This window comes from Hyla sarda, chromosome 3, assembly GCF_029499605.1.
Source record: "Hyla sarda isolate aHylSar1 chromosome 3, aHylSar1.hap1, whole genome shotgun sequence".
NCBI classification, from domain to species: domain Eukaryota; kingdom Metazoa; phylum Chordata; class Amphibia; order Anura; family Hylidae; genus Hyla; species Hyla sarda.
In genome coordinates this window covers 409,631,908-409,703,996 of record NC_079191.1, presented here as the reverse complement: position 1 = coordinate 409,703,996, position 72,089 = coordinate 409,631,908, and positions in this window count along the sequence as shown.

Below are 72,089 nucleotides of genomic sequence, written 5' to 3'. Positions count from 1 at the left end.
TTATATTAATAAGTCAAAATTAAATCTTGCCAAGAATTCATGCCCAAGGGGCGTCTTGTTTCCAGCATAAACATCCAAAAGGATTCTCGATTTAGTGAAAAACTTTTATTTTTTAAATCAACAAGTGCCAGAAAGGTAAACATATTTGTAAATTGCTTTTATTAAAAAATCTTAATCCTTCCAGTACTTATTAGCTGCTGAATACTACAGAAGAAATTATTTTCTTTTCGGAACACAGAGCTCTCTGCTGACATCATGAGCACAGTGCTCTCTGCTGACATCTCTGTCCATTTTAAGAACTGTCCAGAGTAGGAGAAAATCCCCATAGCAAACATATGCTGCTCTGGACAGTTCCTAAAATGGACAGAGATGTCAGCAGAGAGCTCTGTGTTCCAAAAATAAAAGAATCTCTGTAGTATTCAGCAGCTAATAAGTACTGGAAGGATTAAGATTTTTTTAATAGAAGTAATTTACAAATCTGTTTAACTTTCTGGCACCAGTTGATAAAAAAAAAAAAAAAAAAAAAAAAAAAAGGTTTCCACCGGAGTACCCCTTTAAAGGGGTTGTCCGCTGCCCTGCATTTCGGAGCTCCGCTCGCAGCGTCCGGAAGTTCATTATTCCGAACGCTGTGTGCGGGCTTCCGTGTTCGCGGACGCCGGGCAGAATTAGAAGACACATTTCAGACGCCAAAATAAATCAGTTTAATTCATCAGTCCTATGTAAACATTTCAAAACTGTACATGGGGGAGACACGGAGTCTTTAAGAATACAGAAGGAGGTGATTTAACGGTTAAAGGGGTTGTGCGCTGCCCTGCCTTTCGGAGCTCCGCTCGAAGCGTCCGGAAGTTCATTACTCCGAACGCTGTGTGCGGGCTTCCAGATTCGCGGCAGCCGGGCGTGATGTCACCCCTGCCCCCTCTACCAAAGTCTATGGGAAGGGGGCGTGACGGCAGGGACCGCCACGATAGGACAGGGTTTTAATGTGTATTTGCCGTATAAGACGCACCAACTTTTCCCCCCCAGTTTTGGGGAAGAAAAGGTGCGTCTTACACGGCGAAAAATACGTTAATTCTCCCGTTACTATCGCCGGTCACAAAATAACGCCCGTTATTAATAACGGGCTATAACGGGTTAAAACGGCTATTAGAAAATCCCATTATAGTCTATGGGATTTTCTAACAGCCGTTATTGAATTAGTACCGGCCGTATAACTGCCGATTTCTTAACGGGCGTTCATAACGGAAGTGATTTTATAGTGTGCAGCCTAATCTGTGAAAATTGTTTGCTATATGAGGTAACAAATGGTGGGAATGTTTTGTTTTTTCCACTATTAAAATTCCTATTCTGAATATTACTTTTTTTTTTTCTGTTGGGAAATTAGATCTTTACGTTCTTTTAGGCTTGCCCTTTCTTTAGCACTATTCAGACTCTAAGGGACAGAGGGTACTCGACTGAGTCTCCCAAAAAGCTTATCCGATTCTTTAAAAGACACTGTGTCACTGGAACAATTACGTCTACGGCGACACCATTCCCCATACAGAATATTACGAAGAGTATGTGCTGGGTGACAAGAGCTCGTCTGTAAAATGGTGATATCTGCAGATTCCTTTCTAAAAGGAGATATTTCTAATTTGTTATCAACTATAGAAAAGGTAACATCTAAAAATGAAATATGTGTTTTGGAAAATGTGGTAGTGAATGCTGAATTTAAAGGGGTTATCCAGGAAAAAACTTTTTTTTTATATATCAACTGGCTCCAGAAAGTTAAACAGATTTGTAAATTCCTTTTATTAAAAAAAAAAAAAATCTTAATTCTTTCAGTACTTATGAGCTGCTGAAGTTGAGTTGTTCTTTTCTGTCTAAGTGCTCTCTGACGATACGTGTCTCGGGAACAGCCCAGTTTAGAAGCAAATCCCCATAGCAAACCTCTTCTACTCTTTGCAGTTCCCGAGACAAGCAGAGATGTCAGCAGAGAGCACTGTTGCCAGACAGAAAAGAACAACTCAACTTCAGCAGCTGATAATTATTGAAAGGATTAAGATTTTTTTTAATAGAAGTAATTTACTAATCTGTTTAACTTTCTTGAGCCAGTTGATATATAAAAAAAAAAGTTTTTTCCTGAAATACCCCTTTAAATCATTAGAGTTAATATATTGCACAAAGTCTTGAAACGCGTTTCCTGTATCCCTCCATACCGTGACAATATAATCTATATACCTGCCAATCCACTTTATGGATTGAAAAATATGGATTGGCTGGTTTGAAAATGAACATTTGCTCCCAATATATCATAAATATATCTATACGCCCCCGTTTCCGAGTCCTTAAGGACTCAGGGCGTATGGGTACACCCTATGTTCTTCCAGTCCCTGCCGCTTGCCGGGCAGGGACCGGAACAGGATGCCTGCTGATATTGTTCAGCAGGCATCCCGGCCTATCTCCCAGGGGGGTCCTGAGGTCCCTCCATATCGGCAATCGCTGCAAATCGCCAGTCAATTCAGACCTGCGATTTGCAGCTATTCTGGGTCAATCGGGTCTCTGGTGACCCGGAAAAAAAGGGTGAATGGGGCTGTCCGAGACATCCCCATTCACCCTTACCCAGCAGGAGTGAGGTGGTATGGGTGCCGCCTCATGATCACGTGATTGATTGGTTGGAACAACAGACCAATCACAGACCAGCTGGGTGGTGATCGGGATGGCGATCGGAGCAGAGATCGCCACCGGCGGGGGTCTCCTACCTTGCCCTGGTCCAGTGGGGGTCCCCTCAGGATCGGTGGTGTCGACAGGAGCAGCAGGATCTGTGGCGGCAGCTGCGGCGGTTCCGGCGGCAGAATACAGCAGGAGGTGAGGCTTGTTCACCTTCTGCTGTTGCTTAGCAACAACTCTCGGCTTGCAAAGCCAAAGCGCATGCTGGGAGTTGTAGTTTAGTAACAGCTGGAGGCACATTTTTTCTATGAAAAAGAAAAAAAAATTTTACACCAACATGCTGGTGTTGCGCCATACTTTTAATTTTCATAAGCGGTAAAAGGAAAAAAAAGACCCCCAACATTTGTAACAGAATTTTTCCTGAGTACAGAAATACCCCAATATGTGGGTGTTAAGGGCTCTGCGGGCTCTGAGGGGTGTAGTTTCCAAAATAATATGCCATGTGTTTTTTTTTTTTTTTTGCTGTTCTGACACCATAGGAGCTTCCTAAATGCAACATTTTTCTTCTTTTACCCCTTGTAAAATGTCAAGAACTGGGTCTACAAGAACATGCGAGTGTAAAAAATGAAGATTTAGAATTTTCTCCTTCACCTTGCTGTTATTCCTGTGAAACACCTAAAGGGTTAACACACTTTCTGAATGTCATTTTGAAGGGGGGTGCAGTTTTTCTAATGGGGTAATTTATGGAGTATTTCTAATATGAAGACCCCTCAAATCCACTTCAAAACTGAACTGGTCCCTGAAAAATTCCGATTTTGAAAATTTTGTTGAAAATTGGAAAATTGCTGCTGAACTTTGAAGCCCTCTGGTGTCTTCCAAAAGTAAAAACTCGTCAATTTTATGATGCAAACATAAAGTAGACATATTGTATATGTGAATCAATATATAATTTATTTGCAATATCCATTTTCTTCACAAGCAGAAAGTTTCAAAGTTAGAAAAATGCAAAAATTTTCATGAAATTTTGGGATTTTTCACCAAGAAAGGATGCAAGTAACGATGAAAATTTACCACTATGTTAAAGTAGAATATGTCACGAAAAAACCATCTCGGAATCAGAATAATCGGTAAAAGCATCCCAGAGTTATTAATGCATGAAGTGACAGTGGTCACAATTGCAAAAAAGGGCCGAGTCCTTAAGGTGAAAAAGCGCTCAGTCCTTAAGGGGTTAAGTCAGTACATGTCCGGGCTCGTCTGAAGTTTGCTAGAGAGCATTTGGATGATCCAGAAGATGATTGGAAGAAAGTCATATGGCCAGATGATACCAAACCCCTCACGTTAAATACAGTATCTCTAATAAATGAATCCACCCCTTATGTTTTTGTAAATATATCTTTTCATGTGACGACAGTGAAGAAATGACCCTCGGCTACAATGTAAAGTAGTGAGTGTACAGCCTGTATAACTGTTTAATGTTTTGTCCCCTCAAAATAACTCAATACACAGCTGCTAATGTCTAAACCTTGGCAACAAAAGTGAGTACACCCCTAAGTGGAAAAGTCCAAATTGTGCCCAATTAGCCATTTTCCCTCCCCGGTGTCATGTGACTTATTAGTGTTTTCAAGGTCTCAGGTGTGAATGGGGAGCAGGTTTATTTTGGTGTTATCGCTCTCACACTCTCTAATATTGGTCACTGGAAGTTCAACATGGAACCTCATGGGAAAGAACTGTCTGAGGAGCTGAAAGAAAGGATTGTTGCTCTACATAAAATGGTCTAGGCTATAAGAAGATTGCCAAGCAGGGCCACCATTAAGAGGGGGCACAGCTGGTACCCCAGCAAGAGACTGGGGGCTGCGGATCCTAGGGCTGCCACATGACGGTAATTGCCATGCTGGGACCTGTGATTTTTATTCAATAACAATATAGCAGTATTAGTGGTCATGGTGTGGTGTAATTTTTGTCCCTTGTATAGTGGTGTTATTGGTCATACTAGTCTGTGTAAGGGGCCCCAAAATTTCTCATGGCAGCTCCGTTGCCAAGACCCTGAAACTGAGCTGCAGCACGGTGGGCAAGACCATACAGCGGTATTACAGGACAGGTTCCACTCAGAACAGGCCTCACTGGGGTCGATCAAAGAGGTTAAGTGTATGTGGTCAGCATCATATCTAAAGGTTGCCTTTGGGAAATAGACGTATGAGTGCTGTCAGCATGACTGCAGAGGTTGAATGGTAGGGGTGGGTGCTGTCAGTGCTCAAACCATAAGCTGCACACTGCATCATATTGGTCTGCATAGCTGTTTGTCATCCCATAAGGAAGCCTCTCCTAAGATAAAGCATAAGTAAGCCCACAAACAGTTTGCTGCAGACAAGCAGACTAAGGACATGGATTACTGGAGCCATGTCCTGGGGTCCGATGAGACCAAGATACATTTATTTGGTTCGGATGGTGTCAAGTGTGTGGTACCAACAAGGTGAGGAGTACAAGGACAAGTGTGTTTCGCCTACAGTCAAGCATGTTGGTAGCAGTTTCATGGTCTGGGGCTGCATGAGAGCTGCTGGCACTGGGGGCTATAGATCATTGAGGGAACCATGATAGCCTAAGGCAGTGTTTCCCAATCATTTTCAGCTTAGGGCAAATTTCAGATTTTTTACTTTTATACGGGGCAACAACATCCCCCCCCCCCCCCCCCCATATGCAGTTTGCCTCCTGGATGCAGTACCCCACTTTAGGTAGTTTTTCCCCTGTATGTAGGGCTCACCTGTAGTCAGAAAGCCACCTATAGATAGGGTCCCCCAGGAAGTAAAAAAAAATCTCACCCCTGTTCTCTCACAGTCACCGCCATCTTTCGGCTGCCACTAGAAAACTGGAAAACTTTTTTTTTTTTATCAACTGATGCCAGAAAGTTAAACAGATTTGTAAATGACATCTATTAAGAAGTATTAATTATACAATTCAAGATATTACACATGACCCACTATCCCGCGCTTCATTTATATAGGATAGGGGTGAAAACTACGTCACAGTGTGTTAAATGTGGTTTGGAAGAAGCGGATTATCTACATAGTTTTTGGTCGTGTGAGAAGATATTTGTCTTCTGGGAATCTGTAATAAAAGAGGTAGAAACTAAAATCCCTGTGACGGTACCTCGTACGATAGAGTTTACACTGCTAGGAGCTATTGGTAATATGGGGAAATTTGAGTGTCTGTTACATCGAATTCTGTTCTTTGCTAGATTGACCATTCTAAGGAATTGGATATCCCCTAAAGAACTGCAGATAGAGGAATGAAAAGAAGGATTAAAAACCATGAAAGATAATGAGTTTAGATGGATGAGGAGTAAGAAGGGTCGAAGAGAATGTAGTAAGATTTGGAATGCATGGTAGACTTAAACTTAATTTATATATATATATATTTTTTTGTTCTCTCCTCCCCTCCCCTATGTATACTTCTTAGATGTAAACAAGTATAAGCTGGTTATACGGTCTCTTTTGACTGGTGCTGTTATGTATATCTGAATGGGTATACTGTAGCTTTGAAAATGTTATTATTATAATAAAGGAAAATCTTTAAAAAAAAAAAAAAAAAAGAAGTATTAATCCTTCCAGTGCTTATGAGCTGCTGTATGTTCCACAGGAAGTTCTTTTCTTTTTGAATTTCCTTTCTGTCTAACCACAGTGCTCTCTGCTGACACCTCTGTCCAATTTAGGAACTGTCCAGAGCAGGATAGGTTTTCTATGGGGATTTGCTCCTACTCTGGACAGTTCCTAAAATGGACAGAGGTGTCAGTAGAGAGCACTGTGGTCAAGCAGAAAGGAAATTCAAAAAGAAAAGAACTTTCTGTGGAGCATAACAGCAGCTGATAAGTACTGGAAGGATTTTTTTTTTATTTTTTTAAAGTAATTTACAAATCTGTTTAACTTTCTGGCACCAGTTGATTAAAAAGAAAATGTTTTCCAGTGGAGTGCCCCTTTAAGGTCAAAATAGGCTTCGTCCTTAAGGGGTTAAATACACAAAAACAACAATATTAAATACACAAAAACAACAAGATTAAAAACACAAAAAACCTACAATATTAAATACACGAAAACAACATAAAAAACAGAAAAACAACGATATTAAATACATTGTTTTTTTTTTTGTTTTGTTTTTTTGGTGACACGCCCTTAGCATTCTCTGAATTTGGAAAACTGCCGCTGATCCTAAAAACAACACAAAAGGGTAAAAACAAAAAACAAAACACCTGGGTCTGGCATTTCATATTTTTTCCATTGTCTCTTTACTCACATCTGGCAGCAGTGTTTTTGGCAGTAGCATAATCAGGGCTAAAGTCCTGCAGGAACGCGTGGGAACTGAGTTCCTGCACTTTTTTCACAGCAGGACCTCCGTTCCCATTAGCAGAGACCAGCTCTTGAGTGAAAGAGTTCCCACACTTTTTTTTTTCCTGGGTTTTGACCCCTGAGTAAAATCCTACCCGTTCCATGATCCATAAGCTGATATGATGCACAATATGATGCACAAAATGATGCACAATATGATGCACAAAATGATGCACAATATGATGCACAAAATGATGCACATGCTCCTCCAGCTCCAAACATACCCGCAGCGGCAGCCCAGGGGCTAGTGAATTTTTTCGTATCTTTTCGTACTTGTTTTATAGAAAATAATACGGAAAAGTGCCACTTGGAAACACAAGATGGCGCCAAAGTACCGGTCAGAGTATTGATCAGGGAAAACTGAGGCTTTATTGGTTCCTTACACATAAAACTAAAGATGACAGAATAAGTCTGATGCCTGGTAATGGCTGGGACGTGCAATGTTCTCTTCAGGATTTGTGCCGCCTATATGAAAGGTATTTCGGTGACAATAGATAGTGAAAGGGTTGTCTGTGTAAACACAGTGTAAAGTGTTCAGCTCCATTGGAAATCAAGGCTAGCTTCAAAGGGACGAGCTGCAATACCGGCTACAGCCACTAGGAGTGTATGGAACTGTGTGGCGGCCTCTTCTATCAGGTTATCATTGGGTCCTGGAATTTGGACCCCCACCAATTGAATATGAATTGCCCAAAATAAGGATAAGCCAGTGTTTCCCAACCACGGTGTCTCCAGCTGTTGCAAAACTACAACTCCCAGCAAGCCCAGACAGCCGAAGGCTGTCTGGGCATGCTGGGTGTTGTAGTTTTGCAACAGCTGGATGCTCCCTGGTAGGGAAACACTGGCATAAGCCAACAATTTCAAAGTCCTGGAAAACCCGGAGTGAAGAAAATATAGTTTGGATTTTATTGCTGAAAAGAAGAAAAAAAGGTGAATTGGTTTAAAGGGGTACTCCACTTTTTTTTTTTTTTTTACTCAACTGGTGACAGAAAGTAAAACAGATTTGTAAATTACTTCTATTTAAAAATCTTAATCCTTTCAGTACTTATCAGCTGCTGTATGCTCCCCAGGAAGTTCTTTTCTGGTGGTCAGACTGAAAAGAAATTCAAAAAGAACATAACTTCCTCTGGAGCATACAGCAGCTGAATAGTACTGGAGGGATTAAGATTTTTAAATAGAAGTAATTTACAAAACTGTTTAACTTTCTGGCACCAGTTGATTTAAAAAAAAAAAATTCCACCGGAGTATCCCTTTAAAAATCGGTAACTGCAGATTTGGCTGCAGATCCTCAGTAAGATGTATATATTTAAAGTGTACCCGTCATATCACAGAAGAAAAAAATACTGCTTCCATATTATAGTCACTGGGTCATGCAGATGCTATACATGTCTTTTTTTTTATGTGTCTAGTTTCTGTATTTGGCTCACAAATCCCTCTGTTCTGCTGCTCTCTCATTCTGTCATCCACTGCTCAGGAAGAGGCGTGTCCAAGGCCATCACCGAGCCCGCATTCACCTCCTCCCTGAGTCTGCTGTGCTGGGTCTCTTCATCCAATCCCTGCAGGCTGCTCTGTAACCCCCTCCTCCCTGTTTTCATGCTGCAGTCTGATAGAACAGGAGTGAGCACAGAGTAGTGCTAGTCCCACCCTTTCACTTCCTGGACTTTTTGCCACCCTGTGTGCTTCAGCTGGGAGGAGGATGATGGTCTGGATGGTATGGGGACCCCTAGTGGTCTTTTTTTTTTTTTTATAAGCCATGATTTCGATAAAAAGGAAATAACATTTTCTTATGAAGTATACTAGAAAGGTTAATGTTTTGCCCAGATGTACAACATATAAAATGTTTTTGATTCTGATAGTGCCCATTTAGCCCCCTGCTCTGGACCTTCTGCAGGATATAGTATATAAACACAGATGACTATTTTCTACCTTCACAGAGATCTCTGTACCTGTCAGGATGTTAGATCCAGGTTATTATTATTCTCCATCTCTATTAATAGACACATGGCGGCACAGTTAATCTTAACCAACTGGCTGCCCCGTCCCAGAGGATAGTAAAGTGGAGCACCCACTTATCTCTATAGATGTCCGCCTCTTCTTCTCCAGGATAACAAGCGTCTCCTCGGGGGGAATAAACCAGAAATGTCAATCAGAAGTCAGGTGAAAGGTAACAGCAGGGAGGGGGGTGACCGGGTCTCCCCCTTATACAGGGTGTTCTCTCGTATTTGTAGTGATTAAAGTCACGGTGCTGCCTGTAATGGGTTTTATGTATTTATATAAATGGCTTATAAAGGGGTTCTATTAGGTTTCATTCACACAGTGCTTTTTTTTAACCCCTTAAGGACGGACCCATTTTTTTTACCTTAACCCCTGAAGGACCAAGCCCATTTTCACCTTAAAGTGTACCCGTCAGATCCAACAATAAACATTTTTTTAAATATATCATCAGTACCTAATCCTGACCATAGACATCTAATTTTTATGTGTCTAGCACCTTTATTTTTTTTATTACACTTTTTATTTAGCTCACTAATCTGAATTCCTCTCAAAGGGAGGGGGCGTGGCCTCACTGTGCAGGTCTCCGCCCCCTCCCTCAGTATGCTGTCTGCTCACATCTCCCCTAGCATTAGCAAAACTACAACTCCCAGCTTCTCCTCACTGACAGTAGCAGGACACAAGCTGACAGTGGGAGGATTTTTCCTCCAGCTCTGAGCCCTGCACTCACAGCTGTCAATCAAGGAAGTGTGTCCCATAGGTGATGACTCATGGACACAGCAGGACTAGTATGTGTCCAAGCAGGGGGGGGCAGTTGTTTGACTGGCTTTTTCAGTATGAAATACTGAAAAATTTCTAATGAAAACAATTGCAAAACCTATTGATTATACATGCTTTACAGCATATCAAAAGTTTTTGTATCTGACAGTGCCCATTTTAGTACCAGAGCATTTTTTGCACATCTGACCACTGTTACTTTAAGCATTAATAACTCTTGGATGCTTTTACTTATGAATTTGATTTAGGGATTTTTTTCCGTAACATATTCTACTTTATGTAGTGGTAAATTTTCATTGATACTTGCATCGTTTCTTAGTGAAAAATTCCTTACAGAAAACTGTTCTGTACTATCCAATAAATCAAACCTAAACCGAATCCTGAATATTAAGGTAAGATGATTGCTCCTTCATGGCCGCCATCGACTATTAAACATCTCCTTCCTTCGCAGCCCACAATATAATCTGCTGGAGCTGGTGATAAGTGGGAGCCTTGAGGGACCGCACATGTGATTCCAGCCGCTCGGTGATCTAATGGAGGCTAAGCCTCAGGCAAGTTAAGAAGTAGGATATTTATAAAGCTGCGAACAGCTCCTACTGCGAATTTCTGGATAAGATAGAAAATTGCAGCTAAGAAAGAAAGCCCTGGAGGGGACAGAATGGGACCGGAGAGGCCCCATGACAGGGGTATTATGCGGACAGGTAGGGGTTAATGTGAGGTAGGAGAGAGGAGGAGGCTAAGGAGCGCGGGCTTTTAGTAAGGAAGTAGGGAGGAGTTAGGGATAGCTATAAAGGATAGGGGACCACGTGGGGGGGCCACAATCTGCGTGGCTGAAGAAGTGTCCCTACCTGTGCCATGGCTGATATGGAGGCAATCTTGCGGCGTGTGCAGGATGAGGTCCTCAGGTGCGGCTCTCAGTGGCTTGAGGACTCGCTCCCATCCCTCACCGCCTCTTCGGTGCTGCCGGCGGTGGAGTCCGGGCCCCGTTCTAGCGGCCGGCGCTCTCGCCCGTCGGAGCGCTTGTCTCCTGCCTCATCCCCGATTCTCAGGCGCCAGAGGGTGAGTCCTTCTCCGACTGCTTCCTGCCGTGGGTCCGGAGCGTCGGGCAGGGGGCGGCAGGGTCCGGTACCAGTTTGGGGGGCAGCGGGCGCAAGGGGGGGTGCAGCAGGCTGGGGGGTGTTGTGGAGTTGGGTCCAGTTGGGGTGTGCCAGGATGGGTGCGACGGCGGAGGCCCCGGTGGTGGTGGCGTCGGGCGCTGGGGGAGGGGTGAGATTTATGTTTGTTTTGAGGGCCCGTTGGAGAAGGTGGAGGAGGAAGAGCGTCGGCGGTATCGGCTGATACCGCGGACGTTCTCCAACTGGCTTCAGGCCTTTGCTATTCTGGCTAGTGTAATGGGTGAGAAGGGGCCGGAATCCTGTTCCTGACTCTTCTGCTATATGGATGCGGTGGGGGAGGCGTATCGGGTCATGGGGGCACGGCGTAAATTCGGTATGACGAGCAGTTCCGGCAATGTATGGCGGTGCGTCCCAATCTGCGATAGGATCATAAGGATATAGGTATGTGGCTGATGGCAGCTCCTCGTAGCGGGACCGGGCTGCAGTCCTTTCAGGACAGGGTCGGTGGTTCAGGGTCAGGGCGGTCCTCTGGGGCCGGGCGTGGGGTTTGTTGGCAATATAACGAAGGGAGCTGCAAGTTCGGCTCAGATTGCTGGTTCAAGCACGAATGCTCCGCCTGGGGGTGGGGTGGGGGGGGTGGCCACGGTCTGTTGCGTTGTTTCCGGCGAGCAAAGGGTAAGCAGGGAGAGGCTGACCAGAAGAGGGATGACGCTGGTGCGGGTGTTAAGGATGGTGCCTTTCCTCGCGCTTTACCCAAATAGGGAGGCGGCGGAGCTTTTGCGTCTGGGTTTTGTGGAGGGCTTCCGAATCCCTTTTTCCGGGTCGGTGGGTTCGGGGGGGCTAGTGCAGAATTTGGGTTCGGCACGGGCCCACCCGGAGCTTGTGGAGGAAAAGCTTTTGAAGGAGGTGGAGCTGGGTAGGATGGCTGGTCCCTTTGCAGGCCCTCCTATTGAGGGCCTGCGTGTTTCGCCTTTGGGTCTAGTGCCTAACAAGTTTCGCCTCATTCACCATCTCTCTCATCCTGAAGGGGGGTCGGTGAATGATGGCATTGACCCGGCCTTGTGTGCGGTGTCATACACTTCCTTTGATGCTGCGTTGGTGTGGGTGCGGCGATACGGGCGGGGGGCTTTGTTGGCTAAAACGGACATAGAGACAGCTTTTCGCCTGCTGCCTGTCCATCCTGACAGTTTTCACCTGCTGGGTTGTTGTTCGGGTGATCGTTTTTTCGTCGATCTTTGTTTGCCCATGGGATGTTCTATCTCATGTGCATTTTTTGAGAGGTTTAGTTCTTTTTTGGAATGGGTGCTGCAGCGGGAGTCCCAGTTGGACTCGTTGTTGCACTACTTGGACCATTTCCTTTTTCTGGGCCATGCTGGGTCCAGGGTCTGTGCGGTCCTGTTGCAGGAGATGGAGCGGGTCGCCACGTGGTTTGGCGTCCCGTTGGTGCCAGACAAGACAGAGGGTCCATCTATGGTTGTTAAGTTTCTGGGTATCATTATTGATACCGTAGCGATGGAGTGTCGGCTGCCTGATGAGAAGCTGGGCGAGCTGAAGGGGGAAGTTGATAGGGCATGCAGGGTTAAGAAATTGCAGTTGTGGGAGGTCCAGTCACTACTGGGTCATCTCAATTTTGCCTGCAGGATCATGCCCATGGGGAGATTTTTTTGCCGGCGGTTGGCGGCGGCTACTGCGGGGTTTTCTCGGCCTACTCACTATGTGCGGTTGTCAGCGGACTTGAGGGTGGATTTGCGGGTTTGGCAGGAGTTTTTGGGCAGGTACAACGGTCGGTCGGTGGGGATGGGGCACCCGGTTTCTAATTGCGATCTGGAGTTGTTTACCGATGCGGCGGGTGGCTGCGGTTTTGGGGCCTATTTGCAGGGTCAATGGTGTGTGGGGCAATGGCCGGAGGTCTGGCGGGGGGCGGGTTTGACCCAGAAATTGGCTTTTCTAGAATTGTTCCCAATTGTGATGGCACTAGAGGTGTGGGGTGACTTGTTTCGCAATAGGAAGGTTTGCTTCCATTGCGATAACATGGGGGTGGTGCAGGCTATCAACAACCAGACGGCGAATTCTCCACCGGTGGTTACTCTGCTGCGTCATCTGGTGCTGCGGGGGTTGGAGCTTAACTCGCATCTTGTCGCTTTGCATGTGCCGGGGGTGTTTAACTCAGTCGCTGATGCTCTCTCTCGTTTGCAGTGGGACCGTTTTCGGGAGTTGGTGCCGGAGGCCGAGGAGCAGGGGATTCCTTGTCCGGAGTGGCTGTGGACGCTGGTTTAGCTGTGGCCATGGGCCTTGTTCGGCGGTCTGTGACCCGGTCGACCTGGGAGTCTTATAGTCGGTGTTGGGCGGATTGGGAGCAATTGCAGCTGTCCATTGCGGGCACCCCGGAGTGGGAGGCGGCTCTTTTATTCTATGTGGGCAGGGCTTTTTGTGAGAGGGTGTCCCATTCAGGTCTTAGTCGCCAGATGGCGGCTCTGGCTTTTTGGTTCAAGGCTAGGGGTGTGCCGGATGGGACGAAGTCTTTTCTGGTATGGCAGGCGGTGCGGGGGTTTCGTAAGGGGGCGAGTTCTAGGGATATAAGAAAACCGGTGACTTTCCCTTTGTTGTTGCGTTTGGGTTCTTTATTGGAGGGGGGTTTTTTTTCGGTTTATGAGCTGCGTTTGTTCCGTTTGGCTTTTGCGTTGGCGTTTTTTGGAGCTTTTCGGATATCCGAGTTGGTGTCTCCTAGTCGTTGTCAGGCCGGGGGGCTTCATTTTTTGGACATGGCTTTGGTGGATGGGGTTTTGCTGTGCCATGTTCGGCGGTCGAAGAAGGACCAGATGGGTCGGGGGGCGGTGGTGCGTTTGGCGCGGCTGAGGGGTTCGGAGATGTGCCCGGTGGCTTGTTACTCAGCTTTTTTGGCTTTGCGGGTGGGGCTTGCAAATCCTTTGCTGGTCCATGCTGACGGGGTTTTTTTTGTCTCGTTTTCAGTTTGTGGGGGTTTTCCGTAAGTGTCTTTGTGCGGCGGGGTACGTGGCGGAGGAGTACAGTTCTCATTCCTTCCGGATAGGTGCGGCAACCGAGGCAACTCGGTGGGGCCTGGGGCCGGAGATGTTTAAGCGGATTGGGAGGTGGGAATCTGAGCGCTATAGGCTGTACGTTCGTCCTCATTTGTTGTGTTGTGTGTGTTTGCGCTTGTGGGTTGTACTGTATTTTCTTTTCTTTTTGTCATTTCAGCTGTTTCGGCTGGGCTTGTCTGGATTGTCGGCCATTCCTATGTGACGCGGGGGCAGTACGGGCGGGGGTTTCAGCCGGCGGGCAGGCAGCTAGGGTTGGATGGTTCAGTGGCCCAGGTTCGCTGGTTGGGGAAGGGAGGCATGAGGTGGTCGGAGCTGCTGTCCAGGATCCAGTTCTTTGTACAGTTAGACCGGTCACCGAATTTTCTGGTTGTCCATTTGGGTGGGAATGACTTGGGGGTGCGCAGGTCCCGGGACTCAATCAGGGACATTAAGCTAGACTTGTTGCGGTTGTGGTCCTCTTTTCCAGAGTTGATCCTTGTGTGGTCCGAGATGGTGGCCAGGCAGAAATGGAGGCAGGCTCGGTCAGTTGTGGCGATCAATAAGGCGAGGATTAAGGTTAACAAGGCCGTGAGTAAATTTGTGGACAGAAATGGGGGCTTGGTGGCGCGACATCGGGATTTGGAGGAGGGGGGAGCAGATTTTGTTGCCTCCGATGGCGTACATCTTAATGTGATGGGGATGGATCTTTGGATTCTGGAATTGAAGGAGACGGTGGAGAGAGCATTGAGGCTGTGGAGGAACGGGGGGCAAGTAAGGGATCACTTGTCCCCAGGGCTGCCATCAGAAATTTCGGGGCCCCTTACACAACTCAAGGCCTGCCCCCCCCCCACCAAACCCTCGTGGCCTGCCCCCAATTTTATTTTATCTTCTAGATATATATTTCTAATTAGATTAGAGCATTCATGGAGGGGGCGTGCCGGCCGCAGCTTCCTGCGGGGTACAGACATCAAACTGCCGAGCCCCGTGCAGGACATCACAAGGGGCCCAATGCTCAGACCTCCCGCGATCTATAACTTATCCCCTATCCTTGGATAGAGGATAAGTTATTTTTCATCAGACTACACCTTTAACAGCTCCCCTTCCAAGCATTTCAGTATAAGCAGCTAATTTTTTTGGTGGGGGTCTGACTGCTGAGACCCCCACTGAACACCTCATTGAAGTGGTTCTCCAGCTGTTGGAAAGCTAAAACTCCCATCATGTCTGGAGAGCCTCTGGCAATGGGAGTAGTAGTTTTGTAACAGCTGGAGAGACACAGATTGGACACAGTTTTACCCATTATCACTGCAGAACTTACAAGTGACTACAGCTCTGATGGGACAGTCAGGAGAATACACAATGATATCAGTGACCAGAGTGATGTCTTCTGACTTGAGTGATATCTTCTCTGTTATCTTTTCTTCTTCATCTGGTCCAGAGACCAGGTCTTCCTCCAGCTCCATCTTCTCTGCAGACTCTGACATCCAGACATCATTGGCTCCTCACTTTGTCAGCAGATCCTCATCCTCTGCATGAAGACAGTGATCATTATAACCTTGCCAGAAAGTGTACCCTATGTAAAATACTGCCCCACACTGTACCCTAAATAAAATACTGCTATACACTGTACCCTGAATGTAATACTACCCCACACTGTACCACAAATAAAATACTGCCCCACACTGTACCCTGAATGTAATACTACCCCACACTGTACCCAAAATAAAATACTGCCCCACACTGTACCTTGAATATGATACTGCCATACACTCTACCCACTAAATATAATCCTGCCACACACTGTACCGTGAATATAATACTGCCACACACTGTATCCACTAAATATAATCCTGCCACACACCGTACCCTGAATATAATACTGCTATACACTGTACCCTGAATATAATACTGCCCCACACTGTACCCTAAATATAATACTGCCAGACACTGTAACCTGAATATAATACTGCCACACACTGTTCCCACTAAATATAATCCTGCCACACACTGTACCCTGAATATAATACTGCTATACACTGTATCCACTAAATATAATACTGCTATACACTGTACCCACTAAATATAATCCTGCCACACACTGTACCCTGAATATAATACTGCTGTACACTGTACCCACTAAATATAATACTGCTAGACACTGTATCCATTAAATATAATCCTGCTACACACACTGTAACCTGAATATAATACTGCTGTACACTGTACCCTGAATATAATGCTGCCACACACTGTACCCTGAATATAATACTGCTGTACACTGTACCCACTAAATATAATACTGCTATACACTGTATCCACTAAATTTAATCCTGCCACACACTGTACCCTGAATATAATACTGCTGTACACTGTATCCACTAAATATAATACTGCTATACTATGTACCCACTAAATATAATTCTGCCACACACTGTACCCTGAATATAATACTGCTGTACACTGTACCCACTAAATATAATACTGCTAGACACTGTATCCATTAAATATAATCCTGCTACACACACTGTACCATGAATATAATACTGCCACACACTGTACCCTGAATATAATACTGCTGTACACTGTACCCACTAAATATAATACTGCTATACACTGTACCCACTAAATATAATCCTGTTACACACTGTACCCTGAATATAATACTGCTGTACACTGTACCCACTAAATATAATACTGCTATACACTGTATCCACTAAATATAATCCTGCCACACACTGTAACCTGAATATAATACTGCTGTACACTGTACCCTGAATATAATACTGCCACACACTGTACCCTGAATATAATACTGCTGTACACTGTAACCACTAAATATAATACTGCTATACACTGTATCCACTAAATATAATCCTGCCACACACTGTAACCTGAATATAATACTGCTGTACACTGTACCCTGAATATAATACTGCCACATACTGTACCCTGAATATAATACTGCTGTACACTGTACCCACTAAATATAATACTGCTATACACTGTATCCACTAAATATAATCCTGCCACTCACTGTAACCTGAATATAATACTGCCACACACTGTACCCTGAATATAATACTGCCACACACTGTACCCACTAAATATAATACTGCCACACACTGTACCCAGAATATAATACTGCTATACACTGTACCCTGAATATAATACTGCTATACACTGTGCCCTGAATATAATACTGCTATACACTGTGCCCACTAAATATAATCCTGCCACACATTGTACCCTGAATATAATACTGCTATACACTGTACCCTGAATATAATACTGCTATACACTGTGCCCACTAAATATATTCCTGCCACACACTGTACCCTGAATATAATACTGCTATACACTGTACCTACTAAATATAATCCTGCCACACACTATACCCACTAAATATAATACCTCTTATCCTCTGTGTCCTCATCATTCCTCATCCCCCCCATAACCCCCGCCAAACCTCTCCTCATCTCTACTATAACCCCCCGCAGCTCTCCTCATCACTACTATAACCCCCCGCACCTCTCATCCCTACTATAACCCCCCCGCACCTCTCATCACTACAACCCCCCGCACCTCTCCTCATCACTACTTTAACCCCCCGCATCTATCCTCATCACTACTATAACCCCCCGCACCTCTCATCACTACAACCCCCCGCACCTCTCCTCATCACTACTTTAACCCCCCGCATCTATCCTCATCACTACTATAACCCACCAGCACCTCTCCTCAATACTACTATAACCATCCACGCACCTCTCCTCATCACTACAATAACCCCCCCACACCTCTCCTCATCACTACTATAACCCCCCCACACCTTTCCTCATCCCCACTATAACCCCCCACACCTCTCCTCATCACTACTATAACCCCCCGCACCTCTCATCACTACTATAACCCCCCGCACCTCTCATCACTACTATAACCCCCCCACACCTCTCCTCATCACTACTATAACCCCCCACACCTCTCCTCATCACTACTATAACCCCCCCACACCTCTCCTCATCACTACTATAACCCCCCCTGCACCTCTCCTCATCACTACTATAACCCCCCCTGCACCTCTCCTCATCACTACTATAACACCCCCGCACCTCTCCTCATCACTACTATAATCCCCCCTGCACCTCTCCTCATCACTACTATAACCCCCCGCACCTCTCATCACTACTATAACCCCCCCGCACCTCTCATCACTACAACCCCCCGCTCCTCTCCTCATCACAACTATAACCCCCCGCATCTCTCCTCATCACTACTATAACCCCCCCACACCTCTCCTCATCACTACTATAACCCCCCCCACACCTCTCCTCATCACTACTATAACCCACCAGCACCTCTCCTCATCACTACTATAACCCCCCCACACCTCTCCTCATCACCACTTTAACCCCCCCCGCACCTCTCCTCATCACTACTATAACCACCCCACACCTCTCCTCATCACTACTATAACCCACCAGCACCTCTCCTCATCACTACTATAACCCCCCGCACCTCTCCTCATCACTACTATAACCCCCCCGCACCTCTCATCACTACAACCCCCCGCATCTCTCCTCATCACTACTATAACTCCCCCCGCACCTCTCATCATCACTACTATAACCCCCCCGCACCTCTCCTAATCACTACTATAACCCCCCGCACCTCTCCTCATCACTACTATAACCCCCCCGCACCTCTCCTCATCACTACTATAACCCCCCGCACCTCTCCTCATCACTACTATAACCCCCCGCACTTCTCCTCATCGCTACTATAACCCCCCCGCACCTCTCCTCATTACTACTATAACCCCCCGCACCTCTCCTCATCACTACTATAACCCCCCCCACACCTCTCCTCATCACTACTATAACCCACCAGCACCTCTCCTCATCACTACTATAACCCCCCCGCACCTCTCCTCATCACTACTATAACCACCCCACACCTCTCCTCATCACTACTATAACCCACCAGCACCTCTCCTCATCACTACTATAACCCCCCGCACCTCTCCTCATCACTACTATAACCCCCCCGCACCTCTCATCACTACAACCCCCCGCATCTCTCCTCATCACTACTATAACCCCCCCGCACCTCTCATCATCACTACTATAACCCCCCCGCACCTCTCCTCATCACTACTATAACCCCCCGCACCTCTCCTCATCACTACTATAACCCCCCCCCCGCACCTCTCCTCATCACTACTATAACCCCCCTGCACCTCTCCTCATCACTACTATAACCCCCCCGCACCTCTCCTCATCGCTACTATAACCCCCCCGCACCTCTCCTCATTACTACTATAACCCCCCGCACCTCTCCTCATCACTACTATAACCCCCCACCGCACCTCTCCTCATCACCCCCATAACTCCCCCTATCATCACCCCCATAACTCCCCCTCTCATCACCCCCATAACCCCCCTGCACCTCTCATCACCCCGATAACACCTCCCTGCATCTCTCATCACCCCCATAACACCCCCCTGCACCTCTCATCACCCCCATAACACCCCCTGCACCTCTCATTACCCCCAAACCCCCGCTCTCATCACCCCCATAACCCCCCCTCTCATCACCCCCATAACCTCCCCATGCACCTCATCAACCCCATAACACCCCCCATGCATCTCTCATCACCCCCATAACACCCCCCTGCATCTCTCATCTCCCCCATAACACCCCCTGCACCTCTCATTACCCCCATAACACCCCCTGCACCTCTCATTACCCCCATAACCCCCCCTCTCATCACCCCCATAACCTCCCCATGCACCTCATCACCCCCCCCATGCACCTCTCATCACCCCCCTAACACCCCAGGCACCTCTCATCACCATTGTAGTCTGTAAACAACACCCCCCCCCCTGCCCCTTCACTTACCCTGCCGCGGGGTTCGGTGCAGCTGCTGCTCCTGTCACAGTGTTCCACTGCACGGGGAGGATCCATCGGGAGGATGCTGGACTGGAGATCGCGCTGGGACAGGTCAGGTGACTGGAGTAGACGTGCGTGCCTGTGCGGGGCACGTCGACTCCCATCAGCCCCTGGCCTGTCCGGCCCTGCCGTACTTCTTAAGGGGCCCGCGCCCTAGAAAGAACGGGCCTCATAGTCCTGCGGGCCCGCCGGACTATGAGGCCCAGTCATAGTTCTGACTGGCACCCAGCCAGGAGTCTGTGAGTGACAGTCACAGTCACTCACTGACAAGCCGGGGAAAAAGAAAAGGTACAGGGACATCCGGGCCTCCCTGAAGCTCCGGGCCCCATACAAGTGTATGGGATGTACCCCCCTGATGGCGGCCCTGCTTGTCCTCATTGTGGCGGGGTCAGGAGAGGAATCTGGGGAGGCACCAGTGGATGGGCATGGTATGTTGGATGGTGTGGAGGTGGGCTGGGAGCAGTTCCCAGCCCGAAGGTGGAATTCAGGCTGGTAAGCTTCACAAAATGGTGCTCCTGTGCAGGTACGGCTAGGAGCAAGTGAAGATCCCACCACCTTTTGGTCTGGTAACGGTGCCCCTCAGGTTCATCTCCTGCGCTAATAGATATCCTACTGTTAGGACAGGTTATTGTTATGTATGATGTTCATACATCTGTTTACAATGTTGTAATTGAATATTTATGGTATTTAATAAAGGGGCTGCTGTGGCCTTTGTTTAAACCAACACATGTCTTATGTCATTTACGGGAAGGGGAAAGTTAAGTAAAAAGATAAAGGTGGTAATAGTAGATGGCTTGGTGGGGGCTATAGCAGCTATAATATCCCCTAGTCATGAAGATATTTCCAATTATCAAATCTCAAAAAAAATCTAAATCCTTAAAAGGATACTCCGGTGGCAAACACTTATTTTTTTTCTTCAACTCAGCTGGTGCCAGAAAGTTAAACAGATTTTTAATTACTTCTATTAAAAAATCTTAATTCTTCCAGTACTTATCAGCTGCTGTATGCTCCAGAGTAAGTTGTGTAGTTCTTTTCAATTTGATCACAGTGCTCTCTGCTGACACCTCTGTCCATGTCAGGAACTATTCAGAGCAGGAGAGATTTGCCATGGGGATTTGCTCCTGCTCTGGCCAGTTCCTGACATGGACAGAGGTGTCAGCAGAGAGCACTGTGGTCAGACAGAAAAGAACAACTCAACTTCCTCTGCAGCATACTGCAGCTAACAAGTACTGGAAGGATTAAGATTTTTTAATAGAAGTAATTTACAAGCGTGTTTATCAACTTTCCGAAGCCAGTTGATATGAAAAAAATTGTTTTCCACCGGAGTCACAAGATGAATCACATGACTTGTAATAACCAGGTTAAAAAAAAAAAAAAAGGCCTGAAATAAGTGTGGAAACTTAGCCTAACCACCTTAAAGTTTTTTATTTTTTTTTATTTAATTTTTTTTACAAAAGTTGTAAAACCTATAGAAATTCGGTATTGCCAGAAATGTACTGACCCACATTATAGAGTAAACATTTCTACTGCACAGTGAAAAAACCTAAAAACAAATGCAAAACAATTATAGAATTGCTATTTTATTTCTATTCCCTCCTTTTCATTTACTCTATATGGCCCAATGCAAATAAATAATAGACAACACCCATGAGGTCCAAACGCTCACTATACCCCTAGGAAATGGTGCTCATAAGAGAGAGGGTTCCCCATAGCAAGTATCAAAACAAGCCTCCTATTATAGCCTCTGATTTTGCCCCCAGGGCAGAGAGGTCTGGTGTTATTTCCCCTTTGCTTTCCATGACCCATTGGTGAGCGGGGTGAGTGGGGGGGGGGATGAGGAGCAGGGGGGGGGGGGGGGGGGTGGTGAGCAGACAGGGGGGAATGATGAGCAGGGGGGAATGATGAGCGGGGGGGAATGATGAGCAGGGGGGAATGATGAGATGGGGGGAATGATTAGCAGGGGGGAATGATGAGCAGGGGGGGGAATGATGAGCAGGGGGGGGAATGATTAGCAGGGGGGAATGATGAGCAGGGGGGAATAATGAGCGGGGGGGGTGATGAGCGGGGGGGGAATTATGAGCAGGGGGAATGATGAGCAGGGGGAATGAGGAGCAGGGAAGGGGAATGATGAGATGGGGGGAATGATGAGCAGGGGGGAATGATGAGCAGGGGGGGGAATGATGAGCAGGGGGAATGATGAGCAGGGGGGATGATGAGCAGGGGGGGAATGATTAGCAGGGGGAGGAATGATTAGCAGGGGGAGGAATGATGAGCAGGGGGGGAAAATGATGAGCAGGGGGAATGATGAGCAGGGGGAATGATGAGCAGGGAAGGGGAATGATGAGCAGGGGGTGGAATGATGAGCAGACGGGGGGACTGATGAACAGACGGGGGGGATGATGAGCAGGGGGGGAATGATGAGCACGGGGGAATGATGAGCAGGGGGCTGAATGATTGGAGTACCCCTTTAATATCGTTCAGGTTATGCTGGACTGTGAGAATTTCTGAAATAAAATTAAAAAAAAAATTTCGTACCTGGAAAACTTTTGGATGAAACGATGGAGAATCATGAGGACCGAATGAATAGTTTATACAGAAACCAGTCCCGGAGAACAGAGACAGGAAACGCGGTAATTGCGTTAAGCGTAAAGAGTAAATTTCATGAGAGCCGATTACCAGTTAATTAAACCGCAGCAGATCGCATTGTGTTCGGTGGCTCATCGGAGGCATCTGTTCTGCAACTTGGCTTTTTTTGCTGTGAGAAATTTAATTTAAGGAACATCTGTACTTTTATTTATTTTTTTTACCAAAAGTATGGAAGGTTCTGATCAAATAAAAATAAGCAGGACACAGAAAGCTGTGAGCAACCAAGGTGTCTCCAGCTGTTGCAAAACTACAACTCCCAGCATGCTGGGAGTTGTATTTTTGCAACAGTTGGAGGCCCCCCAGTTGGGAAACACTGTCTTAGAGGAACTGCATTGTTAGAAAACAAATGAGGGATAGCTTGCAACCAGCACCATAATGGGGCTCATATTCTACATATGCCATTGCCTCCTAGCTTTACCTAAAGGAAATCTGTTATCAGTGTCACCTGCACTAAACTATTGGTACAGATAGGTAGTGCAGGTGACACTGATGACGACGGTACTTACCTGGTCCCGTTCCGTGCTGTGGTTCTCCCACAATCTTCCGCCATCTCTTCCGTTCCGGGGACGATTTTGAGCATGGGCGGAGCTTCATGATGTCACGGCTGCTGGGTCTCGCTGCTAGCAAACAGCAGCTCCAAGTCTGCCTCAGAACGGAAGATACCGCAGAAAATTGCGGGAGAGTCACAGCACGGAATGGGACCAGGCAAGTATTGCTTTCATCAGTGTCACATGCACTACCTGGGTGTATCGACAGGCTAGTGCAGGTGACACTGATGACACATTTCCTTTAAATGGACAGTGGTTGTTGTTTGTGAGTGGTTTTCTGGGAGCACAGTTTACGTTCTGATTTATGTTGTGCCACCCCAGCTGGGACCATGCACAGGAAGCCACCCTGGGCTGACTGACAAGTACTCTGCACTTTAGCTCCACAAGCATTACCCAAGATTTATCAAAATCAGTATGCCCCTCAATAAATGCCGACCATCTGCTCTTAGTGCACACTGAAGAAAAAAAAAATTGCACATGTTGGCAAATGGCCCCAAATATTTTTTACAAACTTTGCGTCTGTAACACTCACGTTTCAGAAGACAGGAACACCGGTGGATGTGGATCCGCTGGACCTGTGTGGCAGATGACTTGGACCGTACCAAGGAGCGGAGTCTAAGGTGCAGTTGGTTTTCACCAGTAGTGTTGCTCGCGAATATTTGCAATTCGAATATTATTCGCGAATATCGCATATTCGCGAATTCGCGAATTTCGCGAATATAGCGCTATATATTCGTAATTACGAATTTTCATTTTTTTTTTCTTTTTTTTTTTTTTTTCTTCACAGTACACATCACAGTGATCACCCCTCTCTGCTTCCAGCTTGTGTGGTGTAAAGAAGGCTCTAATACTACTGTGTGAGACTGGCGTGCGCAAATTCGCATATGCGAAAATTAGCGTATGCTAATTTTCGCATATGCGCATTTTCGAGTATGCGAATTTTTGAGTATGTTAATTTTCACATATGTTAATTTTCGCAAACGCGAACTTTCGCATATGCGAAAATAAAACGAGACTATAACGAATATGCGAATATTCGCGAATATATGACGAATATTCGTCCATATATTCGCGAATATTCGCGAATTCGAATATGGCCTATGCCGCTCAACACTATTCACCAGAGCCCGCCGCAAAGTGGGATGGACATGCTGCGGCAGGCGGCACCAAGGTCACTACCCCTGGCACGGCTCGACCACACAGGCAGCTGAGGAGATGTGAGGCACAGGAGGGATAAGGTAGCTCGTAGTCTGGATAGCAGAAGGTCAGGGCAGGCGGCACAGTAGCATAGTCAAGATGTAGCAGGAGTTCAGTAGGCAGGTGGCAGAGGAGCAAGGTCAAAGTCACAAAGCAAGTGATCAGATACACGTCAAGGCAATACTGAGGAACGCTTTCTCTAAGGCACAAGGCAACAAAGATCCGGCAGGGGAGTGAGGAGGGTGGAGGAATTTATAAATGAACCACAGGTGAATACACTAATGAGCGTACTGGCCCTTTAAATCTTAAAGCTCCGGCGTGCGCACCCCAGGAGACGGGGGCACGCGCCGGAGCAGAGAGGCAGAGGCGGAGGCAGGAGAAACACCCGAAGAGTGACGGACTGGGGCTCGCATGCGGGCACGTCCCGGGATGTGAGTCCCAGCCCTTTTGGCAGCCCTTGTGGCCGGGGCACATAACGTAACAGTGTTACTCAATAGAACAAGAAAATGTAAGAAATGTGCCATATCTTATCAGAGAAAAATGCCTCTTTCTCCATTGAGTCTCCTTCTTCAACCTTAGCTCATGATTACTCTATAAAACAACATAAATCCATCTTGAAACAGGTCAGCTCATTAAGGAATCAGGTTACAGATGCCAACAGAAGTCTATGGGAGAAGGGTTCCTTCTTCTGTGTGTGTATGGGAGACATTATAGCTGCTAGTCTCCACCCATTAGCTAGGAAACAACTGAAGAATAGAGACAGGGCCTTCAGAGGGGGGAAACTGGTGGGAGAATTCTGTAAAAAAAAAAAAATTATGTGAGGGACAGAAATAGCATTACTTCCCACGTATGCATATATGGCAGCTTATCCTAACATAAACGTTAACGTAGCATTAAGGTATCTAACAGGTAACTTGAATGTTTCCAAGTAGGTAAAAAAATGGTATCACAATCAATACAAAAAGAACAAGGGAGGATCTCACTTTTTGTAGACTTATCTTTTATGTTTTCGGTGCATAAAATCAAGCAAGTAGGGACGCCAAGCAGAATCAGGAAGGGTTACAGCCGTTTCACGCCCCTCTGACACTAATTTTTTATTATGCAAGTCACGTTGTAATAACAAAATCTGACATAGTCCTTGTGACTTTTGACTATATAATTCCTGGTAATAAATAAATAACTGTCACGATTCGGCTTCCAGGTAGTGGATCCTCTGTGTCAGCGAGGGATTGGCGTGGATCGTGCTGGTGGACCGGTTCTAAGAGGCTACTGGTGTTCACCAGAGCCCGCCGCAAAGCGGGATGGTCTTGCTGCGGCAGTAGCAACCAGGTCGTATCCACTAGCAACGGCTCAACCTCGCTGACTGCTGAGAAGGCGTGGGACAGAAGGACTAGGCAGAGGCAAGGTCAGACGTAGCAGAAGGTCGGGGCTGGCGGCAAGGTTCGTAGTCAAGATGGATAGCAGGAGTTCAGGTAACACAGGCTTGGACAACACTAAACGCTTTCACTGGCACAAGGCAACAAGATCCGGCAAGGGAGTGCAGGGGCAGTGAGCAGATATAGCCTGGGAGCAGATGGAAGCCAATTAAGCTAATTGGGCCAGGCACCAATCATTGGTGCACTGGCCCTTTAAGTCTCAGAGAGCCGGCGCGCGCGCGCCCTAGAGAGCGGAGCCGCGCGCGCCAGCACATGACAGCAGGGGACCGGGACGGGTAAGTGACTTGGGATGCGATTCGCGAGCGGGTGCGTCCCGCTGTGCGAATCGCATCCCCGACGGCCATGTCAGTGCAGCGCTCCCGGTCAGCGGGACCGACCGGGGCGCTGCAGGGAGAGAGACGCTGTGAGCGCTCCGGGGAGGAGCAGGGACCCGGAGCGCTCGGCGTAACAACAACAATATAATAACAATAATAATAATTCTTTATTTTATATAGCACACACAAATTACACAGCGCTGTACATATATTTGTATTTATATATATTTGTATTTATATTTATTTGTTATGCTATGAAATTTAAATACCTGTGTATGGAATATCATGTGGAGGGAAGGTTTTCACTCTGGTCAGTGTTGTTAGGGTTAAACTCTTTACTTGTCTTATGTAGAGTAAAGAATATATCAGTTCAATAGCTTTCCCCTATGCAAACACTGGATCTCGTGCATGAATAAAAATTACATAAATGTGGAAAAAAATATTACTTCTATTCCAGTGCACTCCTGAGTCATATACATGAGGTCATGAAAGTACAAAAACTTGTGCCTGCAAAATAAAGTTCTGATAAATACTGTATACGATTAAACTTAGTCCTGCAGGTATAATGTGTACAACATGGTGTTTGGATCCACTGACAGCGAGTAGACTTTGAGAGACTGACTGCACACACATGATATGAAAAAGTTACCTAAGGCTGTGTTTACACTGGGCATTTAATTAGTAGTATTGCTGCAAATTACAGCCAAAATTTTATAGCAATTTTCCAAAATCGCTGTAAAAATTGTGACATTTTTGTTGTGCACGATGCTGGAAAATACAGTGGGGATCAACAGTTTAGGGGAACAGAATTTAATGAAAAGAACCTCTGTCCAACTGTTAAGCATGGGGGTGGAACAATCATGCTTTGGGGTTCTATTGCAGCCAGTGGCACAGGGAAAATCTCACGAGTAGAAGGAAAAATGGATTCAATAAAATTTCAGCAAATTTTGGATGCTAACTTGATGCCATCTGTGAAAAAGCTGAAGTTAAAGAGAGGATGGCTTCTACAAATGGATAATGATCCGAAACACACCTTGAAATCCACGGGGGATTACATCATGAGGCGTAAACTGAAGGTTTTGCCATGGCCTTCACAATCTCCTGACCTCAACATAATTGAAAATCTATGAATAGACCTTAAAAGAGCAGTGCATGACAGACAGCCCAGAAATCTCAAAGAACTGGAAGACTTTTGTAAGGAAGAATGGGCAAATATATCTCAAACAAGAATTAAAAGACTCTTGGCTGGCTACAAAAAACGTTTACAAGCTGTGATACTTGCCAAAGGGGGAAGTACAAGATATTAACTCTGCAGGATGCCATTTTTTTTTTGTTTTTGTTTTCTGTTATTTTGAAAGTGTAAATGATGGAAATAAAATCTAACTTTTGTTGACATATTATAAGAATGTCTAATCTGTAATTTTATGCCTTTTGGAGATTTTTCCATTTTCCTTGGATTCTCTATGCACATTAATACAAATTTTTACCTGGGGTGCCCAAACTTTTAATCCCCACTGTTGCGGCGATACTGAAAATTCAGTGTTTTCCAAACAGTGTGCCTCCAGCTGTTGCATAAGTACAACTCCCAGCTTGCCCGGGCAAGCTGGAGGCACGCTGTTTGGAAAACAGTGGGCTAATTATATGCCCTGTGTGAACATAGCCCAGGCGTTATTTATAAATACTGATTATGTGGGATAAGTTAATGTTTCTAATAAGTATAGGGGACCAGGAGACATCATAAGAGGACAATATAATCATATCTGGGGTGTCATTGCTGCACACAACAATATGGGTACACCCCCAAGGACCACACCGCATGTAACCTGGTTTCACAAAACTCACATTTTGCAAACCTCCCATTTTCCAAAAAGGTTTTATGGGCTCACAGAGGACGTCATCCGGTTCTTTAGACCACACCGCTATCTGCTTCCCCTGAGGGACTCTAACCCTCAGCCTGGACCACTACTCTCATCCTCATTGTGGGCACCACAGTAAGTCATGCATTCTCCAATGACTCCTCTTGCTGACTCTGATTTACATCCTGCAAACAATTTCGATGGGTTTCGTTGCTATGTATGTAAATGACTCCTTATGTCAGTCTCAAAGGTCACAGTGTTTTTGTCCAGTGTTTAGTCTTGAATGGCAGCCGACAGCCATCTCTCCCTATTCCCCTATAGACATGCAGGTTTTGCCCGGCCTATTGTGCAAATTTTTTTAAGAGTACCTATCATTAACTCATCTGTTCCTAATTCCCCCCCCCCCCCCCATCTGTCCCTTACTCTTCCTGACTCTAATCCTACCTTTTTTCTATCAAAACCCCATTTTCTTACCTTTATTACTGGGTTCTTGCTTGCTCACTTCCCTGTCATCTGTGAGAAGAGGAAGAGGCAGTGGCCTGGCAGGCGTCAGCGGCTGGCAGATGTCCGGGCTCTCTGCTCAGATCTCCCCGGGATGAGAACGGCATTGGGCGCTGAGGCCACATTGTAAGCACGGGGGGATGAAGGGGTCTGGTACGGACGGGGTTGCGCTGTGGTCGGCTTACAAATCCTGTGGTAGTGGGGGTGGGGGTGGAGGGGTTCGGGAGCACTGCCGCTGGCTTCTTACAAACACCGGTGGCGAGGGGGCTGGGGGTGTTGCGGAGCGCTGCGGCTGGCTTTTAGAGTCATGGGGGGGGGGGGTCAGGGGATGCAGGGCAGCGCTGCACTGACACTTGGCCATGTCTGGAGCACGCCCTGCTTTGGTATGAGCACAGCGCTCGCTCCCGCCTGTCTGATTGACATTGCGCTGAGTTCATACGTGTCCTGCCTGCAGTGTGATTTCAGACTCATGCCATGAGTCCGAAATCAATAGAAAGGCTTGCGACCAGGACTGCTGGGGAGACCCCCAGTGGTGACTTTTTCAAAGTGAAAATACACATTAAATAAAGCAAAAAATTTTATTACAACCAATTAGAAAGTGATGCATTAATCATTCATCTTTAACATATTAAGAGTGTTTTTGATGATGGGTACCCTTTAATGGAGAGATAGGGAAACACCCATTGCCAGAATTCTCCAGCAGTGGCTTATCTCCCTAAGAAGGGATGTGGATCAGGGACATGCACACATAAACATAAATGGGGGCTTGAACCCCTGCCATTTTTCTGCACGTGCCCTTTGATGCCCTAGTAACAGGCACATTATAGCGATTTGTGCACAATACAGGGAAAATACACATTGATGTCACAGATACTAAACACAGTGACTTGCCTTTTTTTTTTTTTTCTTGAGCCCCTGCCGTCCAATATGCCTGCGCATGTCACTGCTGTGGATCCATATCTGTTGTTGAATCAGGGAGCCCCTATGCAAATGAGATGGTTGAGCAGTATCACCAAAATCAGCAGATTCAGACAATATTTAGTTAAAGGAGTTATCCAGTATAAAAAAAACTTATATCCTATCCACAGAAGAAGCGTCAGATCGTGGAGGGTCCAACCGCTGGGAGCCCCTGCAATCTCCCGGCCGGCGTCCTGGCTCTCTGCATGATTGAGGTGTGTCGACCAATGCATGAAGCTCTGGCCAACACTCCAGGCCTCTCTATGGTAGAGCCGGAGATACAACGTTCAATCTGACACTTGTCCCCTATCCTGCAGATAGCGGGATAGGTTATAAGTTTTGTTATACTGGATAACTCCATTTAAGGAATATTCGTAGCTCAACATTAATGGCACATCGACAGGATATCAGATGTTTTAGAATTTCCTGTGAATTTTCCATAAATGTTGAGATGGGAAGATCCTATAATGTATATGGCCAGCTTAAAGAGGTACTCTGGTCTAAAAAAAAAAAAAAAAAAAATCAACGGGTGCCAGAAAGTTTAACAGATTTGTGAATTACTTCTATTTAAAAATCTTAATCCTTTCAGTACTAATCAGCTGCTGTATGCTCCACAGGAAGTTGTGTAGTTCTTTTCAGTCTGACCACAGTGCTCTCTGCTGACACCTCTGTCCATGTCAGGAACTGTCCAGAGCAGGAGAAGTTTGCTAGGGGGATTTTCTCCTGCTCTGGACAGTTCCTGACATGGACAGAGGTTTTCCATCAGAGTACCCCTTTATCATTCAGCAGCAGGGCCAGTGACACAAATTTTAGGGGTCCTCATCACTGATAGCCCCAGGGAGGGAGAAGGATAGCTGTGGCTCATTATAGAGTGTGAATCTCTTGATAAAATCTTTTCCCCTATTTTATAGATTTGGAGAACGGCGATAGGAGCAGAAAATGACATAAATTCCTTCCAATGTCTTTGTGACACTTTGTGTATTATTTATCCCAAATAAATAACATGGACCATATAGTATTTCAGCAGTTGGCCCTGTTGCAGCACAAAAATCAATAAAGAACATTTTGACGGGGTTGGTATATTCCCCATTGTTTCTGTCTGAGTTCTGCCTACACTCCAAAAACCTACTGAGGGTTAAAGGGTTTTCTAGGCTTTTAAAAAAATTACCAACAGGCTGGAACAAGCCTGAAGGGCAAAAGACTTATCTACCCCTAAGTCTGCCACCACCTTTGGCCTGCAACCACTCTGGTGTCTCCCACTGGTCCTGCTGTGATGACATGGTCCATGGTCACGTGGGATCTATACAGAGACTTGCGAGGCCCGTGATCACAGCAGTCCCATTGGGAAATACTAAAACAGTGGCAGTGGCTCTAGAGCCATGGTAGATTTATGGGTGAGAAAAGTTTAATGATTTTTTTTTGTTTTGTTTTATGCCAGTCCTAGCCTATAAGCATTTAAACAAAATCACAGAAAATCTCATTATTTGATTCCCAAGTCCCTAACGTGTATGTTTTTTAGATAAAAAAAAAATGTAATTGTGATTTTCACATGGGACAGGGAGTGAAGTGAATGGCGGCCATCGTTATACCATCTTAAAGAGTATATCAGCAGTGCTCTGGCAGCAGGATATCTTAATAACATTTCCAGACAACTTTAGATCCCAAGACTTGCACAAGACTATCAAGATCTGGATACATATTTCCCATGCAAGTCTATGGGACTCCGTCAAATCCATATCTAGATCGCTATAGTCTTGTGCGAATCTTGCCTCTAAAGTTGCTCGTAAATTTTAATAAGATATCCTGCCACCAGATCACCGCTAATATACTCTTTAAAGGAGTACACTGGCATTTGAAAATTTATCCTCTACCCTAAGGATAGGGGATAAGTTTCAGATTGCAGGGGTCCAACCACTTGGACCCTCCCCAGTAGTCCGAGTGAAGGGGGCGTGTTCAACCACCGCACAAAATGGTGACACACCCCAATACAATTATATGGGTGAGCCGGAGCGCTGCTTTGAGGGGGCATGCCGGCTGCCGCTTCGTACGGTGGTTGAACACACCCCCTTCCTTCGCACTGCTGGTGCCCCTTACAGGAGATCATGGGGGTTCCAGAGGTCAGACCCCTGCGATCTGAAACTTATCTCCTTTCTTTAGAATAGGGGATAAGTTTCCATATCCCTGAGTACTCCTTTAAGGAATAAGTTGGCTCTATATAAGCAGCAGAAAATAAAATAATAGAGTCATTCACATTGTTGTTACTTGAACACTATTAAGTCAGAAAATCAAGAAAGTGAATTCATGGAGAATGTTTTCCGTGACCTTTTCAGAACCCCATAATGTGTATAATCTTTAGTTTCTCATTTCATCTTGAACCTACTTCAGAGGGAAATGATTACTTTGATGATATTTCAATCCAATTTCAGAAATAAGCTTCTTACGGCTTCATTTTATTTACTTCATTAGGAGGCTGAAGAGTCAACTTAGTTTTACATGAAAACAGCATTTATCACATGTGTTCTATTAGTGGTCATCCCCCGTATGATTATATGAATTACAAAATAATAAAAATAATTTTAACTTGACTGGGGGTTCACAAGTGAATATCTGTATATCGGTACATGCATACCTGTCACTTCAGCTTCTGGGGGTGCTCACATAAAATACCTTGATCCTAGCCTCTGTGATGGCTCTCATGTTCTGCAAACACAAAGAAGAGAAGTCTATGATCTTCTATTTTTTTGGAACAGACCTTCAGAAGTATAAAGCAGTATAAAGGACATTACAGAGCAATACTGAGCAGTGTAAGCTGTGAATGAAGTTGCAGGGGGAAATCTAATATTCTCCATATACTTGTGTACTCTATTTGCCGTCTTTGCTTCTGGATCTCTACAAATTACTCCTGTCTACCTCCTTACCCTCTGCTCTCCAAATTACTCCTTCTCATCCTATCTACCTCCTTACCCTCTAGCTTGTAACTTGAACCCTCAGTGATTTGATAGACTCTCTTGTAACAGGACAGAATTGAACTGTTTTTCAGAGGGATGTTAAGAATCACCCAAAGTGAATCTGTGGCTAGCAGTATGACTGGGTTCATTTGTGGCCAGCTTAAATAAAGGTATTACTTTTCAGGCTGTCCATGTGATAATAAAATAAAAAGGAATAAGCAAAGATGCCAGTGTGGAATATGCAGAAGTCCAATTTATTAAGGATGAAAGTCCAAGACACAAGACATGAACACCGCCAAGCGTTTCAGGTGTTATCTCCCTTAGTCATATTATATGACTAAGAGTGGTAGCACCCGATACGTGTTAACGTCTAGGATTTTTTATCTTTAATAAACCGGGCTTCTGCATATTCCACACTGGCCTCTTTACTTATTCCTGTGGACTTTGGTGTTTCCCAGAACCTGTCGTGCTGTGGACAGGACATCTGGCTACTTCTTCTTAATAAAATACCAAGGTTGTAATTTTTTTTCTTATTTTTTTTTAAATGTTAAAAAATTCTGTGTACTAAAATTCTATAGTTGGCACATAGATCCAGGGATTTATTTATTTATTTTGATTGACATATTTGGAATCGGGGAATATTTCTATTCTAGTATAAGGTAAATGACATCTGCCTCATGAAACTTTTTTTTTTTTTTGCATTTCTTCGGATCAACATGGTGGGGTTATCAGTTGTCAACCTTATCCTTTGTCAACCTTATGAACTATGTAACAAAAAAGTTTAGTGGAAGATAATATAGCATTGGCATCATCCTAATTTTCCATAGAAGGCTGAAAACCAAGAGCTCCCACAGTATTCCATTGACAGAAAAGGACTGTATTTGGACTCCTCACAGAGACACACAGAAAATACCTGTAGGGACAAAAATATACCCTTTTTTTTTACCAATGTATACTACAAATATACATATAATAGTATTATCTACATTATACAAAAAATTTTTGTTAACGACAGGTACACTTTAATTTTGTGGAGTTCCTTAGAATTTTCAGCCTTGACTTCTGCTATACAGTTACTTGCTTTTTCCAGAGTAATAATCATCTCTTCATTATGTCATTTCGAAAGGGGCCTGATGTATAGAGGAGTGCTCCTCCAGAAACGTGTTGTCCTAAATAAAAGTATCGCCTATTTCATCACTACTGCTCGTATGTGATTGCTCTGCCTGCTGGAGAGCACTATACTGCTGAACCAAATTTTACATTTTCTTTTGAATTCCCAGCCTTGCCTTCAGCTGTTCTCCAATGCTCCACCAAGGACCCAAAATTGGATGCAAGCTGCTCCTGACTCCTCGATAAGACATCTTGTCTCTCTATATGCTTTTAACAGTGTGGTGTCTGCAGAGCAACACATCAAGGTGAGCCCTTTATACCTTACATGTTCCTATATCTTTTTGGTGTGTAAAGATAAAATCCCTAGATCTTTTCTCCTGAATTTTCCTTCCATATTTGGATAGTAACAGATATAGGACAGGCAGAAGGCAGTATGGCTGCAGGATCAGACTACACAGGATTTGTTTGTAGTCTGTTACCAGGGAAACACATAGACCTGCATAGGAGATGTAGACCTGAAATAGATTTTCCTTTTTTATATTTATTTATTTTATTTATTTATTGATTTTTATTCATTGGGGCACTAAAATAATTAAAAATGTGGACAAAACCTATGCATGTGAAATAATTTACCTTACATGAGTTACATTATGTCACGCTGCTCAGAATATGGAGATGATGGATTTCCATGCTAAGACTTTCGGAGATTCTATATTTAGCTCAGTGTATTTATCGGTGATGCGGCTGGACAGGAGGGGAAAGTCCAATCAGTCAAATTAATGAATTGTGACTGGATTCCCTGGAAGCATTGATGAACAATCCCTCTTCCTCCTAGTTTCCACATTAACTAGTTTGATGCCAGTTCAACTTTCGTGCATTGTAGTTTCCAAAAGAAATTCTCACAGGTGAACAGTTCGATGTCGTACTATAGTAGTGTTCTCCAACAAGTGGCCTTCCAACCAGATGCAGAAAGCCCAGCCCATCAACTGTAAAGTGTTAAGGAGTACCTGTCATTTAGAAAAACTTTTGGCATGTCCTAGCGACTTGTCTAAAAATTGTATCGCCGGTGGTCTGAGTGTTCAGTCCTCCACCGATCAGGAGAACGAGATGGGAGAAGTCTGTGCTGCTACCTGATCCTCTTCCTGTCTCTGTGTCATGTGATCCAGACACATTCATATACTTACATTGCACTTCCGTTTCGATTGCGTGACACGGAGCCGGGAGAGAAGGCGCTGAGCACGGACTTCTTCTTATTCGTTCTCCCAATCGGCGGAGGTCTGAACACTTAGATCACCGCCGATCAAAACTTTTGCCATGTTACTAGGGCATAAGTTGTTCAAAATGACACTGGCCATTTAAAGAAGATCTGTAGTCAGTCCAAAAAATATTGTTTAGCCTCAGATGGCTGATTACAATATGGTCTATACATCCTTACTTTGACCCCTAACCAACCACTCAGCCCCCAGTTTCCAAGATATAGGAGTTTTACTTTTGGTTGACTATCTATACTTTTCAATGAATAGTCAGACGGGCAGTATCTCCTACACTTGCCTCTACTCACCCACTCCTCACTCCTGTCAATAGCAAGGCCCAGATGAGGGTCCTTCTTTGACATCACTGCGTGTATTATCCCTGTACTGTGACATCATTCTGTGTATATCATCCCTGTACTGTGACATCACTGCATGTATTATCCCTGTACTGTGACATCATTCTGTGTATATCATCCCTGTACTGTGACATCACTGCATGTATTATCCCTGTACTGTGACATCATTCTGTGTATATCATCCCTGTACTGTGACATCACTGTGTGTATTATCCCTGTACTGTGACATCATTCTGTGTATATCATCCCTGTACTGTGATATCACTGGGTATATTGGGGGGTATTTATCAATTTTGCCTGTTAACAGTTTCTTTTTACCCTTCTTTTTTTCATTTTGGTTTTTGTGGACATGAGCCAAATTTATCATTTGGTGCAAGTTGTTAGTAATTTTGGCTGAAATGTTGAAATCAGCTGTTCACAGCGCCTTTTACACAGAACTTACCGCCACAGAGGACGCGTATTTTACCCTGTAGAGCAGCCATTTCGGAGCCCCTCCTGCAGTATATCAGCAAGCGACATGAGGTATTTTCTTTTGTGGGGTTTATAGCCACCATGTGAAATGGATTTTATTTTTAACTTGAGTTGTTTTTTTTTGGTTACTTTAGTGCTTACCTTTCCTGAACCTGTGTGTCCATGTCCAATGCTGGCTCAACGGAGGGTAAAGGTCCCTCAGAGACAACTTTGTCGCAGCATAGTAGTGCGCAGCCCCGGAGGTGTCGATGCTTTCACAAAAAAATTTTTTTATGTACTTTGACACCTTTACATTTTCTGACATTGCTTTGTGTGTTTCCATGTACAAAATTTCTTGGCGGTGATATGCGCCAAAAAAAAACCCCCTAAAGGCGCAAAATTGCACCAAAGATTGATTGGCGCAAATGATGTATTACTGACCAAAGTAAAAATCACACACAGGACCATGTGATTTTGAGAAAGTTGTAAAAATGACAGTGGAGAAAATGCGCCAAATTTTGGCACAAAGCTACAGGAAAAAAAAACACATAAATCCTTTGATAAATACCCACCATTATCCCTGTACTGTAACATCACCTTGTAATATTATACCTGTACTGTGACATTACTGTGTGTATTATCCCTATACTGTGACCTCACTGTGTGTATTATCCCTGTACTATGACATCACTGTGTATATTATCCCTGTACTTTGACATCACTGTGTGTATTATCCCTGTCCTGTGACATCACTGTGTGTATTATCCCTGTACTGTGACATCACTGTGTATATTATCCCTGTACTGTGACATCACTGTGTGTATTATCCCTGTACTGTGACATCACTGTGTATATTATCCCTGTACTGTGACATCACTGTGTTTATTATCTCTGTATTGTGACAACACTGTGTATATTATCCCTGTACTGTGACATCACTGGGTGTATTATCCCTGTACTGTGACATCACTGTGCATAGTATCCCTGTACTGTGACATCACTGTGTGTATTATCCCTGTACTGTGACATCACTGTGTGTATTATCCCTGTACTGTGACATCACTGTGTTTATTATCTCTGTATTGTGACATCACTGTGTATATTATCCCTGTACTGTGACATCACTGTGTGCATTATCCCTGTGCTGTGACATAACTGGGTATTTTATCCCTGTACTGTGACATCACTGTGTATATTATCCCTGTACTGTGACATCACTGTGTATATTATCCCTGCACTGTGACATCACTGTGTATATTATCCCTGTACTATGACATCACTGTGTATTATCCCTGTACTGTTACATCACTGTGTATTATCCCTGTACTGTGACATTACTGTGTGTATTATCTCTGTACTGTGACATCACTGTGTGTTATCCCTGTACTGTGACATCACTGTGTATTATCCCTGTACTGTTACATCACTGTGTATTATCCCTGTACTGTGACATCACTATGTATTATCCCTGTACTGTGACATCACTGTGTGTATTATCCCTGTACTGTGACATTACTGTGTGTATTATCTCTGTACTGTGACATCACTGTGTATTATCCCTGTACTGTGACATTACTGTGTGTATTATCCCTGTACTGTGACATTACTGTGTGTATTATCCCTGTACTGTGACATCCCTGTGTATATTATCCCTGTACTGTGACATTACTGTGTGTATTATCCCTGTACTGTGACATTACTGTGTGTATTATCCCTGTACTGTGACATCCCTGTGTATATTATTTCTGTACTGTGACATCACTGTGTGTATTTGTTACGCCTAGCGCTCCGGGTCCCCGCTCCTCCCCGAAGCGCGTACGGCGTCTCTCTCTCCGCAGCGCCCCGGTCGGTCCCGCTGACCGGGAGCGCTGCACTGTCATGGCCGTCGGGGATGCGATTCGCACAGCGGGACGCGCCCGCTCGCGAATCGCATCCCAGGTCACTTACCCGTTCCCGTCCCCTGCTGTCATGTGCTGGCGCGCGCGGCTTCGCTCTCTAGGGCGCGCGCGCGCCAGCTCCCTGAGACTTAAAGGGCCAGTGCACCAATGATTGGTGCCTGGCCCAATTAGCTTAATTGGCTTCCATCTGCTCCCTGCCTTTATCTGACCTCCTCCCATGCACTCCCTGGCCGGATCTTGTTGCCATTGTGCCAGTGAAAGCGTTTCCTTGTGTGTTCCTAGCCTGTGTTCCAGACCTCCTGCCGTTGCCCCCGACTACGATCCTTGCTGCCTGCCCCGACCTTCTGCTACGTCCGACCTTGCTTCTGTCTACTCCCTTGTACCGCGCCAATCTTCAGCAGCCAGAGAGGTTGAGCCGTTGCTAGTGGATACGACCTGGTCACTACCGCCGCAGCAAGTCCATCCCGCTTTGCGGCGGGCTCTGGTGAAAACCAGTAGTGACTTAGAACCGGTCCACTAGCACGGTCCACGCCAATCCCTCTCTGGCACAGAGGATCCACCTCCTGCCAGCCGGCATCGTGACAGTAGATCCGGCCATGGATCCCGCTGAAGTTCCTCTGCCTGTTGTCGCCGACCTCCCCACACTGGTCGCCCAGCAAGCCCGACAGATTGCCCAACAAGATCACCAGCTGTCGTACTTGACCACCATGACTCAGCAACTCCAGTCGCAGCTACAGCAGATTCAGTCTCAGCTACAGCAGCAGCAACCATCTCCTCCGCCAGCTCCTGCACCCCTTCCGCGGCGAGTGGCCACTCCTAGCCTCCGCCTGTCCTTGCCGGACAAATTTAATGGGGACTCTAAGTTTTGCCGTGGCTTTCTTTCGCAATGTTCCCTGCATTTGGAGATGATGTCGGATCAGTTTCCTACTGAAAGGTCTAAGGTGGCTTTCGTAGTCAGCCTTCTGTCTGGAAAAGCCCTGTCATGGGCCACACCGCTCTGGGACCGCAATGACCCCGTCACTGCCTCTGTACACTCCTTCTTCTCGGAAATTCGAAGTGTGTTTGAGGAACCTGCCCGAGCCTCTTCTGCTGAGACTGCCCTGTTGAACCTGGTACAGGGTAATTCTTCCGTTGGCGAGTACGCCATACAATTCCGTACTCTTGCTTCTGAACTTTCCTGGAATAATGAGGCCCTCTGCGCGACCTTTAAAAAAGGCCTATCCAGCAACATTAAAGATGTTCTGGCCGCACGAGATACTCCTACCAACCTGCATGAACTCATTCATCTAGCCACTCGCATTGACATGCGTTTTTCTGAGAGGCATCAAGAGCTCCGCCAGGAAAAAGACTTAGATCTCTGGACACCTCTCCCACAGTCTCCATTGCAATCTGCGCCTAGGCCTCCCGCCGAGGAGGCCATGCAAGTGGATCGGTCTCGCCTGACCCTGGAAGAGAGGAATCGCCGTAAGGAAGAGAATCTTTGTCTGTACTGTGCCAGTACCGAACATTTTTTGGTGGATTGCCCCATCCGTCCTCCACGTCTGGGAAACGCACGCTCGCACCCAGCTCTCGTGGGTGTGGCGTCTCTTGATGCTAAGTCGGCTTCTCCACGTCTCACGGTGCCTGTACGGATTTCTTCTTCAGCCAGCTCTTCCCTCTCAGCCGTGGCCTGCCTGGACTCTGGTGCCTCTGGGAATTTTATTCGGGAGTCCTTGGTGAATAAATTCCGCATCCCGGTGACCCGTCTTGTCAAGCCACTCCACATTTCCGCGGTCAACGGAGCCAGGTTGGATTGCACCGTGCGTTTCCGCACGAAGCCCCTCCTAATGTGCATCGGACCTCATCATGAGAAAATTGAGTTTTTGGTCCTCCCCAATTGCACTTCTGAAGTTCTCCTTGGACTACCCTGGCTTCTACACCATTCCCCAACCCTGGATTGGTCCACAGGGGAGATCAAGAGCTGGGGTACCTCTTGCTTCAAGGACTGCCTTAAACCGGTTACCAGTACTCCCTGCCGTGACCCTGTGGTTCCTCCTGTATCCGGTCTCCCTAAGGTCGTTTTGGACTCTGCCCGCCTTAAGAAGTGCCTCTCCCCCCCTCCCAGTCCAGTCAGGCAAGCCTCGGTGCCTCCTCATGGCCCTCGTCCTGGTGTCACACTGCCCCGTGCCAGGCCTCGCCCTCTGCCCTCCCTCCCCATTCCCACTCCTGCTGTACTGCCTGCCGTTGAGGAATCCCTCCATCCTTTCCCGGTGTCCTCATCCCAGGGGAGGCAGTTACCGGACAAAGAGAAGGGGAGACCTAAGGGGGGGGGGGGTACTGTTACGCCTAGCGCTCCGGGTCCCCGCTCCTCCCCGGAGCGCGTACGGCGTCTCTCTCTCCGCAGCGCCCCGGTCGGTCCCGCTGACCGGGAGCGCTGCACTGTCATGGCCGTCGGGGATGCGATTCGCACAGCGGGACGCGCCCGCTCGCGAATCGCATCCCAGGTCACTTACCCGTTCCCGTCCCCTGCTGTCATGTGCTGGCGCGCGCGGCTCCGCTCTCTAGGGCGCGCGCGCGCCAGCTCCCTGAGACTTAAAGGGCCAGTGCACCAATGATTGGTGCCTGGCCCAATTAGCTTAATTGGCTTCCATCTGCTCCCTGCCTTTATCTGACCTCCTCCCATGCACTCCCTGGCCGGATCTTGTTGCCATTGTGCCAGTGAAAGCGTTTCCTTGTGTGTTCCTAGCCTGTGTTCCAGACCTCCTGCCGTTGCCCCCGACTACGATCCTTGCTGCCTGCCCCGACCTTCTGCTACGTCCGACCTTGCTTCTGTCTACTCCCTTGTACCGCGCCAATCTTCAGCAGCCAGAGAGGTTGAGCCGTTGCTAGTGGATACGACCTGGTCACTACCGCCGCAGCAAGTCCATCCCGCTTTGCGGCGGGCTCTGGTGAAAACCAGTAGTGACTTAGAACCGGTCCACTAGCACGGTCCACGCCAATCCCTCTCTGGCACAGAGGATCCACCTCCTGCCAGCCGGCATCGTGACAGTATTATTCCTGTACTGTGACATCACTGTGTATATTATCCCTGTACTGTGACATTACTGTGTGTATTATCCCTGCACTGTGACATCACTGTGTATATTATTTCTGTACTGTGACATCACTGTGTGGATTATTCCTGTACTGTGATATAACTGTGTGTATAATAGTGTTGTGATATATGTGTATGATTCAAATGTTGCAGTTGCACCTGGTACCTGATGCCTGTGGTGGGACAATTTCTCCCACATACAATACATGTGACATATAGGGGCCTTGCTGCATAATTTGCATTTAGGACAATAAAGGAGAAAATAGATATTGACAAGAATTATGGTAAAGAATATAGACAGGAATTCATCAAAAAAAAGGTGAGAAAGGCCATTTCAGAAAATGAGACTTTTTGATTTCTTCATTCGTCCTCCTTCCGCTCAGTGTTCTATACTAGTGGATGGATCATGGATGTGCACTGGTCGCAGGGAGCAGGCAGGTGGTCGCCTCTTATACAGCAGGTGGAATAGTCTGCGATTCCCCTCCACACCTGCAGATTATTCTCATTACAGTGATTACTAAATGACACATAAAAGGGACTAAAAATGTACAAGAGGCTCATCAGCCGATCCCTCCAATCATTCCACAAACAGCAGCGAAAATCCACTGTCAACTAATGTACAATAATACACCTCAAAATACAACAAATTAACCCTCTAGAAACCCTCTAAACCTGTAAAAATTCCAATGGAAAACAACCTGGCACACCATAATACAGCTGTATGAGCCCTTTGGGATGGAGATATTTATAACCGGAACATTCTGACTGGAGAAGTTGTATCATTTAAATATTTTTTGATACCTGACTTTTATTTTTGCTCTATTTTTTATATACACTGCTCAAAAAAAAATAAAGGGAACACTAAGATAACACATCCTAGATCTGAATGAATGAACTAATCGTATGAAATACTTTCGTCTTTACATAGTTGAATGTGCTGACAACAAAATCACACAAAAATTATCAATGGAAATCAAATTTATCGACCCATGGAGGTCTGGATATGGAGTCACACTCAAAATCAAAGTGGAAACCACACTACAGGCTGATCCAACTTTATGTAATGTCCTTAAAACAAGTTGAAATAAGGCTCAGTAGTGTATGTGGCCTCCATGTACCCGTATGACCTCCCTACAACACCTGGGCATGCTCCTGATGAGGTGGGGGATGGTCTTCTGAGGGATGTCCTCCCAGACCTGGACTAAAGCATCCGCCAACTCCTGGACAGTCTGTGGTGCAACGTAGCTTTGGTGGATGGAGCGAGACATGATGCCCCAGATGTGCTCAATTTGATTCAGGTCTGGGGAATGGGCGGGCCAGTCCAGAGCATCAATGCCTTCCTCTTGCAGGAACTGCTGACACACTCCAGCCTCAAAAGGTCTAGCATTGTTTTGCATTCGGAGGAACCCAGGGCCAACCTCACCAGCATACGGTATCACAGGGGGTCTGCCAAACCGGTCATGCTAGAGGATGTTGCAGGCAGCAGAACGTTCTCCATGGCGTCTCCAGACTCTGTCACGTTTGTTACATGTGCTCAGTGTGAACCTGCTTTCAGCTTTGAAGGGCACAAGGTGCCAGTGGCAAATTTGCAAATCTTGGTGTTCTCTGACAAATGCCAAACATCCTGCACGGTGTTGGGCTGTAAGAACAACCCCCACCTGTGGACGTTGGGCCCTCATACAATCCTCATGGAGTCTGTTTCTGACTGTTTGAGTGGACACATGCACATTTGTGGCCTGCTGGAGGTCGTTTTGCAGGGCTCTGGCAGTGCTCCTCCGGCTCCTCCTTGCACAAAGGTGGAGGTAGTGGTCCTGCTGCTGGGTTGTTGCCCTCCTACGGCCTCCTCCACGTCTCCTGATGTACTGGCCTGTCTCCTGGTAGCGCCTCCATGCTCTGGACACTACGCTGAAAGACACAGCAAACCTTCTTGCCACAGCTCGCATTGATGTGCCATCCTGGATGAGCTGCACTATCTGAGTGTGTGTTGTAGACTCAATCTCATGCTACCACTAGAGTGAAAGCACCGCCAGCATTCAAAAGTGACCAAAACATCAGCCAGGAAGCATAGGAACTGAGAAGTGGTCTGTGGTCACCACCTGCAGAACCACTCCTTTATTGCCAATTGCCTATAATTGCCTATAATTTCCACCTGTTGTCTGTTCCATTTGCACAACAGCATGTGGAATTGATTGTCAATCAGTGTTCTTCCTGAGTGGACAGTGGGATTTCACAGAAGTGTCATTGACTTGGAGTTACATTGTGTTGTTAAAGTGTTCATCCTTGCTTTTTTTGTGGTTATTGGAGTTAAATGACTTTTCCACATTGTAGTACAATATTAATGTCAGGCACATTGGAGAATAATGTTTTTTCAGGAGGATCCTGGGGTACTATAGGGGACAGGGATGTGCTATTTGGGGGCATGGCAAGTAGAGAAAAGGGCACTTCTCATCATAAAAAAAAAAAAAAAAAATTGTAAAAACCCTACATATGTTAACACAACACAATTCCTGAGGTAAGGGACCTCCGGCAGTCATGTCAGCTGAATGGGACCTGCATCACTCCACAGAGGTCCCAATCAGTAAGGGCGTCATAGGGCAGATTCATTAAAGGGGTACTCCGGTGAAAACCTTTTTTCTTTTATATCAACTGGTGGCAGAAAGTTAAACATATTTGTAAATTACTTCTATTAAAAAATCTTAATCCTTCCAGTACTTATTAGCTGCTGAATGCTACAGAGGAAATTCCTTTCTTTTTGGAACACTGATGACATCACGAGCACAGTGCTCTCTGCTGACATCTCTGTCCATTTTAACAACCATGCATAGCAGATGTCTGCTAAGGGCAGCATGGTGGCTCAGTGGTTAGCACTGCTGCCTTGCAGTGCTGGGGATTTGGGTTCAAATCCCACTAAGGACAGCAATAAATAAAGTGTTATTATTATATAAATAAAGCGTTATATATATTATAACGTCAGAAGAGAGAACTGTGCTCGTGATGTCATCAGAGAGCATTCCAAAAAGAAAAGAATTTCCTCTGTAATATTCAACAGCTAATAAGTAGAGGAAGGACTAAGATTTTTTTAATAGAAGTAATTTACAAATATGTTTAACATTCTGCCACCTGTTGATTTAAAAGAAAAAAGGTTTTCACCGGAGTACCCCTTTAAAAGGGCAGGGGCTCAAGCCCCCTTTTGAGTCTGTGTGCAAGTCCCTGATAGGGGGTGCAGCGGTAGCAGTCACACCAGGGCCTAGGGGTAACCTAGGCACATGGTAGATATAGGGCCCTGTGGCAGATTTTGCACGGTGGCCCAAAAGCTCTTGGAGGATCCCTCATATATAAGCTGATCACAAGATGGGAACAATCAAACAGCAGAGGGAATCCGGCACTGTGTGATAAGACCTGATTCACACTGGATCCGGTGGTGAAACCCACACTGGACCAGCACCAATAAGCAGAATACGATGATGCTCAACGTGCAGTAGAGACAAAGCATATGGCGGCAAACAGAATGAAAGTGGCACTCACCATTGGATGGCAATATTCGTCTTTATTCTTCATAAACGGTGCATAACAACATGACAAAGAAGGGGATGATACAGATGGCAGGGGCGGAACGCCCCTGCCATCTGAATCATCCCCTGCTTTGTCATGTTGTTATTCATCATTTATAAAGATGAATATTGCCATCCAATGGTGAGTGCCACTTTCATTCTGTTTGCCACTGATCACAAGGTGTGCTTCTGCTGAAACTCCCAACAACCAGTCATCTGTTGAGGAATCCATCGGGAAAAGTTCAATTATCGTTCAGCACCCCCACAGGTGAATTTAAGTATTACATGGTACCTATTGTTATCTTTGGGCCGCTTGGGAAATGCATGAATGTGCTACACTCTTTTTGGGTTGCTCTCTACTTGTAGGGGCGTGCAAGGTAGTGGAAACATCCTGTCTCGAGCAGGTTCTTTAATGGTGGAGGAGGAGGAGCCTGGCCCGGTCTAGGCGTGTTAGCTCCAAGAGGGTTGGCAGAGATATATGTGCCCAGTCACTTGCACAGTTAGAGCCTATTCACACTATGGAATCTCTGCCAGTTGATAATGTATTCCTGGCAAAGATTCTGTCTGGAGTGGGTGGTGCCGAAATCCATAGGTGCTAGGACTGCGGTGACATGCCCCATCTCTATTGACCGCAATAAAGTTCTTTCCTTCATTGGTTTCATAATATGGAATTGGCCACGGTAGACATTCATAGTTACATAGTTGGTACTGTTGGGAAAAAATATGTCCATCCAGTTTAAGCAAGGAGGTGAAGGGAAGGGGTATGGGTAAATTATGAAGAGTGAGGGAATGTTCACACTTCGAAATTTCCCTACTGTGACATCAATGTGCATATTATCCTTGTACTGTGACATCACTGTGTGTATTATCCCTGTACTGTGACATCACTGTGTATATTATCCTTGTACTGTGACATCACTGTGTGTATTATCCATGTACTGTTATATTATTGAGTTTATTTTCTCTAAACTGTGACATCATCGTGTTTATTTTCCCTGTACTGTGACATCACTGTGTGTATTATCCCTGTACTGTGACATCAATGTGTATATTATTCCTCTACTGTGACATCACTGTGTGTATTATCTCTGTACTGTGACATCACTGTGTGTATTATCCCTGTACTGTGACATCACTGTGTGTATTATCCCTGTACTGTGACATCACTGTGTATATTATTCCTGTACTGTGACATCACTGTGTGTATTATCCTTGTACTGTGACATCACTGTGTATTATCCCTGCACTGTGACATCACTGTGTGTATTATCCCTGTACTGTGACATCACTGTGTGTATTATCCCTGTACTGTGACATCACTGTGTATATTATCCCTGTACTGTGACATCACTGTGTGTATTATCCCTGTACTGTGACATCACTGTGTATTATCCCTGTACTGTGACATCACTGTGTGTATTATCTCTGTACTGTGACATCACTGTGTGTATTATCCCTGTACTGTGACATCACTGTGTGTATTATCCCTGTACTGTGACATCACTGTGTGTATTATCCCTGTACTGTGAAATCACTGTGTGTATTATCTCTGTACTGTGACATCACTGTGTGTATTATCCCTGTACTGTGACATCACTGTGTGTATTATCCCTGTACTGTGACATCACTGTGTATATTATCCCTGTACTGTGACATCACTGTGTGTATTATCCCTGTACTGTGACATCACTGTGTATTATCCCTGTACTGTGACATCACTGTGTCTATTATCCCTGTACTGTGGCATCACTGTGTGTATTATCCCTGTACTGTGAAATCACTGTGTGTATTATCCCTGTACTGTGACATCACTGTGTATATTATCCCTGTACTGTGACATCACTGTGTGTATTATCCCTGTACTGTGACATCACTGTGTATTATCCCTGTACTGTGACATCACTGTGTGTATTATCTCTGTACTGTGACATCACTGTGTGTATTATCCCTGTACTGTGACATCACTGTGTGTATTATCCCTGTACTGTGAAATCACTGTGTGTATTATCTCTGTACTGTGACATCACTGTGTGTATTATCTCTGTACTGTGACATCACTGTGTATATTATCCCTGTACTGTGACATCATTGTGTATTATCCCTGTACTGTGACATCACTGTGTATCTTATCCCTGTACTGTGACATCACTGTGTATTATCCCTGTACTGTGACATTACTGTGTATATTATCCCTGTACTGTGAAATCACTGTGTATTATCCCTGTACTGTGACATCACTGTGTATATTATCCCTGTACTGTGACATCACTGTGTATTATCCCTGTACTGTGACATCACTGTGTATATTATTCCTGTACTGTGACATCACTGTGTATTATCCCTGTACTGTGACATCACTGTGTATTATCCCTGTACTGTGACATCACTGTGTATAGTATCCATGTACTTTGACATCACTGTGTATTATCCCTGTACTGTGACATCACTGTGTATATTATCCATGTACTGTGACATCACTGTGTGTATTATCCATGTACTGTTATATTATTGTGTTATTTTCCCTGTACTGTGACATCACTGTGTGTATTATGCCTGTACTGTGACATCACTGTGTGTATTATCCCTGTACTGTGACATCACTGTGTATATTATTCCTGTACTGTGACATCACTGTGTATTATCCCTGTTCTGTGACATCACTGTGTGTATTATCCCTGTACTGTGAAATCACTGTATGTATTGTCTCTGTACTGTGACATCACTGTGTATTATTCCTGTACTGTGACATCACTGTGTATATTATCCCTGTACTGTGACATCACTTTTTATTATCCCTGTATTGGGACATCACTGTGTATTATCTCTGTACTGTGACATCACTGTGTATATTATCCCTGTACTGTGATATTATTGTGTTTATTTTCCCTGTACTGTGACATCACTGTGTGTATTATCCCTGAACTCTGATATCATTTTGTTTATTATCCCTGTACTGTGACATCACTGTGTATATTATTCCTGTACTGTGACATCACTGTGTATATTATCACTGTACTGTGACATCACTGTGTATATTATCCCTGTACTGTGACATCACTGTGTGCATTATCCCTGTACTGTGACATCACTGTGTATATTATCCCTGAACTCTGATATCATTTTGTTTATTATCCCTGTACTGTGACATCACTGTGTGTATTATCCCTGTACTGTGACATCACTGTGTATATTATCCCTGTACTGTGACATTACTGTGTGTATTATCCCTATACTGTGACCTCACTGTGTATTATCCCTGTACTGTGACATCACTGTGTGTATTATCCTTGTACTGTGACATTACTGTGTTTATTATCCCTGTACTGTGACATCACTCGGTGTATTATCCCTGTACTGTGACATCTCTGTTTATTATCCCTGTACTGTGAAGTCACTGTGTGTACTATCCCTGTACTGTGACATCACTGTGTGTATTATCCCTGTACTGTGACATCACTGTGTATTATCCCTGTACTGTGACATCACTGTGTGTATTATCCCTGTACTGTGACATTACTGAGTGTATTATCCCTATACTGTGACCTCACTGTGTATTATCCCTGTACTGTGACATCACTGTGTATATTACCCCGTACTGTGAATTTCATGTCCGCAGAAATAATTAACCTGCTCATTCTTTCTGTGGACTCTGCACAGAATGCATAGTCATCTATGAGACGGCGCATTCCCATGTGGTCCTAGTCCCGGCACCATGCGGACATTCCGAGATGTGAACATAACCTAAACAGGTCAATGGGAAACTTGCTCACAGCAATCCTATTTTCATGTAGCGGACATTTCTGAGCGACATTTTGTAGTGTTAATGGGCCCTTAGATACTTTACTTTAGTTGACAAAATTGTCAAAATATGCAGATGAGAATGGTATAGCAGTTCATCTTAAGACGTCCGGGCATGCTGGAAGTTGCAGTTTTGCAACAGCTAGAGGCACACTGGTTGGGAGATTCTGCAGCAGCAGGGTCCCATATTATTCAACAGGATTTTGCTGTGCTGTGCACCAGATGTTCCTGGCATGAAAATTCTGATTTCCATGTCCACAGAAAGAATGAACACGTCCATGCTTTCTGAGAACTGCACAGAATGCGTAGCCGTCTATGAGATGGCGCATTCCTGTGCGGTCCTAGCCGGTGCCCACAGTCTGCGGAATGTCCGTGCGGAGATTTTCTGCGCAGACATACTGTGGTGTGAACATAGCCTTAGACTCCGAAAATGTAATGTCCGAGACGTAGTACGAAACAGTTAACCTCACCTTCCAGACACCTGTGTCTGTATCTTTTTATTTTTTTGCCAAAGGATTGAGGAATTCCAGTACATTACCGTCTCCTTATCCAGCGCAGCATTTATGTTGTCAAGGAGATGCCTCTATTTATATCTTGTTTGGGGTTTTCATGTCCTTGGAAAATAAATAAAATACTGCTCGGAGAGACGCCGTCGCGCATTCTTGTTGCACAGTCCTTCATTAAATGTTGTAAAAGTCTAGTTTTTATCATTTTTGTGTGATCCCGTAAAGTCGGCCGCCACCCACACGGCAAACATAAAGTGGACATGAAGGTAACGTAATGTACAGTACAGTACACTCACAGAGAGAGGATTCCAATTACCTAAAGAGGTTTTAAATTACAACATTATGATGGAGTTATGTTATTTTTATAATAACACTTTCAAATGTAATACGTTTCACTCTTCTGCTTTTAGCGCCTTGAATTACCGTATTTTTCGTCCTATAGGACGCACCGGCGTATAAGACGCACCCAATTTTTAGGGGCAAAATCTAAAAAAATAAAGATTTTGAACCTAATAGTGGTCTTCAACCTGCGGACCTCCAAATGTTGCAAAACTACAACTCCCAGCATGCCCGGACAGCCGTTGGCTGTCCGGGCATGCTGGGAGTTGTAGTTTTGCAACATCTGGAGGTCCGCAGATTGAAGGAGGTAATACTCACGTGTCCCCGCCGCTCCGGACCCGTCACCGCTGCCCTGGATGTCGCTCCATCGCTGTCGCCGTGTCCCCGTCGCTCCGGAACGTCTCTGCTGCCGGCCGGGTATCCTCGCTCTCCGTCGCTGCCATCACATCGTTACGCACGCCGACGCACGTACGTACGCGACGACGTGATGACGAGGAAGGAGAGCGACAGCCATACAGGGGATCCCTGAACGGAGAAGACACCGAGGAGACAGGTAAGGTCCCTCCCGGTGTCCTGTAAGCACTAACCCGGCTATTCAGTCGGGCTGTTCGGGACCGCCGCGGTGAAATCGTGGCGGTCCCGAACAGCCCGACTGAACAGCCGGGTTTGTGTCACTTTCCCTTCAGACACGGCGGTCAGGTTTGATCGCCGCGTCTGAAGGGTTAATACAGGGCATCACCGCGATCGATGATGTCCTGTATTAGCCGCGGGTCCCGGCCGTTGATGGCCGCAGGGACCGCCGCGATATTGGTGTATTCGCCGTATAAGACGCACCGACTTTTTCCCCCCAGTTTTGGGGAAGAAAAAGTGCGTCTTCTACGGCGAAAAATACGGTAGTTCCTCCGTAACAGTACCATTTTATGTATGTATGTGTAGCAGACATTGTATGCTGGTGCAGCATCTGTCTAGGTCTGGTTCAAAGTCTGTTGAAAACCCTGGGCAAAACATTGGGTCATGCTTGCAAAAGGAGAACATAAAGAGGTACATCGACATTAAGTCTTAGTCCTGTACTTCCTTTCCCAGAATCATATAGTTTCATATAATTTTTGTTTCAATTAAAAATTGTAGGTTGTAATTCCCAGAATGCATTGCTTTCCCTCAGCTCTTTATCACAGACCTCCCACCCTGCCCACTCCTCTCCAACAGCAATCTTGCCATCCTGCCAGAGCTGTTTCAGAACATCTCATTTCACAGCAGACTATTGCAAAATGAATGAGGTTGCATCATCTGATGCATTCATTACCTGTCTGCTCCTCTGCCTGTGGCATTTGTTAGCACAAGCTAGCATGCTCAATGAAGCAGAGAGTGGGGGGATGGGCACTGCTACACTTTTAATCACCAGCCTATACAGCACAATATATGATTTCAGGTGAATGCGGTAGGTGGGGTGCCAGACACTAGTGGGATATAGCAATTCCACAAATGACAGCAGGAAGACAAAAAAGATCTGTCTGCACTCACCACGTAGTTGCAAAGGTAAAACAACTTTATTCAGGCATGTCCATACAAAAGCCAAACTTCACCCGGTGAAGGGAGAGAAAGGCAGCTCCAAGCCTGGAGCAGGGGCGTATCACAGGACCAACAGCACTGTTTCCCGTCAGGTGACATGCCCCCTCCCATAGACTTGCAGTGAGGAGGCAGGGCATGACGTCATGAGGGGTGGGGCTATGATGTCACAAGCTCCCAGCATCGGCTCCAGCGTTCAAAACAGTTTGTTCGAAACGCTGAGCAGCGGAGTATCCCTTTAATGAAAGCACCAAATAATGCTTTTAAGATATCACCAGTAAGACACAGGTAAAGGGGTTGTCTGGAGAGGGACTTTTCTGTGTATGTGGCCACAGGGATTGCTCACCTTGGCTTACGATTGGCTGATTGGGTCCTTTTTTGTGTCAAAACCTGAAGTGCTGTGCAAATCAAAGAAACAGGGCAGGTGAATACACATTAAAACAACAAAAATATTTTCACCCAGCCTAAGCACACTTACAAATAAAAGTATTCCCACGACAACCCATTTAATGAGAGACATTTGTCTTTGTTTGGATTAACAGCTTGAGGAATCTCCTAGACATAAGCAATAACATCAGTATAATAATAGTAAAATCATAATCATAGTAATAATAAAAGTATATGCTCTAAATATATTTATAAATAACAACTGTATCTTATGTTATGTCCTTTTTTTTGTAGTAAGAAATACAACATTTAATTTTAAAATATCAAGATAGTTGGTATTATTAGAGAATCTCCAGTAGAAGACCAAATGTGGTGCCCCTCCTGTCAGCTAAGAACAGGAAATTGAGGCTACAAATTACATAGGCATCAAACTTGGACAATGAAACATTGGAAGAACGTTCTCTGGTCTGATGAGTCTCGATTCCAGTTGGGACATTCAGATGACAGGGTCAGAATTTGGTGTAACCAACATGAAAGCATGGATCACCCTGCCTTGTATCAGCGGGTCAGGCTGGTGGTGTAATGGGGTAGGGGACATTTTCTTAGCACACTTTGGGCCCCTTAGTACCAATTGACCATGGTATAAACACGACAGCCTACCTGAGTATTGATACTGACCATGACAATCCCTTTATTACCACAGTGGACCCATCTTCTGATCAGGACTGGTGCAAGGATTTTTGCCACCCTAGGTGAAAGCTAATTTAGCCGTCCCTTCACCACGCCCATTGGCTCCGCCGTTTGACACGCCCCACCTTACTACTGGGGTGACACACCGTAACAAACCTTCTCCTCATGTAATCACCTTACTATAGGGGTTCTCTACAGCCCGAGCGGTGGCAGAGGGGTGGAGATTGAGTTGTGATGTCATGAGGCAGAGGATATCAGCGATCATGTCTGTCTGCCTCTGAGGAGCAAGTCGCAGCTGAAAGCATTACTCCTCCAAGGTAGACAGACATGATCGCTCAGGAGCTGAGGGGGGTTGGGGCCGATGTATGGAGGTGGGCGTGATGTCAGGATGCTGGACGGACCTGACCTGCCTGTCTATCTTGGAGGTGGTGTTACACTCCAACAGCAAGCTGAAGAATGCAGATTATTATGGTAGAGGGGGCGTTGCTGGATGGACGGGTGCTTCAGATGAGCTTCTTGCAGCAGCGCTCTAGGCGGCTGCCTATTTTGCCTATAGGCAGAACCGGCCCTGCTACTGATGATACTTCCAGCAGGATAATGCTCCATGTCCCATCACATTATCTCAAACATTGGCAATGAGGTCACATGACTCCAATGGCCTCCACAGTCACCAGATCTCATTCGATAGATCACCTTTGGGGTGTGCTTTCCTATTCTTCTTTTGCAGAATATCTCTTCTTTTTCATGGAGTGTAGAAGGCTGATTTTGGCTGAAGAAGCCTGTACTTTTTTCGCATGTGCTTGTTGTGACAGTCAAGATGAGTTATTGATGCACAATCAGAGTAGTTCTTCACTCCTGGGAAGATTTAACACACTTTTGTATTCTTCAATTTGGAATAATGACTCTCACTGTGGTTCCTCAGAGTCTTGTAGCCTCAAAAATGAATTTGTATTCCTTTCCAGACTGATACATTACATTTTATTTCTTATGCACGTCCTAAGTTTAGTACGGTATGCCATCACTTTCTGATCAGTGGTGGTCTGACTGCTCCACAGTTCTTCTCTGCATGGCGGCTTCATTCATGTGAACAGAGCCATACTGCAGTTCCCTGCACAGTCGGCGCCCCCGGAGCAAAGCTCCCTTTAATCCTCAGGATTAGTGGGGGTGTCAGCACTCAACTGTGTTGTAGGAAAATAAAAACAACATGTAGCAATCCAAATCCCAAAAAATCATTGCAAAAATAAGTCAGTACTTAAAGTGACCCTGTCAACCCAACTGCCCACTATGGGAGAAATGTATCAAAGAAAAAGCTGACCAGTTGCCCATAGCAACCAGATTGCTCCTTTAAAATTTTTTAGAGGCCTTTAAAAAAAAAAAATGAAAGCAGCAATCTGGTTGCTATGGACATCTGCACCAGGTTTTGCTAAATCTCCCCCTATGAGCTGAGAGATAATGGAGCATTAACAAAAAGGTTACCTCTTATAAAGCTGAGGGTCCGAAATAAAAAAATAAGGTTTTTATTTTAGGCTGTAGTGTAAAGAAGGTGGGGCTGAGCTGGTAAAGTTGCACTTCTAGTGGTCTTTTTTATACGCCATGATTTCTATAGAAAGAAGATAACACGTTTTTATGAAGTATATTAGAAATAATAATGATAATAATAATGTTTTTCCAAGATGTGCAAGATATAAAAGGTTTTTGACAGCGCCCATTTAAACATATCTTGCCGCCAGTTAATGACAGTAATGCCTTAAATGGGAACCCGGTGCAGAACATCTTATTCCCTATCCACAGGAGAATAATGGATAAGTATCTGATCCTGTGATGTCCAACGGCTGGAACGCCATCGCCTCCCCCCCCCCCCCCCGCGATCTCCTGTCCCCCACGATCTCCTGCCTGTCAACTCGGCTCTCCCCATGCATGAAGCAACCTCCGCTCTTTGCACAGATTACTGTCGACCACAGCACGAAATGCTGGCCGACATGCCCCTTTATGTATCTCATGGGAGAGCCAGAGATACATGAATGCTGTGGATAGGGGATAAGATGTTCTGCACCGGAGGTCCCCTTTAAATATTACAATGTGTGTAGTACCAGCTGTCGAACTCAATCATTTTTTAATAAAAACACTCTTTTTGTTAAATTTTTGAAGCATAAAATGTCTAAATAATGGCTGTTTTTGTGTGAGCACAGCCTCAGGCTATATTCACATTACCATCAGATGCTACTTTTTAAACAATTGTTGGTCGTTCCAATAGATTTGATGGGTAGAAGAAGCAGTACAGTGGGACAGACACCAACACAGAACCCAACAAAGCCCATTATAAGTTTAACATGCCTGGCAGTGCAACAATGGTTTCTTTATGATGGAAACCATGATGCCGTGTGAACAAAACCTTAGTGTTATTGTCAAATGCATGTGAAGTCAATTACAACTCCTAATGGTCAAAGATGTATCTCCAGAATATCCTGTTTCTGTTTAGTATTGTCTGGCTTTTTGGATCTATTAATGACCTATTTTTAGGATATCTGATTGGCTGGTGCCGAAACCTGGCAACCTCATCAATGAGCTATTCTGCAGGGCTGGAGTTAGTTCAGTGTTTCCCAACCAGGTTGTCTTCTGGAGTCAATCTGGTGGGTAAACACTGACCTAGATCCAGCCCTGCAGAATAGCTAATCAAGGAGGGTGCCAGGTTTCAGCACCTGCCAATCAACTATTGATGGACTATCCTAAAAATAGGTAATTTATCAATATTTAGTTTGTAAATGAGGCTGTAGGGGATGTATAGAGGCCATGCAGAGCCTGGCTGGGTTCTGAGCTCCAGTAACACCTCATGGCTACTACACAGTGAATAGAGCAATTCGCTTCGGTCCTGTACACAGCCTAGATTCTATTGCAGCAACCCTGCAGATCAGCTGATTGGTGAGGGTGTCAGGAGTCTGATACTGATGGCCCATTGGGAGGATAGGCCATTAATAAACTGCATGATTTCTCCAATTATAGTTATCGGAAATTTATCATTTTTGCAATTTTTTAAGTCAACGCTTCAAAATACCATTGTATTTTTCCAAGTCATGTCATATGTCAAATCTGCCTCAAGGGTTAGATTAAATGGATTTTCTGGGCTAAAATATTGAGGTTCTATGGTCTGTAGATGCGATATATGTATCATTGTTGGGTCCGATGCCAGGGACTCCCACCAGACAACAGAACAAAGGAACTGATCATAGGATAGGCCATTAATGTTTTAGTGCAGAAAAATGTATTTTAAGTAAAACTCATCATTATGGGTCACATGATATGCAGTTAAAATTATTATCTTTTTTTTCCTGTTTTTGTTCAGATTGCACAGGTTTTTTTTTAAATGTTTTTTTATGTTGTTTTTTTTTGTCCTATGATTATGTTCTCTGGTTTAACCTTTCTCTACAAGCTCATTGACATTTGCTTTCTATCCTTTTATTTGTTCATCTTTCTTGTACTCTTTACCTAGATGATAATCGATTGTGTCACTATTATTCTCCTCAATTTCGTGTAATAATGAGACCAGGATACAGAGATCTGCGGTGAGGTTTGCGGTGACATTTTAATGATGTAAATATAAATGAGTATTCCTGACCTTTTATAGTGGAATAGAATAATAACAAACCTCGTCCTTGAGATCCGAAAACTTGTAATAGGTGATCAATGTAAAAATGTTGTGCGTTCTCACATTACAGGCTGGAGCCTACTGAGATTTGGGAAATTCTAGGGGCCATAGGACATAGGAAAATCACACGATATTGTGGGGGTATAAAAAATTGTGGCAGACCATGCAACTGCTATGGGGCCTTTGGAGAGAGGGGACCTTTCCCGGTTAGTCCTATTTCTTTTTCAATTGGTAAGAACCTGTGCAGAACGAAAGAAAAGGGGAAATATATACTAGACCATTCTGCCTTGGGGTTCAGAATCAGATGCCATAATGGGGGGAAGGGGGGTCAGAATAAAACTTCCAGTTCATTTTTTCAAGATAAAATCAAAAACTTAGCAATGAAGACAAAAACATTAATAGTAGAAAAAACTCTTTCTGCATGCGGCAAGGCCTACATGTTATAGGATAATGACCAGGATAATGCCCCAACCAAACTGCAAACATTGTTCAGAAATGAGGAACATGACAAAGAGCTCAAGATACTGACTTGGCCCCCAAATTTCCCAGATCTCAATCTCATCATGCTTCACTGAGATGTACTCGAAAAAAAATGCTATGAATTCATAAAGCCTTTTTCACCAGTTTTCCTCCTGTCTGCAAGCTTTATCTCTAATTATTAGTTGTCCCTCTGTTAGTGGGTGTAGACTAGTTGCTAAGATTTCTCTCTTACATTGCGCACACACATAGAAAAGGGAATCCTGCTCCCTTTTATAGTACACCCTCAAAAGCAGCAACAGAATGAAGGACATTATAGAGCAGTACTAAGCAGTGTAACGTTTAGAGTGGAATAAATCACCCAGTACAAAATGCTGGCTCCTCTCCATGTCTCCTTCTGCTTCTTTCACTCTCCAGCTTCTTCCACTTTCTCCACCCTGCTCTCTAGATAAACTTCCATGGGCAGCGGTAAATTGACCTATTAGACAATTTTTTGCCTCACCTAATAAAAGGGCTCGGCTTATTGAGAAAGTGTGTGGCTTTTTTGAAAGAGGAAATGGATTGAATGCACCCAAGAAATGCACCATAATTTTGGCACATGATACTGGTGTAAAGTAAAACAGGCAGTCAATTATCTAATCTGTTTGTCAAACCTTCTCACTGCAAAATCAGATGTGACAGCTCAGACGGTGTTTACCGGGTTATTTATGAGATTTCCTAAAATAGCTTTTTTTATTGATCAAGGTCAATTATATTAATGTGGTTGAGAGAATAAATTGCATGTAACATGGTAAACATGAGGCGTCCCTGTACATTCCCGTCTAGTGCTCCCGGATGAATTTACATATCAGTGTGATGGCTGTCATTTCTTTTTTTTTACTTTTGACACAATGTGACAAGCATAGCATAATTCTATGAACCTGGTGATCTGCCTCTTGATGGATCTTCTTCCTAATGTTAATCTATCATAGTTCATAGGCAGAGGTTTTAATGCATTTCTTGTATAATGTTAGTCTAGGGGAGTCGACTTTCTCCTTGAGGTGACCACCAAACTGGCATATGGAGTCTTACAAGCTGTGAATTTCTCCATGGGAAAAAAAAATATGCAAAGCTCATCCACAGAAGGAACAGAACTTAATCTACAGTGGCACCAGTGCACGGCTTATAACCCTCAATCATGTTTTATGGCACTTTAAGTATCAAACATAGATTTGAAGGGAACTTTCTTCAGTAGTACGCAGTATAGTACAAGTTCCTTTCCTACTGGAGAAAAGCTACTTTGCATACATTGTATAATTATCAGCCATTATAAGTGCCGCACTGCCACAGATGCCGTGATCTGTATTGATCACGGCACCTGAGGGGCTAATGGCAGACATCAGCGAGTCTATAGGAGGAGGCGTGGTGGTCGTCACGCCCCTGCCATAGACTTGTATGTGAGACCTCTCGATAGGTCGAGGGTACAAAGGCCTCTCACATCTTCCGAGGAGGGGAGCGGAGCTAACACAGGAAGATAAATAACCTGGTTGATGTTAATAATGGTTTGCACTTTGGGAATAAAAGTAGGCAAAAATTGAAGAAGAACCCTGTCCGGGAGGAACTGAATGTAAGGCTCATAGGCAGACAAGGCATAGAGTTCTCCTAGAGACTAATTTTGTAGAAGTGACTGCCAACAAAAGGGCAACTTTTTAAAAGGAATTTTAAATCCACCTCCTCTAAAGGCTTAAAGGGGGGAGATGATAACCCCGTGAGCAAGACTGATAAATCCCATGCAGGGATAGGTCGAATGATTGTAGGTTTAATTCTAGAGTCTCCCTTTAGGAACCTTCTTCTGATTAGGTCTTGAGAAAGAGATTTATTGAGGAAAGCCAGGATAGCAGATACTAGCAGATCCTTTGTCCAATCCATCTTGCAGGAATTGCAGAAGAGTAGGAGTGGGATTTTTCAGAAATAGTTGGCGTAGCCGACACCAAGATGAGAAAATGTCCCATATTCTTCCATTTGATCTTGTTGTAGCTTCAGATCTGGAGTGCGACAAAGTTCTCAAGACCGACCTTGAAAGCCCTTCTACAATTGGAAGAGACCGATCAACCTCTAGGCTGTCAGGTAAAAAATCTGAATGTTGGAGCAGCTGTGAGTGTCCCCTTATACTATTGCTTGCTCTGGGGGAAGCCTCCAAAACTGAACCTGACTCATCTGAATGAGTTGGGTGAAGCAAGCTCTTTTGGGCCAATATGGAATAATGGCTATCACAGAGGCTTGGTCCTGCCTGATTCTCATCAATACCCATGGAATCAAGGAAATAGGAGGGAAGATGTAGGCCAGCCTGAACCTCCATGGGATTGACAGAGCATCTACCACCAAAGGATTTTCCTCCCTGTAAAGGGAACAGAATTTCTCCACCTTGGCTTTGAACCTCGTTGCCATGAAATCGATCTCTGGCATGCACCACCTGAGTGTGATCTGTCTGAAGATGTCAGAATGGCGAGACCACTCTCCGGTTGGAAGGCCTCTGCTCAGGTGGTCCGCTATTACATTGTAAGTACCCCGTATATTAACGGACGATAATTGGGTGAGGTTCAACTTTGCCCAATACAGAATGACACCTATCTTTCTCAGGAGACTTTGTAACCTTGTGCCTCCCTGTTTGTTGATGTATAGAATAGCCGTCATGCTGTCTGACTGAACTCTCACTGCTTTTCCCTGAATATAAGGGTCAAAGTGAAACAGGGCCAATCTGATAGCCCAAATCTCTAGGAGATTTGAAGATAATGTCTTCTCCTGGGGAGACCAAGTGCCTTGGACTGTTTTGTCCAAAAGATGCGCTCCCCATCCTACAAAGGATGTGTCTGTGGTAAGTATGATCCAAACGGGTTGGATAAGAGATTTGCTGTCCTGAAGGTGAACCCACCATCTCAGAGAGGACTGGTCTTGAGGAGACAGGGAGAGCACAGAATTTAGTCCCTCCGGACTGTGATCCCACTTGGCTAATACCTCCGACTGAAGTGGACATAGGTGCATAAAGCCCAAGCTACCGTTTACGCGGTTGCAGACATTAGTCACAACATTTTCATTAGATAGCGGAGAGTTACCCACTTGAGAACTAAGAGAACTGTGTCCTGAACCCATAGCTTTCTTTCGGGAGTTAGATGAATAGTCATTGCCACAGAATCTATCATACATCCTAGCAATTTCACTGACGTGGCTGGTTCTAGGTTGTAATTGTTCCAATTGATTATCCAGCCTAGTTAATGGAGAAAGGACACAGCTGCCTGAATGTGTTGGGATAGGACCGCTTGAGGGGAGGCTTTGAGAATCCAGTCATCTAGGTAAGGGACTATACACAGTCCCTGAAGTCTCAGAGCGGCCACCACGGAAACTATTACCTTGGTAAATGTGTGTGGGGCCGAAGAAATTCCAAACGGGAGGGCAACAAACTGATAGTGCCTTAGAACTCCCTGAACTTGAACAGCGATCCTTAAGAATCTTCTGGATCCAGGGTGGATGGGGATATGAAGATAAGCATCCTTGAGGTCCAAGGTTGCCAGGAAATCCCCTGGCATGAGAAGATTTATAACCGACTGAATCGCTTCCATATGGAAACGCTTCCGTCTGATAGACCGGTTGAAGAACCTTAGGTCTATAATCATCCCCAAATCTCCTGTGACTTTAGGAACAAGGAATCACAACAACAAACAATCCCCAGGGATTCCAGGATAAATTATATGTACCCCCTTAAAACTGAATTTTACTGAATGCATTAGCCTCTGTACCTTGATAAAGTTGGTTTATCCAACGAAACGTCGGGAAGCGGAGGGCTACTCACGTTTTAACCAGCAGCTATCAGTGCCCATCTGTTAGTGCAGCGGCATCCGCACAATAGTGCTGTTAAAGCACAGTATCACTATTAAAGAGTTACAGGATGCACGCATACTATATAGGCAACTACTAGCTGTGTTTTTAATCACTATACCGGAGCTCATATATTTTAAATGACTCAATAAAATTCAGTTTTAAGGGGGGTTTCTAGTTTTGGGTTAACCCCTTGGGAGGCGACCCCTAAAAAGGTTGTTGGTACATTTAGGAACAAGTAACACAGGAGAATAAATGCCCAACCCCTGCTCTTGATAGGGAACTTCCTCCAAGGCACCTTTCTGGAGGTATTCCAGAATGTAAGCCTCCAAAATTTTCGGTTTGTTGGAAGGTAAAAGCCTTATTGTTACAAACTTGTCTAGAGGAATATTCTCCAATTCCACTCTGTACCCTTCCGAAATGACCCGGAGAACCCAAGGGTCTTGAATGTAAATTCTCCAGGCATCTAGGAAATGTTGAAGGTGACCGCCTACTGGAAGAGAAGGACAAGGAAGTCGGAGCAGAGTGGGAGCACTGGCAATTATCCAAGAGTCTTTAGGAGGCCGGAAGACAGGGTGCCGAGGACTCTGCGCCCTTGGAACCCCTGGAGCGTCTAGCATCCCTTTGTCTTTGGGACCCCCAATCTTTCTGGGTTTTGGTTTTGGAGCCTGACCTAGCTCCATACCTTTTGCCTCGACCGCGAAAGGGCTGCTGAGGAAGAGATTTCCCTTTCCTATGAGACAGCCCCTCCATTATACGGTCAAGTTCGGACCCAAAGAGAACGCCAGGCTCATAAGCCATAGCACACAGAGTGTGTTTAGAAGAGGTATCAGACCTCCAAGGTTTAAGCACAAGGGGCGATGACCCGCAGAAGAAAAGGCCATGGATTTCGAAGCAAGCTTCAGCTGCTGAGGGGCAGCATTGCAAAGGAAATCTATAGCCAAAGAATCCGTTTTACAAAGCCCAAAATGTCGTCCCTAGAGACCCCCTTGGTCTAGGTCAGACTGAATCTGAGAAAATCTATTTCTCAGAAATTTTTCCACCTCAGAAGAGGCTATCGCCACAGAAGCAGACGCCGAGGTGGTAGAATAAGAGTGCCTAAAAGCGCAATCAGCCTTATGGTCCATGGAATCCTGAAGGCTAGAGCCATCATCAGAGGGAACCATGGTCCGCTTGGATAATTTTGAGATTTCCAAATCCACCTTCGGAATAGGTCCCCAGGAAGAAACTTGGTCTTCCTGTAAGGGAAACATGCTCTTAAAGCATTTAGTAAGAACGGGATCTTTCTCCGGCCTTTTCCACTCAGTCTTCTCCTGAGTTTTCTCAGGAAAAAATTGAAATTGAAATTTGTCTTCCTCTTCAGAAGATGAGGATTGAGAGTCTTCACGGGCTGCTTCCCCAGACACCTCCGTGGGCCTTGGTGTCGAAGATGGTCTTGCTTGCTTAGAGGTCACCAATTGTTTTAATTCATCAATGGAGGCTCCCATCACGTTCATGTTGGAGGACGCAAACTCTTTGACCCAGACGACCATATCTTGAATGGATGGGCCTGAGTTCTGGCACGGCAAGAAGGACAGTGAGAGAACTGATAACTGTCCTCTAACAGTGCCTGCCGGACTTTTTTGTGGGTGCCTCACGGCAACCATCAGCAGATGACATGCTCTGAAAGATAAGAGCAGTTTTAAATACATGGGAAGGGAAGAATAGGAAAAAATATTAACCCAAGAAAAGAGAGAAGCTTTACCACAAGGAAAGCAAAAAAAAAAAGGCAACAAACGTTGCTAGAATAAACAGCAGAAAGCTATAGCAGAAGGATAAGCTATAAAGTGAAATCCAAGGAAAGTAGCACTTGGCAAAAAACCAAAGCACTACCACTCTAGGAGACCAACAGGCTGCACTGAGCAGCCTTAAATAGGTCGCAGATGAACTAGAGCATAAAACCCCGCCCCAAAATGGGCGGAACCAATATAATTTATAAAATTATCCAAGCAGAGTAAAATAATCATGCAGGGTAAAGAAATTAAGGCAAGGGTTAAAACCCAAAGCCTAAACCTGAAAAAAACAGTTTTTTAGGGCACAGAAAGAACGAATAGAGACAGCCAAAGGGCCAGAAGAGACGACAGACACCGTCTCCTCCGCCCCGTCCCCTCCCCGGAGCGCAGAAGTGCAGGAGCACGGAGAACGCTCGCCAAATGGCAGCAAAATGCTGCAGAACAAGTACACAGATCCCTTTAGCAGAAGGGGAAAACCAAATGAAAAAGATAGAGGTGCCACTGGTTAGGATGTAAGGGAATAGAGGAATACACAAGACAGAACAAAACATACAAAGCCGGCTGACACAACGTAGCGATGAGTCACAACGAGACAGCAGGGAGAACGTCAGGTCACGGTACTCCAGTTACTTAGAATAATACAGGAACAATGCAGGTTCTCACAACTCACTCTTTGCTGTTAAGGAACATTACAAGTCAGCCGCCCTTGCGCTTTAGGGCTTCTTTACCCTTCTAAATTCTTCATGAATGTATGAACAATTATCTCTTGTCATGTTGAGGTATTGCGTAAGAAGAATGACAGAAAACTCTCTGGGTGTCTCTAGTCAGGTTGTAGATAAAACTTGATATTTTCTGCTAATAATGAATTACTAGGGGGAGATTATAGTCCAGGCTTGCAGAGGTTTTTGATACAACTTGTTATTTCCTCTTACTGAAAAAATTCGCTGAAGATAAATCCTTGAAGATGGTAAATGTTTAGATGGTAAATGTTTAGACAGAAAAGTAAAACATAGACAATAGATAGATGCATATTTGATAGAAAGATAGAAATAAAATAGATAGATATGATATAGATAGATAGACAGAAATGAGATAGATAAATAGATATGTGGCAACGGCAGCTCACAGTTAGCAATTATCCTGATTGTGACTCCCATTTTTGTGGTGACAGGGGGTGCAAGATATACCTGTCAAATTGTGACGCCAGGCCACCGTTAACTTAAACGATCCGAGGAGGAGACAGCTTCTCGTGGGCCAGGCACGGGGCAATAAACACACCAAGGTTAGGTTACGGATAACTGTCTTTTACTGAGGCAGGAGCAGATGGTACAATACTCGCAGTACAGAGCAGAGTAGAATGGATGCAGTGTAACCCGGAGAAGCCATGTGGCCTTGCCGGGACTTATGGTGCTTTTCACCCACTTGAATTAACTTGCTATTAGAAATGACAGACTTGAAACTTGGAGATAACCCACGCTGACTAGGGTTCTGCTAAGGTCCAATTTCACTGACACTGCCAGGGTATCAACTCACCAACTGTACGGAGAACACTTGCAGAATGGGGGGGATGATTTGATAAGAGATAAGCTTCCCTTGGAATCCCCTCACACTTCTTCCACCTCCTTTCCACACTGCATTTCGCATTAAGCTCTGCACACAGCACTAAGCTCTAACCTGAACTTACCCAACACTGACTCAGCACAAACTGGGGCAGCTCCTCCCCCTACACTATATACAGGGCAATTTGGGGGTTCCCATTGGGTAACAGGGTCACCTGGTTTCTCTGTATCTCCTTTCTTAAGGGTACAGTACACATATAATACCATGATCCAGTGAATCCCAATATCATAGTAAACAATAAAGTAGTGAGTCTGTTGAGGATGATTATGATGATTTTGATTGTTGATCAATATATTAACCCCTTAAGGACCAGGCCATTTTACACCTTAAGGACCAGAGCGTTTTTTGCAATTCTGACCACTGTCACTTTAAACATTAATAACTCTGGAATGCTTTTAGTTATCATTCTGATTCTGAGACTGTTTTTTCGTGACATATTCTACTTTAACTTAGTGGTAAAATTTTATGGTAACTTGCATCCTTTCCTGGTGAAAAATCCCAAAATTTGATGAAAAATTTTTTTTTGCATTTTTCTAACTTTGAAGCTCTCTGCTTGTAAGGAAAATGGATATTCAAAATAAAACATTTTTTTGGGTTCACATATACAACATGTCTACTTTATGTTTGTATCATAAAATTTATGAGTTTTTACTTTTGGAAGACACCAGAGGGCTTCAAAGTTCAGCAGCAATTTGGAAATTTTTCACAAAATTTTCAAACTCGCTATTTTTCATGGACCAGTTCAGGTTTGAAGTGGATTTGAAGGGTCTTCATATTAGAAATACCCCATAAATGACCCCATTATAAAAACTGCACCCCCCAAAGTATTCAAAATGACATTCAATAAGTGTATTAACCCTTTAGGTGTTTCACAGGAATAGCAGAAAAGTGAAGGAGAAAATTCACAATCTTCATTTTTTACACTCGCATGTTCTTGTAGACCCAATTTTTGAATTTTTGCAAAGGGTAAAAAGGAGAAAATTTTTACTTGTATTTGAAACCCAATTTCTCTCGAGTAAGCACATACCTCATATGTCTATGTTAATTGTTGGGCGGGCGCAGTAGAGGGCTCAGAAGGGAAGGAGCGACAAATGGTTTTTGGGAGGCATGTCACCTTTAGGAAGCCCCTATGGTGCCAGGACAGCAAAAAAAAAACACATGACATACCATTTTGGAAACTAGACCCCTCGGGGAACGTAACAAGGGGTAAAGTGAACCTTAATACCCCACAGGTGATTCACGACTTTTGCATATGTAAAAAAAAAAATAAAATGTTTTACCTAAAATGCTTGGTTTCCCAAAAATGTTACATTTTTAAAAAGGATAATAGCAGAAAATACCCCCCAAAATTTGAAGCCCAATTTCTCCCGATTCAGAAAACACCCCATATGGGGGTGAAAAGTGCTCTGCTGGCGCACTACAGGTCTCAGAAGTGAAGGAGTCACATTTGGCTTTTTGAAAGCAAATTTTGCTCTGGGGGCATGCCGCATTTAGGAAGCCTCTATGGTGCCAGAACCGCAAAAAAAAAAACACATGGCATACCATTTTGGAAACCAGACCCCTTGGGGAACGTAAAAAGGGGTAAAGTGAACCTTAATACCCTACAGGTGTTTCACGACTTTTGCATATGTAAAAAAAAAATTTTTTTTTACCTAAAATGCTTGGTTTCCCAAAATTTTTACATTTTTAAAAAGGGTAATAGCAGAAAATACCCCCCAAAATTTGAAGCCCAATTTCTCCCGATTCAGAAAACACCCCATATGGGGGTGAGAAGTGCTCTGCTGGTGCACTACAGGTCTCAGAAGAGAAGGAGTCACATTTGGCTTTTTGAAAGCAAATTTTGCTCTGGGGGCATGCCGCATTTAGGAAGCCCCTATGGTGCCAGAACAGCAAAAAAAAAACACATGGCATACCATTTTGGAAACTAGGCCCCTCGTAGAACGTAACAAGGGGTAATGTGAACCTTAATACCCTACAGGTGTTTCACGACTTTTGCATATGTAAAAAAAAAAAATTTTTTTTTACCTAAAATGCTTGGTTTCCCAAAATTTTTACATTTTTTAAAAGGGTAATAGCAGAAAATACCCCCCAAAATTTGAAGCCCAATTTCTCCCGATTCAGAAAACACCCCATATGGGGGTGAGAAGTGCTCTGCTGGCGCACTACAGGTCTCAGAAGAGGAGGAGTCACATTTGGCTTTTTGAAAGCAAATTTTGCTCTGGGGGCATGCCGCATTTAGGAAGCCCCTATGGTGCAAGGACAGCAAAAAAAAAAACACATGGCATTCTATTTTGGAAACAAGGGGTAATGTGAACCTTAATACCCCACAGGTGATTCACAACTTTTGCATATGTAAAAAAAAAAAAAAAATTTTACCTAAAATGTTGGTTTCCCAAAAATGTTAGATTTTTAAAAAGGGTAATAGCAGAAAATACCCCCCATAATTTGTAACACAATTTCTCCCGAGTACGGCGATACCCCATATGTGGCCCTAAACTGTTGCCTTGAAATACGACAGGGCTCCAAAGTGAGAGCGCCAATGCGCATTTGAGGCCTAAATTAGGGACTTGCATAGGGGTGGACATAGGGGTATTCTACGCCAGTGATTCCCAAACAGGGTGCCTCCAGCTGTTGTAAAAGTCCCAGCATGCCTGGACAGTCAGTGGCTGTCTGGTAATACTGGGAGTAGTTGTTTTGCAACAGCTGGAGGCTCCGTTTTGGAAACAGTGGCGTACCAGACGTTTTTCATTTTTATTGGGGAGGGGGGCTGTGTAGGGGTATGTGTATATGTAGTGTTTTTTACTTTTTATTTTATTTTGTGTTAGTGTAGTGTTTTTAGGGTACAGTCGCATGGGCGGGGGGTTCACAGTAGTTTCTCGCTGGCAGTTTGAGTTGCAGCAGAAAATTTGCCGCAGCTCAAACTTGCAGCCGGATACTTACTGTAATCCTCCGCCCATGTGAGTGTACCCTGTACATTCACATTGGGGGGGGGGGGGGGGGGAACATCCAGCTGTTGCAAAACTACAACTCCCAGTATGTACGGTCTATCAGTGCATGCTGGGAGTTGTAGTTTTGCAACAGCTGGAGGCACACTGGTTGTGAAACACCGAGTTTGGCAAAAAAAACAGTGGTTGAAAAAAGCCAGCAAACTATTGAAGTAACCAGCTTCTGGGTTTGAAAATAAGGTAAAAAATAACCCAACTACAGTAGCGTTACCAGCAGGAAACAAAGGGGTAATAACATATAGCCACAGTACTACCTAACTGCCCCAGGAAGCAGTGGAGAACCCCTTTAAAGTTGGACATGAAAATGAAACATTAGATTTTTTTCTGACTAAAATGCTGGTCTTACCCCAAAGTTTTCATTTTCACAAGGAATAATAGGAAAAAAAGCCCCACAAATTTTGTAACCCCATTTCTTCTGAGTAAGAACATATCACATATGTGGATGTAAAAAGCTCTGTGGGTGAACTACAATGCTCAGAAGAGAAGCAGCGCCATTGGGCTTTAGGAAAGAGAATTTGGCTGGAATTAGAGGTTATGTGCGTTTACAAAGCCCCCATGGTGCCAGAACAGTGGACTCCCCCCCCCATCTGACCCCATTTTGGAAACTACATCCCTCACGGAATGTAATAAGGGGTACAGTGAGCATTTACACCCCAAAGATGTCTGACTGTTTTTTTGAACAGTGGTCCGTAAAAATGAAAAATAAAATTTTTCATTTGCACAGCCCACTGTTCCAAAGATCTGTCAAGTGTCAGTGGGGTGTAATTGCTCACTTCACCCCTATTACATTCTGTGGGGGTTATAGTTTCCAAAATGGGGTCACATATGGGTGGGGGGGGTCCACTGTCCTGGCACCATGGGAGCTTTGTAAATGCACATGGCCCCCGACTTCCATTCCAACCAAATTCTCTCTCCAAAAGCCCAATGGCACTCCTTCTCTTCTGAGCATTGTAGTTTGCCCGCAAAGCACTTTACATCAACATGTGGGGTATTTCCATACTCAAGAGAAAAAGCCCCGAAAATTTGAATCACTATTTCTTCTATTACCCCTTGTAAAAATGAAAAATTTGGGGTAACACCAGCATTTTAGTGAAAAAAATCACATTTTTCATTTTCACGTCCAACTTTAGTGAAAATTCATCAAACACCTGTGGGGTGTTAAGGCTCACTTTACCCCTTTGTTACTTTCCTTGAGGGGTGTAGTTTCCCAAAGAGTGTACCATGTGTTTGTTTGTTTTTTTGCTGTTCTGACACCATGGGGGCTTCCTAAATGTGACATACCCCCCAAAAACCATTTCAGCAAAATTCGCTTTCCAAAAGCCCAATGTTGCTCCTTCCCTTCTGAGCCCTCTAGTGCACCCACAGAGCACTTTACATCCACATATGAGAGATTTCCTTACTCGAGAGAAATGGGGTTACACATTTTGGGGCACATTTTCACCTATTACCCCTTGTGAAAATGAAAAATTTGGGGTAACATCTGCATTATAGTGGAAAAAAAAATCAAAATTTTCATTTTCACATCCCACTTTAATGAAAGTTTGTCTATCACCTGTGGGGTGTTAAGGCTCACTATACCTCTTGTCACGTTCCTTGAGGTGTGTAGTTCCACAAATAGTGTGCCATGTGTGTGCTATTTGCTGTTCTGGCACCATAGTGGCTTTCTAAAAGCGATATGTCCCCCAAAAACCATTTCAGCAAAATTCACTCTCAAAAATCTTATTGTTGCCACTTCCCTTCTGAGCCCTCTACTGCACCCACAGAGCACTTTACATCCACATATGAGGTATTTCCTTACTGGAGAGAAATTAGGTTACAAATTTTGGTGGGCTTTTCTCCTTTTACCCCTTGTAAAAATACAAAATATGTTAGTGTAAAAAATTAAGATTTTGAATTTTCACCTCCCTTTTGCTGCTATTCCTGTGAAACACCTAAAGAGTTAACAAACTTTCTGAATGTCATTTTGAATCCTTTGAGGGGTGCAGTTTCTATAATGGGGTAATTTATGGGAGATTTCTTACAGAAAGTGCCCTCAAATCCACTTCAAACTTAACTGGCCCCGAAAAAATTCAGATTTAAAATTTTTCGTGAAAATTTGGAAAATTGCTGCTACACTTTGAAGTGGGTTCATAAAGTAAAAACATGTCAACTTTATAATACAAACATAAAGTAGACATACTGTATATGTGAATCAATATATAATTTATTTGTTATGTCTATTTTCATTACAAGCAGATAGTTTTAAATTTCGAACAAATAATGCAAGTATCGATGAAAATTTACCACTAACAACTCATAAGTTAAAGCATCCCAGATAGGAATCGACCGATATCGGGATTTTAGGGCCGATACAGATACCGATAATCGGTGGAGGTTAGGGCCGATACAGATACCGATAATCGGTGGAGGTTAGGGCCGATAGCCGATAACTTATACCGATATGCCGGTATAAGTTATCGGCTATTTATCCCCCGCGACACCGCTGCAGATCATTGATTTAAAGCGGGTGCTTTAAATCAATGCACTGCAGTGGCTTTTGCGGTGCCATAGGCCGCCGCCGCCACCACCCGCTTCTCTCCCCCTACCTGTCAGGGTGGTCCGGGCCATCCTTCCTTCCTGTAGTGTCCGGCGGCATTCCGGGTGGAGGGTGAACCAGTCCGGGCTGTCCTTCTTCTCCGGAAGATGGATGGCCCAGACCACTCCCATTACGGGTAAGTTAAAAAATTTTTATTGACTCGGAGGTTGGGGGAGGGGCCCGACCGGTATAGCGGTATGGGCAAAAATCCATACCGGTATACCGCCCAGCACTACGGTGGGGGGTGCGACGCGGTGGGTCGGGGGGGCGGGTGCGGTGCGGCAGGTCGGGGGGGGGGGCGTTCATAGCAGTGCGGGCGGTGTGGGGGGCGGGGCATTATCGGCTTATCGGCAAGGTGATTGCCGATACCGATAATGCCCAAAATCGTGATTATCGGCCGATAACATCGGCCATACCGATAATCGGTCGATCCCTAATCCCAGAGTTACTAATGCTTAAAGTGAGAGTGGTCAGATTTGCAAAAAATGGCTGCGTCCTTAAAGGGGTACTCCGGTGGAAAACTTTTTTTTTTAAATGAACTGGTGCCAGAAAGTTAAACAGATTTGTAAGTGACAGGATATAGGTACAGAATCCGGCACTGCTGTGTATATGGCAATTAATCAGGCAACAGGTGAGAAGCAGAAGCACAAACCCAAATCTCTGTGGTGCTCAGTCCAGAGTCAGCAGATCCAATCCAATGTATATGTAATAAGAATGGAGGACGGCACTCACCCAAGATGGTAGCTTCAATAAGGTTCTTTATTGTATAAACACGGTGGCGGTGTCAGATAGGTGAATGAACAGGAACGCCGAGGGCCTCAGCGTGCAGGTAACTGCTGTCTGACACCGCCACCGTGTTTATACAATAAAGAACCTTATTGAAGCTACCATCTTGGGTGAGTGCCGTCCTCCATTCTTATTACATATAGATTTGTAAATGACTTCTATTAAAAAATCTTTACCCTTCCTGTACTTTTTTTTAGCAGCTGTTTGCTACAGAGGAAAATCTTTATTTTTTGAATTTCTTTTTTTGTGTTGTCCACAGTGCTCTCTGCTGACATCTGATGCCTGTATCAGGAACTGTCCAGAGCAGGAGAAAATCCCGATAGCAAACCTGTGCTACTCTGGACAGTTCCTGACACGGACAGAGGTGTCAGCAGAGAGCACTGTGGACAACACAAAAAGAAATTCAAAAAGTGAAGAATTTCCTCTGTAGCATACAGCTGCTAAAAAGTATTAAAAGGATTAAGATTTTTTAATAGAAGTAATTTACAAATCTGTTTAACTTTCTGGTGCCAGTTCATAAAAAAAAAAAAAAAAAAAGTTTTCCACCTGAGTACCCCTTTAACCCCTTAAGGACCAAGGACGTAAGTCCTTGGTCCTGCTCTTCTGATATAACGCGGGGTTACACAGTAACCCCCGCGTCATATCACGGCGGGCCCGGCGTCATAGTGAAGCCGGGACCCGCCTCTAATAGCGCGCAGCGCCGATCGCGGCACCGTGCGCTATTAAGCCTTTAGCCGCGCGCTCAGAGCTGAGCCGCGCGGCTAAAAGTGAAAGTTCCCGGCTAGCTCAGTCGGGCTGTTCGGGATAGCCGCGGCTAATCGCGGCATCCCGAACAGCTGACAGGACAGCGGGAGGGCCCCTTCCTGCCTCCTCGCTGTCCAATCGCCGAATGACTGCTCAGTGTCTGAGATCCAGGCATGAGCAGTCATGCGGCAGAATCGTTGATCACTGGTTTCTTATGAGAAACCAGTGATCAATGATGAAGATCAGTGTGTGCAGTGTTATAGGTCCCTATGGGAGCTATAACACTGCAAAAAAAAAGTGAAAAAAAAGTGAATAAAGATCATTTAACTCCTCCCCTATTAAAAGTTTGAATCACCCCCCTTTTCCAACAAAAAAAAAAAACACAGTGTAAATAAAAATTTAAATAAACATATATGGTATCTCCGCGTGCGGAAATGTCCGAATTATAAAAATATATCATTAATTAAACCGCTCGGTCAATGGCGTGCGAGCAAAAAAATTCCAAAGTCCAAAATAGTGCATTTTTGGTCACTTTTTATATAATTTAAGAATGAATAAAAAGCGATCAATAAGTCCTATCAATGCAAAAATGGTACCGTTAAAAACTTCAGATCACGGCGCAAAAAATGAGCCCTCATACCGCCCCATACACGGAAATATAAAAAAGTTATAGTGGTCAGAAGATGACAATTTTAAACGTATTAATTTTCCTGCATGTAGTTATGATTTTTTCCAGAAGTCCGACAAAATCAAACCTATATAAGTAGGGTATCATTTTAATCATATGGACCTACAGAATAAAGATAAGGTGTCATTTTTACCGAAAAATGTACTACGTAGGAACGGAAGCCCTCAAAAGTTACAAAACAGCGTTTTTTTTCAATTTTGTCGCACAATGATTTTTTTTCCCATTTTACTGTAGATTTTTGGGTAAAATGACTGACGTCATTACAAAGTAGAATTGGTGGCGCAAAAAATAAGCCATCATATGGATTTTTAGGTGTAAAATTGAAAGAGTTATGATTTTTTAAAGGCAAGGAGCAAAAAACGAAAATGCAAAAACGGAAAAACCCCCGGTCCTTAAGGGGTTAACCCCTTAAGGACCAGGCCATTTTACACCTTAGGACCAGAGCGTTTTTTGCACATCTGACCACTGTCACTTTAAACATTAATAACTCTGGAATGCTTTTACTTATCAATCTGATTCCGAGATTGTTTTTTGTGACATATTCTACTTTAACATAGTGGTAAAATTTTGTAGTAATTTGCATCCTTTCTTGGTGAAAAATCCCCAAATTTGATGAAAAATGTGAAAATTTTGCATTTTTCTTACTTTGAAGCTTTCTGCTTGTAAGGAAAATGGATATTCAAAATATATATTTTTTTATTCTCATTTCCAATATGTCTACTTTATGTTTCGCATCAAAATTGATGTGTTTTTACTTTTGGAAGACACCAGAGGGCTTCAAAGTTCAGCAACACTTTTCCAATTTTTCACAAAATTTTGAAACTCGCTTTTTTTCAGAGACCAGTTTAGGTTTGAAGTGGATTTGAAGGGTCTTCCCATTAGAAATACCCCACAAATGACCCCATTATAAAAACTACACCCCCCCCCCCCAAAGTATTCAAAATGACATTCAGTAAGTGTTTTAACCCTTTAGGTGTTTCACAGGAATAGCAGCAAAGTGAAGGAGAAAATTCACAATCTTTATTTTTTACACTTGCATGTTCTTGTAAACCCAATTTTTGAATTTTTATAAGGGGTAAAAGGAGAAAATGTATACTTATATTTGTAGCCCAATTTCTCTCGAGTAAGCACATACCTCATATGTCTCATATGTAAATTGTTCGGCGGGCGCAGTAGAGGGCTCAGAAGCGAAGGAGCGACAAGGGGATTTTGGAGAGTACGTTTTTCAGAAATGGTTTTTGGGGGGCATGTTGCATTTAGGAAGCCCCTATGGTGCCAGAACAGCAAAAATAACCCACATGGCATACCATTTTGGAAACTAGACCCCTTGGGGAATGTAACAAGGAATAAAGTGAGCCTTAATACCCCACAGGTGTTTCACGACTTTTGCATATGTAAAAAAAATAATTTTTTTTTCACAAAAATGTGTTTCCCCCCAAATTTCACATTTTTGCAAGGGTTAATAGCAGAAAATACCCCCCAAAATTTGTAACCCCATTTCTTCTGAGTATGGAGGCACCCCATAAGTTGGCATGAAGTGCATTACGGGCGAACTACAATGCTCCGAAGAGAAGGAGTGATATTTGACTTTTTGAGAGCAAATTTTGCTCGGGGGGCATGTCGCATTTAGGAAGCCCCTATGGTGCCAGAACAGCAAAAA